General features: G+C 38.0%; 2 long non-coding RNA genes across 3 annotated transcripts; both read left to right on the top strand.

Moving 5' to 3' along the window:
* Positions 1 to 7,273: 7,273 nt before the first annotated feature.
* Positions 7,274 to 8,140, top strand: LOC110939375. The gene is made up of 2 exons (XR_002592211.2): positions 7,274 to 7,701; positions 7,804 to 8,140. It is a non-coding gene; the product is annotated as an uncharacterized LOC110939375 (long non-coding RNA).
* A 28,067-nt stretch (positions 8,141 to 36,207) lies between these two features.
* On the top strand, positions 36,208 to 54,473 carry LOC118492560. Of its 2 annotated transcripts, none has more exons than XR_004894512.1 (3): positions 36,208 to 36,390; positions 52,630 to 52,720; positions 54,379 to 54,473. It is a non-coding gene; the product is annotated as an uncharacterized LOC118492560 (long non-coding RNA). The 2 variants fall into 2 exon arrangements; XR_004894514.1 differs by lacking the exon at positions 54,379 to 54,473 and adding an exon at positions 53,155 to 53,454.
* Positions 54,474 to 72,089: the final 17,616 nt, after the last annotated feature.

Genomic DNA, 72,089 nt, shown 5'->3' with positions numbered 1-72,089 from the left:
CGATACGAAATATCTATTTGTACGTGAACGAGTTGAGGAAAATAATCTTTGTATCGAGTATATTAGTATAAGGATATGCTTGCGGATCCGATGACTAAAGGTCTCCCTCCTAAGGTTTACGAAGAACATGTTCGGAATATGGGATTTAGTAAAGACCTTATTTGAGCATATTGTACTAGCTTATGTTTTATGATTAATGAAATTTCCTCAGTTTGATTTTGTATGTCTATTAGAATATGTTCAACCGGTATAATGGCATATAGACAAATAAAGTTACAAGTCAAACAAAGGGCTTACGCGTATTTTGATCATGACGATTAGGTTTTAAATTAAGGCTATAGTATGATTAATGGGGGTCCTGAGTCGCATAATGATTCAACGGCTGTATTTTTCTGCTATAGTACTTGTTTAAGGCTAAAATGAGTGTTAACTCCTGATCAGGCTTATCTAATACTCATAGTAAATGATTACTCGGCTAAGTGGGAGAATGTAAGATTAAATATATTACGCATTGATATTTAATCTATAGCCATCATAATCATTTACATTATAGAGATCAAAATATATTAGAACCTATTAAATAATTAGTTGGTAATTGTTGATGGACCATATTACCCTTATTAACTAATTAGGTTTCCTCCTGGGTGCTTATATAAGGAGAATTATGTGGAGGTTAAGGGGTTACTCAGTTACACAATTACACACCCCATTAGCCATAACATCATAACTTTCGACCTCTTCTCCTAGCCGATATCCCTTTTCGGTTTTCTAAGTCCCCATCATTCGTCAGCATCCTAAGGAGGAACCAGATCACGATGACAAGCATGTCGAACTCCATTACTGGATTCTCCAACGCACTGTCTGCCATAACAGGTATGTTTTATTGTTTTCCTTCATGTGCAAACTGAACTGAACCAACACGTACCGGCATCGAATACACCGGTCCGGTACCAATATTTACCGATGTTTTACCCGTAAATACCGAATATACCCGGTATGGTTCGGTACCCGATACCAAATGTCCATCCATCATTCAAATAAATTACCTTATTACAATTAGAAACAATGTCATCTTTATTACATGAACATACATATCTTAATTAAAACTGCTATTACATGAACATACATATCATAATTTAAGCTGCAAATGAAAATTTTTAAGGAGCTGAACTCATTTGATGCTAATAAGAATATAATATTAAAAGATAGATTTAAATAAAATCATAAATTTATTAGATTTACATCACTTTCTAAAAAAAACAAATGTTATTGAGACTCATTTAATAACAAGCTCAAGCAGGTCTGCGAGTCTATACAAGCTTTTTATTTATATAGTGAGCGGAGCTTGAGCCTAAATAAGCTTGGGCTCAGCTTGAATCAACGCCTTTAAACCTATGAGGAAACAAACATCAGGATTATTAAAATACGATTAAATATATGGCTAAAGGTGTTATTAAATGTGATGAATGACCTTTAGCCACACATTTTTTTCAAATGTGTGGCAGGGGGGTTTTGCCAAAAGTGTGGCCATAACCCTATTTTCACGTAGTGGCACTCCCCTCTTAGGGAAGTACCCTCTCTTACGCACACCCAATCAGGTTATGCCACGTCAACTCCCCTCTTAAACTTCTCTCACACCCCAATTTAATGGCGACACTCCTCTCTTAGGGGACTTGCTTTTTTATTTTTTTTTTGTTTTTTTTATTTGTTGTAATTATGCATGTTTATAAATTAAAAAAATATTAATAAAAATTAAATAAAATTTAATAAAAGACATTTCATTAAATTAAAAATAAAAATTACATTCAAACTAGAAAAATAAAAATTACATTCAAACTAGAAAAATAAAAATTACATTCAAACTAGAAAAATATAAAAACAAACTACTCGTCGTCGGAACTCACTTCAAGGTGAGGTAGATCTAAACGTCCGAGATGCTCAACGAGATAGTGTTTTAGTCTCCAATGCGTATTTCGTCAATGAGCTCGCTATAAGCTGTATCATCGAACACGGGTTCGACTGGAGGATCTTGAATGTGTACCGGTGCAATCACCCTACCGTCGTCTTTTATAATCATGTTATGTAAAATAATGCACGTATACACGATGGACCTTATCTTTTTCACCGTTTTGGAACGCATTGGACGATTTAGTATTCCCCACTTCGCCTTTAACACACCAAACGCCCATTCCACATCTTTTCTTGCGGCCTCGTGTTGCCTCTTGAACTTTTTTTCATTCGGGATGTGAGGATATGGAAAAGACTTCACAAACACGGACCAGCTAGGGTAGATCCCATCAGTAAGATAATACCTGCGTTTGTATAAGTGGTCGTTCACCTGAAATGGACAATTTGGCGCCGTTCCGTTTCGTTGAGTAAGAAATAACGGAGATTGTTGCAGCACGTTGATGTCGTTTTGTGAACCCGCCGGGCCACAAAAAGCATGCCAAATCCACAAATCTTGAGACGCCACCGCCTTTAACATAACCGTCGGGTATTGATGATCGCCTCTCATATATTGTCCACGCAATTCTGCGGGGCACATTCTGCAGACGAAGTGTGTACAATCCAGACTACCCAACATACCAGGTAGGTGATGTCTCTCCTCATGAGCCTGATACAATAGCGCAACGTCGTGGCTCGTTGGTCTACGTAAGAATTCACCGGCATACATTGTACAGACCGTCTCGCAGAAATATTCAAGGCACTCACGAGATGTCCTTTCAGCCATATTTAAATACTCGTCGTTTTCGTCTGGTGGGTTACCGGTTGCAAGTTGTTTAATCGCAGAAGTAACCTTTTGCAACGGCGTGAAACTTTTCTTCATTCTCCCGTCCAAGCCCTCTTGAAACCACTCGTTATTCGCTTCCACGTCACTAACAATTTTTAGGAACAAATACTTGGACATACGAAACCTCTGACGAAAAATATCGGCATTAAATTTTGGATTTTCGACAAAATAATCGGCCATGAGTGTCTCATGGCCTCCCACACGATCTCGACAAACAATTTTTTTACTAGACGATGCCGTGTCTAGTAGCTCCGCTTGTTGGATGAGATTTTGAAAGAAAATTAAACTACCATCGCTTGACGATGAATCTTCATCGTCGGGAAAGTCGGGTAGGGGTGAAAAAAACGGGAACTTGGAATCCATTTTGTGTTGTATTTGATAGATTTTTAGAGTGAGTTTGAGAATGGGTGTGGTAAAAAATTAGATTAAGTTGGTTATTTATATTGTTAAAATTGATTTTTTTTTAAATGACCGTTGCCCAACGTATACATCATCGATCCTTGTGCTTTGTTGTGCGGTGTCTCCTCCCCGATTCCCCTCCTCGATTTGGGTCCCCGCGGTGATGACGACGGTGTTCCCGATCAGGGACTGGGATCACCGATCCCCCTCCCCGCTGGTGCCCCGTATACCCTTATATAAATCTTTCTTGTTTATGTTTATCATGATAATCCTGTTGTTGAAGACAAACTTTCCAGATCAGAATACATGTTAAAATGCTTGTCAAATTTGTGAAAAGCTAACTTTCCAAATTTGGCTTAAAGTCTTAACTGTTTATTCAAATCAATGCCTCCAACTCGTTCTTAACTTGAACTTCACTTTTTTTGAAATTCTTTTTTAAATAAGAACCATTGATTATTATCAAAACCATTTTAAAAATGAGAACCACTTTCAGGGTGTATAACTCAAGATGCAAAAACTTGGACACTATATTTTTTTTGTAATTAATGTGCAAACATGTCGTATTTATCAGTATTTAATTATCAATAGTGAATTCGATCACCTTTAAATAAAATTAATATTCACCGGTGGCTTTGTTGGTGATTTTCTGCATGTATGTATGTATTGACTAGTGAATACACTATTTGGACACTGTAATATTCTTGTAGTTAACATGAAAACACATTATTGTAGTAGTGAATACATATGGACCATCATATGATGTTTTCATCGCTCTTAAATAGCTTATTTATTGATGAATACACTTGATGTTTACATTTACAATATTCACTGATGAATACGATAGTTTTTCACGTTACTCATGTAAATGTCATGACATATAGATTTATTCTTCATACCATTTCGGGACATAAAACTGTTCTCATCCAATTTTTTTTTTTTTTTTAAAGAAAATAATTCAATATGACAATACAAAACATACACACACACGTATGAGAGAGTGTAAAAATTTAAATATATCTTTGAAAGCATGCTATGTTTTCCTTTTATAATCTTCTTGTGACTGATAATTCCTGACCTGATTTAAAACATGATAAATAAATAATTAGGTTTTAAGTTATCATATCTAACTAATTAATTTTGTTGGGATTTATTTGTACGTTAACCTAATTAATTAAAGAGGACATGTGAACCTATTTAATTAAGCACAATGATCTGTTTAATCAAACAAGTCGTTTGTCTACGACTCATATAACTCATTATTACAAACCCTTAACCTGTTTTACACATTTACAACTTGATTACAACCCATCAACATGTTCAGAAAACCCGATTATAGTTTGATTAATGAGTTGAACTAGACATACTCAAATTACAGAGTATTGGTTAAGATTGATATTTTTAATCAAATAAGTATATTGTTCGTGTTTGGATTTAACAATTCAGCACGTTAAAGTGACACAATTGTGACCCGTGCCTGTAACTTCTTCTTCTGCATTCTAGCACCTCGATATGATGCAATGTAAAATATGGTCGTTATAGGTGATAAGTGAATATACTTCTTCAAATTTTGTATAGAGTTTTTGTAAATTTACAGGATTGAGTTATAATTATTTGATTTCACATTACATATCCATATTTTAATTTAGAAAGATTGGATTTAACAACAAAAGTTAAATAAATAAGGAAAATTGGTTTTTAATAAACCAACCTTTGTCCCGTTGGTAAATAATAATCTTATCTACGTAACTGCTATACAATAATCCTACCTATCAACATGTTGGTACTCAATTAACTTTCGTTAATTTTTTTAACTGAAGTTAATTTTTAAGTTTTATTTATTACACAAAAAGTCTCTGTAGTTGTAATTTACTAGTTTTAACTATTTTATAAAACAAAAAAACCTCAAGGGACAAAGGTCGGTTTATTAAAAAACCAATTTTTCAATAAATAAACGCATCCACCATTTGTAGCTTAGTGGTAGGAGGCTTGGATTCTCTAATGGAGAACAAAGTTCGGTCACCCCTTGTGTCACTTTAGGTGGATTAAGGCAATGAAGGATTTGAGTTAAACATTGTGCAAGGTTGTCAGTTTGGATCCTGCGCCCACACGGGTTTTCGCCCCACCGTGTGTTACGCCACAAAGTTCTGCTCTTGTGGTCGCACAATGACTATCAACTGGCAGTCCACAATATTTTTTTCTAGGGAAACGCTCAAGTTAAATTCTGAAACCAGCATGATCCCGATTAAGACAAGATAATTTGACTAAAGTAAGACAACAAGACTCTCCAATTTAAAATGTGTGTGGCTAAAGAAGTCGCCGTTAAAAAAATCAATAAATAAAGACAAAATGATTGGTCGTGTTCTTCAATCATTTCTGGTCCTTTGATTTGATTGAACCCAAAGGTATGTATCTAATAACAACAAAAATATCCACTTGCCTAAATTAAATGTTCACCAAGAAACTAATTTATTAATTTTCATTTTTTTAATATATTTTTTTAGTATTATCAACGTGATAGCTTGAAATAGGGATGAGTATGTTACTTGTTGGTACCGAATCAGTACCAGTATTGAAAGTATCAGTTCTGAAAAACGAGAAAAGTGGATACCGATATTTATCGGTCTTTACCCGTAAATACCGGTACCGAAAAAACAGGAAAAGTGGGTATCGATACCGAATATATCCGATACGGTTCGGTACCGGTACCAAATGCTCATCCCTAGCTTGAAACATGAAAAAACATTTTATTTTCCATTTTAAAAATAAAAAAAATACTGAAATAAACATTCGTAATTCATCATTTTAATTTTTATATAATACGCAAATGAAATGACTATATATGCATTTGAAAAAATATATGTTTTGGCCTTTTGCCCGCTTGAGTGGGGGTGTGTTTTAATGAAATTTTCTTTTAAAAAAAATATATGCATTTGAAGATTTCTTCGAAAACATGAAATGTAAGGCTATCTATTGTGGCATGTAAAAGGGCGTGACTATGCGACCACGTTAGCATTTGGGGCGTGGCACACTACAACAGTTGGTGCCCAATAAGATTGCTAGGGCGGGGTCGTGAGTGATCTCGCAGGCGTGGGGTGGTGGCGGTTTGTGTTTTTTCAAATATTAAATAATATATAATTCAATCATATAGAGCAAACTTAACACACCATTGCTTTTCACATTTTGCCTTTTTGCAACACATGTTCTTATATGTGAAATGTGAAATACTCCACCGCCAATGTAACGCTTTTTTCGCATTTCACATTAACTACAACACAAATGAGAGCCTAGAACCATCTTAAAAAATAAAACCACTTTTTCCGTTGGATCGACTTGATGAAAAAACTTCGATACCAAGTAATGACTAACTAGTGGGTTACACCACCGCTTCGCGGCGGGGACAACCCTATTTTTAATGCATTCTTAACGAAAACGTATTTAATTTTGGTAAAAATAATTTAATAAAATTTTTGGATGGGTACCGCTCGGTTGGTTTAAAAAAAAAACTATAGCATGTATATAGTTTTTGTTAAAAAAACTAACTTGGATTTATACGGACGCGATAAAATGAAATCAAAACGTAAACCAACTAAAACGTACTTAAAATAAGCATGAAAACTTGTTATATTTAACCCCACTCATTTCCAAAAAGTTTATGTCGAAACGTAAACCAACTTGAATTTATATCGACACGTACATAAAAATAAGTAACGTAAAAGTTGACGGGTCAAAATGTCATTTTGCAAAGTTTTAAAAAAACTGGAGGTGTAAATGTTAATATTGAAAATTGAATGGGTGACATAAAAAAGAGTAAATTACAAAATCGTCTTTTATGTTTGTATCAGATTGCAAAGTGTGTACTTGGTCTTTAAGGTTGACGGAAATCATACTTTATGTATGCAAAACCGAACACGTTATATCCTTTACCCCAAACTCAGTTAAATTTTAATGTCAAATCAGAGTATATTGGTAATTTTACAAATTTATTTAAACTATCTCTAACAAATAAAACAAAAAAGAATTTAAAATATAAAAAAAGAATAAATTATATCCTCTCTCTCATAACTCTCATTCTCTCTCTTAACTCTCTCTCAAACCTCATGTACCCACCACCATTTTAGCACCACCACTATAAACAATCCTCCATTTTCTCTCTATTCTTAGTTTTCACAACCACCAGCCGGCCGTCGTCACTAAACTTCTCCAACATCAGATCTGTATTGATTTCCCTCTATCAATACCCACTTTAATCAAAGCAAGATCTAGTTCTTTTTTTTTTGAAACAAACCCAAAAATCAAACCCACATAAACCCATCCATAAAAACCCCCCAACCACCGTCCACCGTCGCCACTCCCACCTCAACCACCGTCCACCGCTTCCAAACTAACACACTCCTCTCTCTTTACTCCCTCTCTACCAAATTTGGTGACAGGTACCCAAATTATTTACCCGGACTATGCCCATGAAATTGTGAAACTTCATTCGTTTCAATCTACTTCCATTTCTCATTAAGGTAACCTGGGTTAAAATTTTACTACTAATTCATGCTCTCTTTGTGTAAATGAAACCGTTATCTGTAATTGATGCCTTGTTCTTCCAAGCCGTCGTTCTACAGATCCAAGCCATTGTTCTACAAGATCGAGATGGAGGGTGGCGATATGAACCAGATGGTGGAGATGGAGGGTCACCAACAGTGGAGGGTGCGAGTTGGGTTATTTATTATTTTTAGATTAGATTAAGGTTATTTATTTTAGTATTTGGGGTGAAATGACCAAAAATATCCTTATGTGGGGTCCATTTGGTCAGATTTAACAATGAAAATTAACTGAGTTAGGGCTAAAAGACATAACATGCAAGGATTTGCAAACATCAAGTATGTTTCTTGTATATTTTGAAGACAAAGACATAGTTTGTAATATGGTATAAACATAAAGGACGATTTTTATAATTTTGAAGGACGATTTGCAAACATCAAGTATTTTTCTTTTATATTTTGAAGACAAAGACAAAAAAAAGCAACCATGCTACTATTCCCCCAACCTTATGGATTAATATATATAGAGAATTAATGCATTTACCGTTAAATACAAAGTACAGTAACGATTGATTAGTATCTTTTCGATGCATAGTTTACATAAGGGTCGTATTATTGGTACACCTGAATCATTAAATCGACACCTTCAACACGGGTCGTATAGGCCTATACGGGTCGCATTGCTTTTTTCAATATCCAATAAAGACCGATGTGTCAGATTTTGTCTATTTGACTAGACCTATACGGGGGTCGTATTGGTTGGGTTTTTTTTTACAATTTTTATACATTTCTTTATGGTTTTAACAAGGTTTTCTAAAAAATATTTATATTTTTTTAAATATAAAGTTCCTTAATTTTTTTAAGAATACCATGTACAATGTAGTATAGTATAGGTGAGGTATAGGTCGCGTATGGTCATATATAGGTGTAGTTAAGGTCTCGTATATATATCGTATAGGTTAATTTGTGATTTTAAAGGTATTTTGTTTGTATAATGTATTTAAAGTGTTTTTTGTTTGTTTAATGGATACAACACATAAAGTAACCGACAATATACGCCAAAATACGACACTGTATATATATAATACGCCATAATACGGAACAATATGACAAGCAGAGACATACTCTGCCATAATACACGATAACACGACACGTATAGACAATCTACACCCTAACACGACACTTGCAGACTATAAACATGACAATACCAAAGGTCACCGACACGACACGACCCGTACGGGCAATATTTGCCATAATACGCAAACATAATGACAATATACGTCATAATACGACATTTAACGACAAATACGTCAATTAATGATACCGTCCGACGCGTATACGTACAACACGACACGATAGAGTACAACTGGATTCCAAACAAAATTACACGTAATAATAGAATATGATACCATACAGAACCAAACGTCACCGAACGACTCGTATAGAAGGTATTCTATAAATGACACGTAATGAAAAAATACGACACGTATATGCATCGAAAAGGAAAAACCAAAAATTATAAAATTTTGATTTTACCCGTATATGCATTGTATAGGTCAAAACTGGGTTGTATAGTAGGCTAATACGACTCGTATAGACCTATACGATCCGTATAGACCCCCTGAATTCTCAAAAAAAAAAAAACAAGGGGTTAATTGATAAATCGGAGGGTCTATACGGATCGTATAGGCCTATACGATTCGAATAGACCCCCCGATTTATCAAATAACCCCTTGTTTATTTGAGAATTCATGGGGTCTATACGGATCGTATAGGTCTATACAAGTCGTATAATGGTACTATACGACCCAGTTTTGACTAACATGATGCGTATAAGGATAAAATCAAAATTTCATAATTTTAGGTTTTGCCTTTTCGATGCGTATACGTGTCGTATTTTGTCATTACATGTCATTTTATGAAGATTACCTTCTATATGAGTCGTATAATAATATTATACGACCCAGTTTTGACATATACGATGCATATAGGGGTAAAATTAAAATTTCATAATTTTAGGTTTTGTCTTTTCGGTGCGTATAGGGCCGTATTTTGCATTACGTGTCGTTTTATGAAGTATATGCTCTATGCGTTCCGTACCGGTGACGTTCGGTTCCGTGTGGTATAGTATCCTATGATTACATGTAATTTTGTTTGAAATCCACTTGTACTCTAATGTGTCTTGTTGTATGTATACTCGTCGTACGGTATTATTACTTGACGTATTTTGTCGTTACATGTCGTATTATAACATAAATACAATAGTATAAGTATAGTATATTATAATAAACTATAGGTGTAGTATAGGTCCCGTATAGGCCTATAGGTGTAGTATAGATCTCGTATATGCTAATAGTTGTAGTATAATATAGTATATGTGTAGTATAGAATACAGTTATAAAATTTGTATACAAAAACTATAATTAAATGTATACAAAAATTTGTAAAAAAAGTGTAGCATATAATAAAATTATAACATAGATAGTATAGTATAATAAACATGTACTAAACCTATACTACATGATAACTTTTTAAAAATGTTTTTTGTTTTAAAAATAAAAGAATTCTTTTTTTAAACTTTGTTAAAACTACAATTAAATGTATACAAAAATTTGTAAAAAAAGTGTAGTATATAATACGGTTATAACATAGATATTATAGTATAATAAACATGTACCAAACCTATACTACATGATAAATTTTTAATTTTTTTTTTGTTTAAAAAATAGAAAATTCTTTTATTAAACTTTGTTAAAACTATGATTAAATGTATACAAAATTTGTAAAAAAAAAACAATGCAATATGACCCGATAGGCCTATACGACTCGTATTGGTCCAGCCAGCCGCTAGACAAGAACTGACACATGCAGATTTGACTTTTGACTTTTGAACCTATACGACTCATATTGAAAAAGCAAAGCGTGCGGATAGATTTGCTGGTGTGCCAATAGATTTCCCCATTACATAAAACCAAGTAACTTTTCGAAGCGGTGAAATTATCGAAGTTTACATAAAAAGAAGTATTAGTCTAAGTGTTTTTGCGTCAAAATAATGTATTCGTCAGTCAATGCATTATATGTTATATCTAATATATATACTTATAGATATAACATTTTATGTAATAAGGCTAGAGGGTGTTGTATAAAGCCCTTCATGTCACATAGGGGGTTTTAAAGCCTCTCCCTTTAATTTGCATGTAATAATTTAAAGCCCCCCATCATCATTATTTAATTATTTTATATTTAAATTCAAACATTATTTAATTTTGATATATTGATTTAAATTTAAATAACAAGAAAAAAATATAAAACACATAATTTAAATAAAAAAATACAATGTTACTAAAAATACAATGCTTAAAAAGTTAAAGCAGGTTAAACTAAAAATACACCTCATCACTCGTCGTCTTCTCCTTATTCACGATCAAACCATAGGTGCTCGGTCAGATCAGCTCGAAGGTTAAGGTGTGTGTCCCTGTCTCGTATCCTTGTTCAGATAACTTCTTTTTAAGCGTATGTGAGTGGTGGGTTCGTCGGTTAGTTACCTTCATCATAACTTACTCCACAAAACGCTCTGCCCGAGTCCTCCAATATCATGTTATGAAGGTGATGCACGTATACATGAATCAAATGAAGAGCAGGACAAATCGGATGAAGAGTGGGATGATATTTTTTATACTAAAAATGATTGGAGAGAATATGTGTGTTTTAGTGATTGGTGTGTGTTTGAGCTTGTGATTCGTTTGTGTAAATATATGTATATATATTAGATATTTATTAGGTTTTTTTTTATAAAAGACTGTTGCCCAATGGTCATATTGACCAAAATTCTCGAACAAAGCGCGTTAACGCGCGTTACTGGTCTGGCGAAGGTGCTATAGCGCCCCCCCTTTGGCGCCTGGGGTGGCTTGGCGCTAAAGGGCGCTAAAAGTGGTGATGTGACCAGGGACGGTATACCACACCCCCTGGCCTAATGTAAATGTGCATCTAGAATTTTTCATATAACAAATTCGACATCATATTATGGTTAGCGTATTTTTATTGGTTCTCATTTCAATATGATTTTTTATTTATATAGATATATATGTGTGTACGTGTGCGAACGTCAGAGAGGAGGGGGGGGGGGGGGAGGGAGGGAGAGAGAAGAGATAAATGTGTAGGCATGATAATTTTTTACACGACCTATACATAATACATAAATAATCAGGTTTTTGGATGTTATATCTTATCCACGAGGTAGTGTAGAAATTTACCTATTCAACCGCTTTAATTATATAGGTTAACTCGTCAACCCGTTTTAATTTAATTAAACACTTTTTCTGACCCATTAATCTTATTTACAACCTGCCAATCCATTTGACACGTTTATAACATAATTACAATTTGTCAACTTGTACACACCCCCATTTACCAGATTAATTTATTTTAAAAAATCCATCTTGGATTAATTTATAATCCCAGTAAACGGACATCCCTTATAGAGCCCGGCTAGACCGGGACTCATTAAATAAACAAGTCGATATGGCATATTTATCCCTATCAACAAACTCTCTGAATAAGTTGAGACATCCTAAACAAGACTCGCAGATGGACTAACCTAAGTTAAATAGGTTTTAAGTACTTATTCCTAAAGGACGAAAATCCTAATTGTCAACAACTATAAATACACTATATCAGGTACCGTTTATATTCATTCAACCATTTACTAAACTCATATATTATTTTTCTATACTTGAAGAAACCGATATTTATTCTCACATCGGAGGTGGTCACAAGGATAACCCCATTTTTTGGTGAGTCTAATCGTGGCATGTTTGAGATCTTACGGAGAGTACAAAAAACCATATACCCTCGTGATCTGTCATTCAGGTATTTGTTTCTCCTGGTTTTGAGACTGAGTGTTGTGGTGACATGAGCGGTGGGCGCCAGCCACGTGGTACCACCGTGGCTCGCGAACACCACAACATGGTCCAGCGAGTTGGGGCACCAGCGAGGTGGCGTGACCACCCCCGTAGCTAAAGATGACCGTTGGGGTTCGTTGATTTGCTTGTTGACCGTTTGGATTTTTTTTAAAAAATTGCCAAAAATTCTATAATAACTAACTTTAACCCAAGTTGCTCCCATTTTTAAAACAAAAACCTTTCCTTAACTCTCTAAATCTAAATACTCCTTACTCACAGAAAATGGAATGGAATGCATTTTCTTCATTCGAATCTTCTGAAGAAGACGACCTGATTATTAAAGCGGGTAGGCTAACAGTTCACTACTTGGTTGAGCGGTTTCAAATGTGACGAGGGCTACCGAGACAACCACCACTTGATTGTGATCGAGTGGGAGCTAACAAAACATTGATACGTCACTATTTTAGCCCTGCTCCCATTTACGATGAAGAACATTTTAAGCGACGTTTTTGAATGAGTAGACAATTATATATGCCTTTAGCAAATGATTTGTCGGAGTGATATCCTTCTTTTCCAATAAAGGGAAGATGCTAGACATAGACTCGGGTTCACCTCTATAAAAATATGTACTATCGCTCTACGAAAACTAGCGTATGGAATTTCATGAGATGCAATGGATGAAATTTAGAAATGTCTGAAAATATTGTGCGTGATTCACTTCATTTTATTGTCAAGGTATATATATCTTCACTTGAATTAAATTTTTAAAATTTGACAACACATGTTTAACTTATATATCTTTACATAGAGAGAATATCCATTTACTCATGAAGATATTTGCGTAAACCAACATTGTTTGATATCCAACGCAGATACGGGGTCTACAGTGAAAAACATGGTTTTCCCCGGATTCTCGGCAACCTCGACTGTACGCATGTTGGATGGCTATGTGTCCTACGGCTTGGCGAGGTTAGTTCCATGCCTGGAAATTATACTTGAAGTGGTGGCCTCGTATGATATTTGGTTTTGGCATGCGTTTTGTGGAGTTACTCGGTCAAATAACGACCTAAATGTTATCGATCAATCCCCTCGATGACATTATCGACGAGATTGAGCCCGCACAATCATTTTATGCAAACGGGGAACATTTCAAGAATGACTACTACCTGGTTGATGGTATTTACTACGAGTAGTTGACACTTGTTCAAGCTTTCCATCTACAATTGATGACAAACGAAGGTACTTTACAAAGAAGAAAGAATCATCAAGAAAAGACATTGAGAGAACGTTTGGAGTTCAAAAGAAAAAAATTCATTTGATTGCCAACCCAATCTGGTTTTGGACACGAGAGAAAATAATGGACGCCATCTATGTCACACCCCAACCGATGGTGGAATCATCGGGGCATGGCACTGAGCGAAACAGATTGTCAAGAAGTTTCCATAACAACTATCATCACTATTTAGTTTAAATAACACGTCCCATACCGTGTCCCAAATAATAAAACAAATTATTACAGATAACAACCAGTCAAATATTCTGTTCCGACAACTCAGATTTAAATGAATAATATAAATATTGTTCAAATGCTCCTAAAGACCTGGTCGGACAAGATCTACAGACAACTATGCTCTAGACGCTTGTTCCTGACAGACAACTATTTGTTGGGAGGCTCTAGAGCTTTATTCTAGCCTCGCTTTCCTAGCAAGCAAACATCTTAAACACCTGTCACATACGTTAAAATACAGTCAATACATAAATGTAAAGGTGAGCATACAAGTTTGATAATAGCATATAGGGTTCGAAATAGTTTCTGCATAACCAGCACGTACGCAGAGGAAAACGAAGCATGTTAATTATCGACATGGATCTATCGATACCAATGAATGCGGGTTGACTGTCCGCGACAGTTCGCAATACATGATTACCACCGTAATCCATGCAAGTAATTGTCCTTAACAACCCCCGTGTGAACGGGTGCTGAGTCCAAACTATAGTACTACGTCGTTAAGGCAGGTAGACAACATTCCACGTGTAAACATAACAACAAGCATTCATTTAGTCACGTAATACATGCGAATCGGTTAGCGTTCAAATAATTGAGTAGTGTGATCGATTGTGTTTTGATATAAGTAACGTATGTAACACCCAAAAGTGCTAAAAGCAAAAAGGGATCGAGTATACTCACATCGATTGATTGATGGATTGAAGGGAGCGCTTGAGAGTAGGGTTAGCCTGAATAGTTCGATATCATAACGATGAGTAACACGTAGAACGGAAACAAATGATGAAGGGTCGAACAACCTGATCGATCGAACAGCAGGTTCGATCGGACGGGTTGTTCGTTCGGTTAGACAGTCCGTTCGGACAGTCTGTTCGATCGGCCGGTAGGCTCGATCGGCTGGACTGTTCGAGTGGATTGTTTCTTCCTTTGAGTAGGATGTGTTTGTGTATGATGGTTTGACCTTTTGAAGTTTTCGTTGTAGTATTTGGGAACACTGAAGTGTCATTACCTTTCAGGTCGATCGATCGAACGGTCTGTTCGATCGGCCAGCTTAACTGATCGGTTAGACACTTCGCTAGTGAGTCCTCAGCTGGATGTCACCTGATCGATCGAACAACATGTTCGATCGGGTGGCACTCCGTGTCACACCCCCAAGATACCACCTAGGGAGTGTCCCTGCTAGGCGTGTGACAAACCAATAACGAGCCACCAATCATATTGAACTCATAATAAGTTTGTAAATAAAATACCAATCTTTAAAGCATTGTACCAATAATAAGTTTAGTAAATCCCAACAAGCTCAGCCGAAGCAAAAATAGATAACTAAAGTTAAACAATATCAAAACCAAGTTACAATATCAAGAACCATCTCATGAATCTCTTCTGTCGACCCATGACAACTCCAGCTACCTCAGACAGCAAGTTCCACCATCCAAAATACCTAACGGCCTGCGAGCATGCAACAAGTGTATCAGACAACGCTGGTGAGTTCATAGTTTTACGAAAACGTTGGTTACCAAGTGTTTAGTTAATCCATTGAATTAAATCCGAAAGTAATGTTGATAATATATCGATACTGAACAAGACGGCTCCTGATGTATGTTTTGCCCTTTCCCTAGTGCTCATATCAAAGCACTAGGCCCGACTGGGTAGTTAGTTCACAACCGTCCTCCCCGGTACGACGTAAGGGTGCCAAACCTAAGTAGCGCTACCAACTAATACCCCGTTACCTCCCTGGTAACAAAAGATGGGACTTAAGAGATAGAGAGTGAGAATATTATCCAACATCCCAGTTTTACCCAAAATATTTATCCCTCCCCGAGATACCCACTGACTGTCTCAAACCACCGGGACGCATGCTCAAAGTAGTGAACTCACCTTACTTTTGCTTGATAGAATCAATTACACGTTTCACACAACGATCAATCAAACCTATTGTGGTTACCAAAAATAGTCAGTTTCACGAATTCATAGTTTTCTTATCTAGTCACACTTATTGTTCAAGCAATAAACAATTAAACATATAACATCACACATGTCATACCAAATATCCGAGTCATAGTGCATTCATGATACAAGTTCGTGTCACTTAACTATTGCATGTATTCACTCATGATCATCACTTAACACCTTGTAAATATTCACATAATAAATCATTCATACACCAATCTTTGGTTCGGGTACCCGTTACACCATGCAACAGCCCACAATATGTTCTCTATTCAATTGTGTGTATGTGCGGCCCATGTCACATAATCCAACAAGAAGGTATGCGACTGCATGGAAGCCCTATATCACTTAATAATTAAATGCAATTCCCGTAACCATACCCAGCGGCCCAAAACAGATGGGCCGCAGTTTTGTGTACAGCCCGCTTGCTTTGCACGGCCCAACTACGCTGTTCGATCCCATGTGGTTTATGCAACTAATTGGGGGGGGGGGGTCCGGCCCAGTTATTATACAACGTAATACCCAGTCCAATCCCATGTACAGATTCACAATTAGCGTCTTATTATTTGTGGGTGTGTGGTAAGTTAATTGTGTGTGGCCCAACATACCAAAACAATCCTAGTACTATGTTATTTGATGTTGTTACTTGGCCCAGATGTTGAATTCTTGCAGCCCAGTTCAAGTTAATATGTGTTTGACAATTCCATAACAATAACCTATCCTTTTATCGATTCCTGATCATGTTTCAAATAAACATTCATTCTATCATATACCCTAGTCGTTCATTATTGTTGTTCATCATCAGTTAACACTTAAACCAACATATATATCACACTATTTAGTTTAAGAACATAACAAACGCAGTCATAACATAACTATCACATCGACACATGATTAATATGATACAAATTCACCACATATGAAAACATACTAATACTTTATTAAATCAAGATCGTATAACAATACACTGATATTCATGCAAACCCTTAATACCACTTGTTAATATTCCGGCCACTAACAATATGTGGTTATCATGCAACCATGCCAATCCAATTCTTTAATTAATCAAGTTTCACATAATATTCCTTATTATCAATGATCATCCTGTTTAGAGTATCTAGATCATCGAACCCATCTGCAATCATTGGCCCAATTATTGATTGTTTCCTTCTAATGAATTCCCATCATTAATAGACGAGATGTACAACAATCAAATAACTAACAGTAACAAAAGGCACACATCGAACTAGAAGATTACACCTTGATTTCGTATATATATCGACATCATGCGGCGCAACTAACGGTAATAAAATATTCATCGGCCCAATGGTCATAACAACAACATATGGCATAATTATAACAGCATCACCTAGCATATTCAATTGTATAAACATAACAGCATCACATAGCACATTTATAATCATATAAGTGAGACGGAAATAAAACACTAACCCTACGAACGAACAAGATGTGATAGGGTTAGATTGGAGAAAAACTAGGAGAAGGGTGAAAACAAATTCTCTGGACGACCTCCAGGGATGGATAGCATTAGGATTTAAATCAAACCAATTACAAAGTTACCAAAACAACCCACAAAAACAAATAAAAACCATAATGGTCCTGAATCCTTGCAAAAAATAAATAAACTAAATAAAAATACGATTTTAACGCATCAAGACTCCCTCCTTAGCCACTTTTGTCCTCAAGAGTGAGCTCCGTGAAATCCGGAAAACGCAGCTTCAGCTCGTCTAGAAATTCCCACGTAGCGTCTTGAGTGGTTTGACCCCTCCAATGCACGAGCACCTTCATGACCGCCCTATGACCCCTCTTCACCAGCTTCCTATCCAACACGGCCTGTGGATGCAAATTAAACCGGGCCTCCACGGGAAGAGGGACAATTTTTTCCGGTGGTCCGCACGGTCCCTTAAGCAGCGACACATGAAAAACCTGATGGATATGAGCGTCTTCGGGGAGATCTAGTTTATACGCAACCGTGCCCACCCTTTCCACGATCAAAAACAGCCCAAAATACTTAGGAGTGAGTTTTGAATGTTTGTGCACCCTTAGTGAGTTCTGCATGTAGGGTTGAAGCTTAAGATATACCTACTGACCCGTTTCAAATTCCCTTTCCGATCTCTTCTTGTCAGCCTGTTGTTTCATCCTGTTTTGGGCGGTCAAAAGTGATTGCCTTAATACCTTTATAGCAGCCTCGCGATCCTGCATCACCTCATCAACTTCACCATCCACGGCATCTTTCGGGATGTAGGGTATGTGCAACGGGGGAGGGTACCCATACAAAGCCTCGAACGGTGTACGACCCAAAGAAGAATGAAACGTGGTATTGTACCACCATTTGGCCATAGCGACCCATTTGACCCACGTGTGAGGACGTTCCATAACCATGCATCGTAAATACCCTTCCAAACACCGGTTTACCACCTCTGTTTGGCCATCCGTTTGCGGGTGGTATGCCGTGGATAATTTTGCCTCTATGCCTTGTAGATGTAAAAATTCTTTCCAAAAAGAACTCAAAAAAATCGGATCGCGGTCAGACACTATCGAACTCGGGCACCCATGCAGCTTGTACACGTTGTCAAAAAAAAACTTGGGCTACATCCTTGGCTGAATAAGGGTGACCCAACAACATAAAATGGCCGTATTTCGTCAAGCGATCCACAACCACGAAGACGGTATCCTTACTCTTAACCCTTGGCAACCCGCCTATAAAATCCATCGATATGTCCGAGAAAATCATCTCGGGTACGGGTAGGGGCTGCATCAACCCGGGCGAGGCGACATTCTCGGTCTTCGCTCGCATGCACACGTCACATTTACGCACCACCCTTCGTACCACCTTGTTTATCCCCTTCCAAAAGAACAGTCCCTTCACCCTTTGTACCGTGGCTCTCACTCCCGAATGCCCTCCTATTGGAGATTCATGGCACAATTTCACCATTTCTTCCCGTAGAGCGGTATCGTTACCCACCACCATTCGGTTACCTCTAGTCAACCACTTGCCATTCCACTTATATTTCACATGACCCTCCCCATCTTTGACCTTAGTCACCAACTGTTGCAAATCGATGTCGTTTTTTTGACTCTCTACTATTCGGTCGAACAACAACGGCTCTAGTTGTGATACCGCGGTAGCAAATAATTCCGACCCTTGCACTCGAGACAACGCGTCGGCTACCATGTTTTCTCGCCCTTTTTTATACTCGATGGAGTAGTCGTACCCCATGAGTTTAGCTAGCCATTTATGTTGAAGGGGGGTGGTTACCTTTTGAGTGAGCAAATGTTTAAGACTTTTTTGGTCTGTACGAATAACAAATGACCCCGTGATGAGGTAGTAGTGCCACTGTTTTACAGCTAACATGATGGCTAGTAGTTCCTTCTCATATACGGACAACGCGTTCTGCCGAGGAGACAACGCCTTCGATAAAAAAGAAACCGGGTGTCGGTCTTGCATCAAAACCGCCCCTATTCCCCCTGCTGATGCATCGGTTTCAATCACAAACGGCTTGGTGGGATCGGGTAACGTTAGCACCGGGGCTGAGGTAAGTGCTGTCTTGAGTCTTTCAAAAGCGTCCTGCGCTTCCGTTCCCCACTTAAACGCGTCCTTTTTCATCAAGTCGGTGAGTGGTCGAGCGATCATTCCGAAGGAACGTATGAATCGCCGGTAGTACCTGGCTAAGCCCAAAAACCCCCTAAGTTGTTTGACTGTCTTCGGTATCGGCCATTGTTGTACCGCTTCGATTTTTTTCGGATCCGTGCTCACCCCTTCCCTCGCTATAATATGACCCAGGTACTCAATTGCTCGGCCCCCAAACACACACTTTGATTCCTTCGCGAACAACTGGTTAGCTTGCATGATTGAGAGAACCTTTTCCAAGTGTAAACGGTGGTCTTCTTCACTTCGGCTATAGACGAGTATGTCATAAAAAAAAACTAATACCCCCTTTCTGAGCATGGGCTTAAATATATGATTCATGAGGGCCTGAAACGTTGCTGGAGCGTTGGTCAAGCCGAAAGGCATGACGAGAAATTCATAGTGCCCCTCGTGAGTACGAAATGCTGTTTTCGGTATGTCCTCTACTGCCATTCTCACCTGATGGTACCCGGATTGCAGATCCAACTTCGAAAAAAAACTAGCTCCCGCCAATTCATCTAGCAACTCGTCGATAAGAGGAATGGGGAACTTATCTTTCACCGTGGCTTCGTTGAGGCGCCTATAATCCATACACATCCGCCACTGGCCGTCTTTCTTTTTCACGAGAACGACCGGGGCCGCGAACGAGCTTTGACTATTCTGAATGATCCCCGAGTCTAGTAATTCACGAGTCGTTTTTTCGATTACATCTTTTTGAACCGCTGGGTATTGGTACGGACGGATACTAATGGGCGCTGTACCTTCTTTTAACACAATTTTGTGATCAAACGGGCGCTTAGGCGGTAAGCCCGTGGGTACCTCGAAGACCTGTGGAAACCGAGCCACCAAATCCTTCCACCGGCCGGCTCCCTTATCTCCAACAGGGATGTTCACCACTCGAGAATGGTAAGTGTCATCATGTTCCCCGTTGGTTAAATGCAAACTGAATAACTGCAAGTCCCCCGCTCTAGCGTGCTTACCCATTTTTTCAAGAGAACAAACTGCAAACAAATTACTCTGTAGCCCTTTCAATTCATAACTCTTACCCTCTAGCTCAAATTTCATTGTCATTTTTTTGAAAATTCCACAAGATGTCGTTCAACGGTAGAAGCCATTGCACCCCTAGAATCATGTCGTAACTCTCAAATGGCAACAATAATACCTCGGCTGTGAACCAATTCCCTTGCATGTTCCATTGGAATTCTCGGCAAACTTGGGTACTCGTAAGTTTTTTTTCCGTCCGCTACCCCCACTGTTACCGGTGCTATGGACAGTGACTCACACTCCAATTTCTTGGCCAACCTTTCGTTAAGGAAGTTATGTGTCGACCCCGAATCAATAAGTATATGCAGTTGACGCGTACCCATCGACCCGTTTACCCGCATCGTTGAGTAGGACGGAATACCCGTTAGTGCGTGTATGGAGATCTGATGTTCCGCTTCATCCTCCTCGTCAGACCCCGTTTCCTCCACGGACTTATCCTCTTCATCGTTAGCTTCAATAATGTAAAGTTGCTTACGGGGCGTCGCACACTTATGCCCGGGTACAAACTTTTCTGTGCACCAAAAACACTCGCCTTTCGCTCGTTTCTGTTCCAATTCTTTGCTGGTTAGACGCCTTTGATTGTTAAATGGCTTGCTGGGGCTGTTTGGAGTTCGGTTGGTGTTGGGGGTGGGTAAAAGTGGTAGTTTAGCGGCGTTAGTAGGCGGGGTGATTTTAGTATGGCTGCCCTTCGATGATCCCCCTGTCCATTTTCCTCCCGTGAACTTTTCTTCCCAGGTTTCGTTGTTAAGGGCTTGGGTCTTGGCCAACCCGTACGCCTCGTGCAACGTACGAGGTTTGAACATTTTAACCGGTCCTCGGATGTCGGGTTTGAGGGCTTTAAGGTAAAGGCTCACAACTTGGGTTTCGCTTACCGATACCTTATTCAGCAAGGAGTCGAAGGCCGTATTCAACTCTTGCAGCGAACCTGTTTGTGTTAGGGAGGCCATCTCCTCCAGCGGGTCTTCGAATAACGCATCCGAAAAACGGGCTGAGATGGATCGAACATAGTCATTCCACGGAATCTCAGCCACGGTAGCGTTCCTGGTTTTCATGAAAGCCCGATGCCATTGTAATGCATCGCCTTCCAAGTGAACGGCGGCACAGCGAAGCTTGGTCTCATCCGGGGTTTCGTCCATTGCGAAGAAGTGCTCGCAACGGTAAACCCAACCCTCCACATCTTCACCCGAGAATTTTGGAAAGTCAATCTTACCAATTCTGAATGGCTTGGTACCCCGTGAATCAGCCTCTGGTCCCGAAAAAGATCCGAAGGAACTGCCCGACGAGTTAACTGCCTTGTCGCGCACGGCCTTCAGGATCTCCTCCTGCTGTTTGGAAGATTGTTCTTGCTGTTTGATGAGGGCTGCGAGTGCAGTCTGGATGTCATTGATAGCTTTGTCGTGAGACTTGAGGGCGTTGTCGATTTCAGTGTTGCGGGTGTTGGTCATGGTGGGGGCGGCAAAGAGTTCCGATGAAGGATCAGGAACGGCTCTGATACCCTTGATAGGGTTAGATTGGAGAAAAACTAGGAGAAGGGTGAAAACAAATTCTCTGGACGACCTCCAGGGATGGATAGCATTAGGATTTAAATCAAACCAATTACAAAGTTACCAAAACAACCCACAAAAACAAATAAAAACCATAATGGTCCTGAATCCTTGCAAAAAATAAATAAACTAAATAAAAATACGATTTTAACGCATCAAGATGAATCTCCGGAAGATAGTCACGTAAGGAAGGGGTTTCGATGCACTCCCTGTTGCCGTTCACACTATGCTAGGGTTAATGTTTACAAAATAACCAACTACGTGCTAATATCATCGCATATAATCCACAACAAGGTTTTGGGCTTTGGACTTGCATAATCGGCCTAGCATCACCTATGTGGGCCAACGGGTTTAGAAGCAAGAGGAGGTGTGTAGCCCAAATATGTTTGCAGCCTAAATAGTGTGTGTGATCCAACACACTCGTGGTCCAAGTATAAAGCGCAATTTTCCGAATATAAAGCACAGTGTTTAGCGGGTTTCATTGTGCGTTTAGATTTAACCATATAGTAATATTACAAGACGTAAAACAAGTTTCATCTAAACAAGGATCGTTGACTAGAAATAATGAGAAGTTAAGGTTATGGGATTAAACGGCATCAATCTTGAAAGTTCGAGTTGTCACACTCCGTACTACTACGAGTTGTAAATCAATTAAGTGTTGAAGCATAGTATCTCATGATCCGATGAGTAATGTTATCAAACAGCTCGTTCGATCGAACATCACCTCGTTCAATACTATACTTCATAAAATTGTCAAAGTGTGGGGCCATTTGCTAGCCGATCGGCTGGCCTGGTCGATCGGCTGACACGTCCGATCGGTTGGGCTGTCTGTTCGGACAGCCTAACCGTTCGGTCAGCATCCTGACCTGGTCGGCCTGTTTGTCTAACACTTTGGCTGTTCTGATTATTTGACGTTATATTGAGGTAGTTTGACAACGAGCTGAACCATGGAGCTTTCGTTCTTACTTGCTTCCCCTGCTCGGACAGGAATCACCCAAGTCCGGCCGGTGAACTGTTCGGAACAGTTAACTCAACGTTTACCCGAAATCGGTGAACCTCATAGATAGAATCCGAACCTTGAACCACTCATCCATTAGAACGATTGGTGAGTTGACTCAAGCTCTGTTTCCACCAGTTTGAAGGCATTGAGTGTAAAAGAGTTGAAAGAAAGTTAGAATTCCTTCTTTCAATCCTTCACATCATGTAAATGTTCAGATCTGTGATAGATCTTAGCTTGTTTATGTGGAAATCGGTTAGATCCAAGCTATTCATGGTGGATTGAGGCCAAAACATGATGTTCTTGAAGAACACCATGATGACATCATCCTATAATGCTTAGATCTTGATGATTTCACGGTTAGAAATCAAGATTTGAAAGATAGAAAGGTGTAGGACTGTGTATTGATCAAGAAAGTACAAGATTTAGGATGAAAACTTACCGGAATCGGAAGAAATCTGAGAAAAGATGAGGAGCACGAGCTGGTCAGTCAGAGAGTTTCCAAAAGTGGAAAGAATGACAATGACAACCCTATTTATAGGCTCCAAAAGAGGAAAGGTCTGGCCGATCGGCCAGGTATCCCGATCGGACAGCCTGCTCGATCGGACAGTCCGTCCGATCGGCTGGGCTGTTCGATCGGCTGACAGCCTGATCGATCAACAGCCTGGTTCGAGTGTTCGGTGCGACGATTTCTGATATTTTAATTTCGATTGATGAGGATACGAATACGATGGAGTTTCCTATTCAAATTACTTTTAGTCCCAATCACTATATCTAACATACAATCATCTATATTTCACACCATCCTTACGTTACCATTCGTCATAATTCGATTTCGATTGCATTCGATTTGAGTTTCGAGTTTCGATTCGAGTTTCGATTGATTCGATTGATCACCACACAAAACATAAAGTAAACACGCACAAGTAACACATAAGGCACACAAACGTATAATAACAACCAAAGTTTGCGTAATTCGAGATTCGAGTTCGATGATGGTTCGATCAGTTTGATTACTGATTAGTTAACTTTATCGCATTACTTCCTACTATTCACAGTCGTAAGTCGGTTCACGTCGATTAAACATTCGGTTACTTCGATTTCTTAGATTAACAACACTTACTCTTCATAATACAAATAAAACATAAAATAGACTATTTACAGTCAAAGAAGTCAAAGTTGACTTGGACTTTGACTTTGACATTCGAAAACACGGGGTGTTACAGCATCCCCTTGTTTAGGGTATTTCGTCCCGAAATTAGGCTTGAAGCTGCACAGCAGCGTGAATCACGTTAATTTGTACGTTCTTACCAATTTCTCGCTTCAGATCTTCATTTAAACAACTGCGGGTACTTAGCCTTCATGTCGCTTTCGAGTTCCCAAGTAAACTATGCGCCTCGTTTGCCTTCCCATCGGACTTTCACGATAGGGATGCACGAGCGTCTGAATTGCTTGGTTTGGCGATCCATGATTTCGACAGGCTTTTCCACAAAGTGTAGCGTTTAATTGACCTGAAGGTCGTCGAGCGGTACAATCAGATCATGATCAGCTAGACACTTTCGGAGGTTCGACACATGGAAAGTTGGGTGGACGTTACTAAGTTCCTCCGGTAGTTCGAGTCTGGAGGTAACTTTTCCGATCCTTTCCAGAATCTTAAAAGGTCTAACATATCGAGGCGCTAGTTTCCCTTTCTTGCCGAATCTGACGACACCCTTCCAAGATGATACCTTTAGGAGTACGTAGTCTCCAATGTCAAATTCAAGGGGTTTGCGTCTCCTATTGGCGTAACTTTTCTGTCTATCCCGGGCTTTCGACAAGTTGTCGCGAATCTAGAGGATTTTGTCAGTTTTTTCTTGTAATAGCTCGGGACCAGTTAGTTGCGAATGACCGATCTCGTGCCATACAATAGGCGATCGACATCTTCTTCCATATAAAGCCTCGAATTATGCCATTTGTATGCTGGCATGATAGCTGTTGTTGTACAACGAGAATTCGACTAACGGTAGGTATTTGTTCCAACTACCACCGAAGTCTATAACACACGCTCGGAGCATGTCTTCAAGAGTAAGGATCGTTCTTTCATTCTGTCCGTCAGTTTGAGGATGGAATGCAGTACTCAGGTTAAGCGACGTACCAAGGGCCGCTTGAAACGTTTCCCACAATCGCGAAGTAAACCGAGCATCACGGTCTGAAATGATGTCACGAGGCGTACCATGATTACAAATGATCTCGTCGGTCTAGATTTGGGCTAGTCGTTCTACCTTGTAGTCTTCCCGTATTGGCAAAAAGTAGGCTGATTTGGTCAGACGATCAACTATAACCCAAATGCTGTCGTGACCTGATGGCGTGGGCGGAAGTTTGGTCATGAAATCCATAGCTATACTCTCCCACTTCCATATAGGGATTGGAGGTTGTTCGAGTAAACCAGAAGGTCGTTGATGTTCAGCCTTAACTCTCGCACAAGTCAGGCAACTTCCAACGTAGAGAGCAATATCCCGTTTCTTGCCCGGCCACCAGTACTTGTAACGAAGATTCTGGTACATTTTATCGGCACCGGGATGAATAGAGTATCGGGATTTGTGGGCTTCGTTCATTATAATCTTTCGCAATTCGGTCCGCTTAGGGATCCAAATTCGGTCCAGATAATAGAAAATCCCATATGCTTTGCTTACAAGCTGAGCTCCATCGTGATAGATTCTCTCATTCTTCAAGGTGCGTTCGTTAAAACAGGCATGCTGGGCTTCGCGGATGAGAGCTTCGAGATTATGCTGGGCTTGGGTATTGCGAATACTGAGCAAATAACTCTGTCTGCTGAGTGCGTCTGCAACAACATGTGCCTTGCCTGGGTGATAACGAATCTTACAGTCGTAATCGCTAAGAAGTTCTACCCATCGGCGTTGACGCATGTTAAGTTCCTTCTGATTAAAGATGTGTTGTAAACTCCTGTGATCGGTGAAGATCGTACACTTGGTACCATACAGGTAGTGTCGCCAAATCTTCAATGCAAAAACAACTGCGCCTAGCTCGAGATCATGGGTTGTATAGTTCTTCTCGTGGATTTTGAGCTGACGAGATGCGTAAGCTATAACCTTGTCTCGTTGCATGAGAACACAGCCAAGCCCAAGGTTAGAAGCATCACAATAGACAATGAAATCGTTGTTTCCGTCTGGTAACGCGAGAACAGGAGCATTGCAGAGCTTGCGCTTAAGGGTTTGAAAAGCAGATTCTTATTCAGTTCCCCAAACAAAGGACCTGTCTTTATGAGTAAGAGCGGTAAGCGGCACAGCGATCTTAGAGAATCCTTCGATAAATCGTTGATAATAGCCCGCTAGTCTGAGAAAAGAACAAACTTCGGACGGGTTCTTAGGCGTAATCCAGCTCTTAACTGCTTCAATCTTCGCGGGATCGACATGAATACCCTGACTATTCACGACGTGACCCAGAAATTGGACCTCCTCCAGCCAGAATTCACACTTGGAGAACTTGGCATAGAGTTGGTTCCCCTAGAGTAGCTCGAGAACCAAACGTAGATGTTGCGCGTGTTCGGCTTTCGACTTGGAATAGATCAAGACATCGTCGATGAATACGATGACGAAACGGTCAAGATAAGGCTTACACACGCGATTCATCAGATCCATGAAAACCGCGGGTGCGTTGGTTAAACCAAAAGGCATAACAACGAACTCATAATGGCCGTAACGAGTGCGAAAGGCGGTTTTGGGTATATCTTCCTCTTGTATGCGTAACTGATGATAACCTGAGCGTAAATCGATCTTCGAGAAACACGATGCACCTTGTAGCTGATCAAACAAATCGTCGATTCGAGGTAGGGGATAACGGTTCTTGATGGCCAGCTTATTCAATTCCCCATAGTCGATGCACATTCTGAACGACCCATCCTTCTTTTTAACGAAGAGGACTGGCGCGCCCCAAGGAGAGGTGCTCGGGCGAATAAAGCCTTTTTCAAGTAACTCCTGGAGTTGGTTTGAAAGTTCCCTCATTTTGGATGGCACGAGTCGATAAAGGGCTTTGGCAACAGGGTTAGCTGCAGGAATAAGGTCGATACGAAAGTCGATATCACGACTTGGCGGCAGTCCGGGAAGATCATCAGGAAACACCTGGGGAAATTCACGAACCACTGGGACGTCTTTGACTTCAACCTTCTTTTTCTTTTCCTTCTCCGCTGCTACAATGTTGGCCAAGAAAGCTCGGTATTCCTTGCAGAGATATCTGCTAGCTTGGATACACGACATGAGCTTGAGACCTTTTGAAGCTGTTTCACTGTACACACATAAAAGATCACCATTGGCGAGTGAGAATCGAATCATCTTTTCAAAGCACACAACTTCAGCATGGTTTTCGCGTAGAAAGTCCATGCCTACTATGATGTCGAAACTTCCGAGTTGCATCGGAATGAGGTTGATTGGGAAGATGTGATTGTTGAGCTCAAGGGTACAATCACGAAGAACAGAGTTAACGGCAACGGTTCTTCCAGTAGCATCTTTGACTTCGAATGACGAGGGGAGATAGGAGCGCTTACGACTAAGGAGCTTCTCGAATTCAAACGACACAAAGTAGTTATCGGCTCCAGTATCAAACAAACATGATGCATAAATACCATTCACAAGGAACGTACCATTAACCACGTTGTTGTCAGCCTGGGCTTGACGGGCGTTGATGTTAAAGGTTCTGGCACGGGCTGCTTGCTGTTGCTGCTAAGGCTGCTGCTATTGGGGTTCTTGTTTCACAACCCAGTTCGGGCACATGTTTGCAAAATGGTTAGGGTCACCACATGCAAAGCAGAATAGAGCATTGACCACTGGTGCTTGAGCTGCAGGTTGACCTTGAGGGGCTGGAAGTAGAGCTTGATGAGCGGCGGCTTGAACTGGGGCTTGACGGGGACCATAGCAATAATTCGCAGTGAAATGCCCGTAGAGGTTGCAGTGAGAGCAGAAACGACAGGCGATTCCCACCGGATGATGGTATGAGCATGTCGGGCAGAGCGGGTGGGGACCTGCGTAAGCACGCTTCGCTGGCGGTGCATTGGTCACTGGAGCTGGCCGGCGATGAGGCTGCTGCTGAGCCTGTACGGCTTGCAGAGGGGCAGCAGTTGTTGCGACAGCATAGTTCTTGATGGAGCTATTGTTGTTGTGCTTCTTCTTGCGGCGTGATGACTTGGAGGGTTGAGCAGTGGTGGTGTTGACGGTCGATGTGGTGGCTTGATGCAGAGACTTGGATGGCTTATCCCAGAAACCAGCTTTTACCCGCTTGTCATTAATCTCGGCGGCAAGCAGATAAGTCTCTTCAATCGATGATGTCTTGGCGGCGTGAACAAAATCGGCAACACAGTCGGGTAGAGCTCGAATGTACTTCTTGATGGCCATGTCTGGCGTCTTGACTTGATCGGGACAGATGATGCTAAGCTGCTTGAAGCGAGCAGTTAAAGCAGCGTTGTCTCCATCCTTCTGCTTGATGTTCCAAAACTCGTCCTCCAGCTTTTGGCGTTCATGGGGAGGGCAGAATTCGTCCATCATGATGGCCTTCAACTCCTCCCAAGTCAACTCATAAGCTGCATCATTTCCGCGCTTGTTTCGTTCGGCCATCCACCAGTCTAGAGCTCGGGACTCGAAGACGCCTGTAGCATTGAGGGTGCAGATATTTTCAGGACAACCGCTTTGGCGCAGAGTGACTTCAACTGAATCGAACCATTGAAACATGGCGGTAGGGCCATCTTCTCCGGTGAATTCTTTGGGTCCGCATGCTTTAAACTGTTTGAAGCTGAAACCAGTCTTGTTGGCATCCTTAGGAGCTTCAGTTCGCGACTCCTCGGATGATTTACTGACGTTCTCATACACCTCGCTTACAGCTTTTGCCACACTCTTGGCAATGATAGCAGCGAGACGCTTGTCTCTCTTCTCTTGGCGAGTAAGATGGTGTCGGGATCCAGACGACATTGTCTGCAACAGACATCGTCACAGGACTCAACACAACATGATTGAATCTCACCTCACACGTCTACTACTTACTAAAGTTTAGAAATACGTCGAAACACGCATCACATAATCACATAAGCACAAAGTCACAGATTCACATAATCACAAAAGCACATAAGCACGTAGAGCACAGAAACACATAAACATAGTACCACAGAATACATAGAAGGACATACGCATTCAGTCACAAAGGCCGTCAGAATACAGAAACCTATTATTCAAGGCTCGCGTGTCGTTCGTGCATAGTGATCGCGTATAGTATATCGAGTAGCATCGTATAGTCGTATAGCATGTCGAGGATAGTATAGTATAATCGTATTTCGTAGCATGATATCGTCTAGAATTGCAGCGACTTGTAAGCGTATTGAGGTAGAATAGCTATGCGAGTCGTGTGTGTCGATCGAAGTGATAGCAAAATCGAATAAACCTCAAATTTTAAACATATAAACAGTTAAACACATATAGGACATAAAATCAACGAGTCATCAGAGTCGGCAGTTGAGGGCTCAGAATCGAAACACATAAAATCGAGAAGTAGATTGTCTGCGGCTACTAGACATCGACTACCCAAAGCGATTCGACTATTCGCAGTAGGCTTGTCGTCATGTTTCGACTTTCAGGTTCGTGTTTCTGCCTCGATTCTTGGGCATTCAACACGCATTCCCTAGGTCGTACTCATGAGTTCAGGTCGTTGGAGACCGTCGAGGCTTTGGTGAGATAAATAAAAGTTGGAATAAGTTGCCAAGGTTCAGGTTTTACCCCTGGCTTAGCAATTTCTTCCTTGTTTTAGTAAAATTGAGGAGATTATTCATCAAAATATGGATTTCACTCCTGATTTAGTATAATTCTCCTCGTTTGTTATCGAAAATAATGAGGAAAGCATAGATAAATCGATAAAATCAGAATTAATCAAGTAATCTAGTCAGGAGTTTGCGGTTTTCACACCTAATCCTGACCAAATCGCCTTCTTAACATTGAAAATTTCGAGTATAGCGATAGTGTAGAATAGCAGGATTTAGCGTATACGCTTGGTCTGTTGGTTCCTAACTATAGTCTAGGTCTCTAAGAAAGCGACCCGGACTAGGTCGTGTCTAGCCTAATTCCCTATAGTTATGCCTCTGATACCAATCTATCACACCCCAACCGATGGCGGAATCATCGGGGCATGGCACTGAGCGAAACAGATTGTCCAGAAGTTTCCATAACAACTATCATCACTATTTTGTTTAAATAACACGTCCCATACCGTGTCCCAAATAATAAAACAAATTATTACAAATAACATCAGTCAAATATTCTGTTCCGACAACTCAGATTTAAATGAATAATATAATTATTGTTCAAATGCTCCTAAAGACCCGGTCGGACAAGATCTACAGACAACTATGCTCTAGACGCTTGTTCCTGACAGACAACTATTTGTTGGGGGGCTCTAGAGCTTTATTCTAGCCTCGCTTTCCTAGCAAGCAAACATCTTAAACACCTGTCACATACGTTAAAATACAGTCAATACATAAATGTAAAGGTGAGCAAACAAGTTTGATAATAGCATATAGGGTTCGAAATAGTTTCTGCATAACCAGCACGTACGCAGAGGAAAACGAAGCATGTTAATTATCGACATGGATCTATCGATACCAATGAATGCGGGTTGACTGTCCGCGACAGTTCGCAATACATGATTACCACCGCAATCCATGCAAGTAATTGTCCTTAACAACCCCCGTGTGAACGGGTGCTGAGTCCAAACTATAGTACTACGTCGTTAAGGCAGGTAGACAACATTCCACGTGTAAACATAACAACAAGCATTCATTTAGTCACGTAATACATGCGAATCGGTTAGCGTTCAAATAATTGAGTAGTTTGATCGATTGTGTTTTGATATAAGTAATGTATGTAACACCCAAAAGTGCTAAAAGCAAAAAGGGATCGAGTATACTCACAGCAATTGATTGATGGATTGAAGGGAGCGCTTGAGAGTAGGGTTAGCCTGAATAGTTCGATATCATAACGATGAGTAACACGTAGAATGGAAACAAATGATAAAGGGTCGAACAGCCTTGTCGATCGAACAGCAGGTTCGATCAGACGGGTTGTTCGTTAGGTTAGACAGTCCGTTCGGACAGTCTGTTCGATCGGCTGGTAGGCTTGATCGGCTGGACTGTTCGAGTGGATTGTTTCTTCCTTTGAGTAGGATGTGTTTGTGTATGATGGTTTGACCTTTTGAAGTTTTCGTTGTAGTATTTGGGAACACTGAAGTGTCCTTACCTTTCAGGTCGATCGATCGAACGGTCTGTTCGATCGGCCGACTTAACCGATCAGTTAGACACTTCGTTAGTGAGTCCTCAGCTGGATGTCACCTGATCGATTGAACAACATGTTCGATCGGGTGGCACTCCGTACTACTACGAGTTGTAAATCGATTAAGTGTTGAAGCATAGTATCTCATGCTCTGATGAGTAATGTTATCAAACAGCTCGTTCGATCGAACATCACCTCGTTCAATACTATACTTCATAAAATTGTCAAAGTGTGGGGCCACTTGCTAGCCGATCGGCTGGCCTGGTCGATCGGCTGACACGTCCGATCGGTTGGGCTGTCCGTTCGGACAGCCTAACCGTTCGGTCAGCATCCTGACCTGGTCGGCCTGTTCGTCTAACACTTTGACTGTTCTGATTATTTGACATTATATTGAGGTAGTTTGACAACGAGCTGAACCATGGAGCTTTCGTTCTTACTTGCTTCCCCTGCTCGGACAGGAATCACCCAAGTCCGGCCGGTGAACTGTTCGGAACGGTTAGCTCAACGTTTACCCGAAATCGGTGAACCTCGTAGATAGAATCCGAACCTTGAACCACTCCTCCATTAGAACGATTGGTGAGTTGACTCAAGCTCCGTTTCCACCAGTGTGAAGGCATTGAGTGTAAAAGAGTTGAAAGAAAGTTGGAATTCCTTCTTTCAATCCTTCACATCATGTAAATGTTCAGATCTGTGATAGATCTTAGCTTATTTATATGGAAATCGGTTAGATCCGAGCTATTCATGGTGGATTGAGGCCAAAACATGATGTTCTTGAAGAACACCATGATGACATCATCCTAGAATGCTTAGATCTTGATGATTTCACGGTTAGAAATCAAGATTTGAAAGATAGAAAGGTGTAGGAGTGTGTATTGATCAAGAAAGTAAAAGATTTAGGATGAAAACTTACCGGAATCGGAAAAAATCTGAGAAAAGATGAGGAGCACGAGCTGGTCGGTCAGAGAGTTTCCAAAAGTGGAACGAATGACAATGACAGCCCTATTTATAGGCTCCAAAATAGGAAAGAGCTGGCCGATCGGCCAGGCATCCCGATCGGACAGCCTGCTCGATCGGACAGTCCGTCCGATCGGCTGGGCTGTTCGATCGGCTGACAGCCTGATCGATCAACAGCCTGGTTCGAGTGTTCGGTGCGACGATTTCTGATATTTTAGTTTCGATTGATGAGGATACGAATACGATGGAGTTTCCTATTCAAATTACTTTTAGTCCCAATCACTATATCTAACATACAATCATCTATATTTCACACCATCCTTACGTTACCATTCGTCATAATTCGATTTCGATTGCATTCGATTTGAGTTTCGACTTTCGATTCGAGTTTCGATTGATTCGATTGATCACCACACAAAACATAAAGTAAACACGCACAAGAACACATAAGGCACACACACGTATAATAACAACCAAAGTTCGCGTAATTCGAGATTCGAGTTCGATGATGGTTCGATCGGTTTGATTACTGATTAGTTAACTTTATCGCATTGTTACTTTCTACTATTCACAGTTGTAAGTCGGTTCGCGTCGATTAAACATTCGGTTACTTCGATTTCTTAGATTAACAACACTTACTCCACATAATACAAATAAAACATAAAATAGACTATTTACAGTCAAAGAAGTCAAAGTTGACTTGGACTTTGACTTTGACTTTGACATTCGAAAACACGGGGTGTTACAATCTACACTTGTCTAATTCTGCATAACATGATTATGGAGGACCTAGATATGGTTATTTATCAAAACTACCAAGGTGATGTTCTAAGTGGTGAATCGACAATCATTGATCAACAAAACCTTCAAAACATACAGAATATCAACAACCGTGAGATATAAGGAAACCTTCGCCGTGAGTTGGTCGAGCATTTGTTGTGATATATTCTATTAATATTAATTTTCTATTAATATTAGTTTACAAACATAGAAAGAATAAACATAAAATTAAAAAAATTAAAAATTCGCTGAAGCCTCTGCTACCTTGGCCACAACAAGGTCAAGTGACTACAACATGGGCTTTATCCAATGCCTAGTCAGCGTCCAGTCAGCGCTATGTAGAGTAATAACATATGATGAATCCGAAAGTTAGCTTAAGCCACAACACATTGCTAACATCTTAATTGCATCGAGGTTAAAATTGATATTTCTAATCTAATAAATATATGGTTATGTTTAGTTTTATCAATTCAGTATGATTTGATTGAACCCAATATGATTTGATTTAATTTGAACGATTTATATTTAATGACGAAAGTTAAATATTTAAAAAAAGGGTATTCTTTGGCCATCTCTTGACCATTTGATTTGATTGAACCTAATTCCAAATGCGTGTCATCTAATAACAACAGAAGTTTAACTCGCCTCAATATATATATATATATATATATATATATATATATATATATATATATATATATATATATATATATATATATATATATATATATATATATATATATATATATATATGTAGGCCGGTAATGACACATAATATGACACACTGATCTAACCTTGTCTGCCACTTTTTTCATAATGTGTCACATGCATAATCTATGTCTGCTTTTATGAAAAACACTCTCAATAACCTGTTTCATCACCGGGTCCTGGTCTGTCACTACAACCTTGGGCTGACGTCCAAATGAATTCACAAACGATTGAAGAAGCCATTTATAATATTCAATATTTTCAGATGCTAACAACCCAGCTCTAAGTGTTACATGATTCTCTATCCCAGTAAATAGTACATAGACCATCTTATACCTACACAACCAAATGAGAGAACTTAAACATTAATAAAAACACTAACACTACACAAAAAATAACATTATGCAATCTGATGAAAACTTACTTATTTGTTTGAAGATAGCATCAAAAGATATTACATCCCCAAACTCCACGAAAACTTACTTATTTGTTTGAAGGTAGCATCAAAAGATATTACATCCCCAAACTCCAGGTAATTACGCTTGCATAATCCATCAGCCTAGAACAAATCGGTTAACCACTTGTTCTCATCAACTGAATATTCAAACAAAAAATCAATTAAATATTTTTTTATCCGTTAGCCTATTAATAACCATGTCTGCATCGTATTCTCCTATATAGCTATTTATTCTAGCTCTAAATTTTTTATAATCATCGACAATAGCACCAACTTTCTCAAAACTGCCATATCTTTTTCTCATTTATATGAAATGCTTTCACTCGCCGGAGATTTAGAGTACCTAATTCCCATATAATTTCTCCGTGTACTTCAGAAAGATTCCTGTATGCTGGTAATAAATGAAGATCTTCAGGACATACAAAAATATGATTGTGACCCTCAACAAACTTCTTAACTGTATATGATATCCCATCGAACGATTCGAGTATAATTTGTGCTTTACATCCTGTTCTAATGGTTGGTCTTTTCCTTATTTTATATGGCTTATTAGACTTCGAATACGCATCATCTACAATCTGTGGCTTATGTCCTTTTTTGAGCACACAAAATATTTAGCCTTTATTATACCACCACTAAGGTTTTCACCACCTTTGCGGACAGAAAAATTTGATATCTTGTCATATGTTTGGTAAAACATGTAAGCTTGTTCGAAGGAAGTAAATGAATGCCAACAACAGGTATAGCTGACACTTCAACCTCCGGAATATAAACTCTTTCATCTACGAATGTTAATAAAAACCAATGATAAAAACTGCTAGGTTTAATACCACATGTTGTATATATATCATGACTACAACATGCGTTTGTATACATTTCATAACATGCGGTTTTAATATCTCATAACATGAGTCCAGTAATTTCTTGTGATTTCCTAACAGTGTAACACCCTTGTTATTATTTTAAAGGTTTTCGTATAATTAACGAAAATAAACATGTAATTACGATTGAGTATCCTTGGAAAATACGAGTAATTTAAAACTTTTACAACTTAAAAGTTTTCAACATTATATAATAAGTTCGTCGTTTAAAAGTTACGACGTAACGCCGTGCGGAAGCTTTAATCTCGTGTGTTCGGTTCTTCTTCGAGCTTGATCTTCATCCGGGAACTCTTGGCAATCACCTATGATCAAAACCAACTTAAAAGTTAGTTTTGATAGTTAAATAATAAGTATAAGCAAGTTACATGGGTCAAACAACAACAAAACAAATTTATTTCCGGAATAGGGGGCGTCGCGTGACGCCAAGGGGCGTCGCGTGACGCTAGGCCCCCTTTTTCACAGACTGATTGTAACACCCCGAAAATGGGCATGGTGATCAAACCACATTAGCATTAAAAGACGGGTAAAGTACCGTTTGTGGTAAAATTTACCCGGTAAATATTAGGATTTAAATAATTAATCCTAATGTTTAATAAAAAGTAAATAAAAAGCTTTTAAGGATAAAATGGATAAAAGGCCCGAGTTAACGAGACCTAAATTGAACTTAGTCATAAATATTCCCGAACCCGCTAAGTTAACTAGAAATGTAAAACCTAGTTAATAAGTGGGAATATTATTGAAAGTAGTTTAGGTTGTAGCCTAATTAATAACTAACCAAACACGAGGGACCAAAGCCGGGTAACTTGAAAATGAATTATAAACTTAAAAATAAAACACAAACACACACACAAGAGTATGTGTGCGTGTGTGAGGATCGACCAGGAAGAGCTTTAGGGAGCTCAAACCCTAACTTCAACAAATCCATCAAATTGAAGGTCAAATCTGGTCCAAATCGGATGCATGAACACATATTAATGATCACCAAGTCGTGGGGATCACAAGGTATGTTGAATTTTATGATTTAGTGATACTTTGAAATTATGATGAACAATCATAATCAAAATTCTGGAATGAATGTTGAATCTATGAGTGTTATTGTGATGAAATCCATGTTTAGGAACAACCCTAATTAATAATTTGATAAGCTAGTGTTGAAAAATAGAAATTTGATGATTACCCATATGTGTGCTAAGTGGGTTTTATGACAAGAAGATGAACACTTGAATTAGAGTGTTAAATTGATGAATATTGATGTTATGATACTAGTACTAAGTGTAGTTCATGAACACTAGACATGAGAATTTGAATTTTGATGTTAATCTTGGTAAAAATAACTAGTTGTGAACTAGTTAGCAAATGTGTAGAAGTATGCTTATTAGGTGTTTGATAAAATGCCTAAATGAGAAGTAAAGTGTTGAAATTCAATTAAAACGTGTAATTGGCAAGTTTGACTAATTACATGAGACATGGGATAAAACGGGTTCCAATCATAATGTTGATTTGCCTTGATCGTGCATATTATATGATTAAAGGTAGTTGACTTTAGAAAGTCAAACTAACTAGTGATGAAGTCGAATAATAGTTTCGACAAAGAAAATAAGTAAGGTGGAATAGTTGTGATTGTTTGTCACACCCTGACTTTTGCGGAAGCGTATGATGTGTGACTAGCTTGTTATCATTGCATTCGATCATAATAAACAACTACATGATTAAAATGATGTTCATCCATTTAGAAAATTTTGAATACTACAAACACTTGTTATTTAAGTATTTAAACACAACCTTCGTCTAGGTTACAATTCAACAAAAGTGGGTGACATCTAAGCTTGTAGTCTACTTCTTGTTACGACACTTGCGCCCAAGATCCATCCTGTCACCTGAAATACATGTAATTTTGGAAAACATCAACATAAAGTTGAGCGAGTTCATGCGGTTTGCATACCGTGTATGAAAACATAGTATGTATCTTGTATAAATAAAGTATTCTTGCAAAAATCAAGTTTTCTTGTGTACACCACGTACTAATTGAATGTTTGTACAAAGACATTACGGCATGTGAGGACATATGGAGCATTAGTGTTGGCTCCTTTAAGGCATGTGAGGACTTATGGAGCATTAGTATTTTCTCCTTTAACTGTGTTGATTACCCTTGACTGTGTCGATTAACCTCGACTGTGTCAATTTCCCTTGACTGTGTCGATTACCCTCGACTGTGTCGATTTACCTCGACTGTGTCGATTTCCCTCGACTGGGACACCAAAGCACTCAAGAGGTCACATAAGGACCATGAGTGGGGCTCGGCCGTACCCGTTAAATCTAACCCTCGTCCCTAATTACTGAATGTTTTTAATGGCTTGGTACTAGTTTTCACCAAGACTTTATGGCATTTTTAGTATTAAGTCTATGCTCACATGATCTAGTATTTTCTAGGCATTTCTTAAAGCACATCATACTCGGTTCTCGTTCTCACCAAGTGTGCTTCTCGTATCTTTGTATTATCGATTCGTATTGCACTCGGTACTCGTTCTCACCAAGAGTGCTTCTTGTATTTTTACCACTTGTAAAAATTATAATATTTGTAACATGTATTTCACCCCCGAGAGTTATAAAACCAAAAACAGTTAAAGAAAAGGGGGAGCATGAACTCACAACTTTGCGTTCCTGCGTCGTAAACTTCACCGGATTTGCTTTGCTAGCGCCGTGACTACTAGCACAAGGCTAGGGGAGTTTCAAAGCGTAAAAGTGGTGGATAAAAGAAAATGAGAGTGGTCCTTCAACTTCCGAACGCACCAAGCTTCCTTGCATGAACTCTTACACCCTTGGATGCCTTTACAATGGATGATGAGGCTTGTATGATGGTGGTGAGGGTGGTGCTTGGCTTCGGCTGAACTAGAGAGAGGAGGGAGAGAGAGTGAATCTTGAGTAGTAATGGTTGTGATCTTTGGCCATGTCTTTATAAGATAGTTCATATATCTTGGTAAGATTTACAAGTAACACATCTAATAAAATAATAGGATAAAATCTACACAAGATTTGGGAGATCATGGTGGATGATTTGTGGGTCCACAAGGGAACCAATTTCGGTCATGGGGAGGGGGGTTGGGTGTAAATTTCCAATGTCTAGTAAATCTTCCAAGATCCACCATATCACACAATATCTAAATGGAATCAAACTAAATCCAAGTAATATCATAACATATCTAAGCAAGATCTAGTAATATTTGGTGGGGCCATGGCCTTGGCCGATTACTTGCACATGGGGGGGGGGGGTAATGTGTAAATTTTGAACCATGTAGTTACTTGTAATCATTTTCCAAGTATCTAGTTAGTGTAGTTAGTTACTAGATATTTTAGGGTGTGTTAGGGCGTTCGGGGATCATGTCGAGCCACGAAATAACTAAAAATGTGTTTGACAAAATTTTAGTGTCCCGAGTAATGTCCGGTTGTTCAGTCGGATACTGTTCCGTTAAATCGTTTAATTGTTCCGTAAGGTGTCCTTTTGTATCCGCTTTTAATTCCCAACACTTAGGGAAATATTCTAGACAATAAGACATAATTTCTGCATGATATTTATGTTGTTAAAAGTTGAATTGTGCTGAATTTAATAACAATCTGCACTTAAAGTGCGTTTCGGGTGCTTTTTAGTGCGTATTTTAGCTTCCGGACGGTATATATGTAATCCCTCGTATGTATTCTTGGGTTTTAATGTATTTTTGACGTTGGACCTACACCTAGGCCCTAATTCTAATGTCTGACTGCTTTCTGCAGTTTGGTCGACACAGGGTGTCTTACCGGTGAGTTTACTAATGTAACACCTCGAAAATTCATGTCCAATAATGTATTGACACGTGTCATAAACTTTGAACGTGAGAAAGATTTCCTATGAAGGACTAAAGTTGACAAACAGAGAAAGTATGTGAATATAAGGGTTCAAAATGTCAACAATAGATAAATATATCTTTTAATAACCCTACAAGATGTTTATACCTTTAAACGAATCAATCATGGATCATACGAAGCTAATTGTGAAAGAAAGTGAGGAATTACAAACTGCAGGGGCTAAATGTGTCAACATGTTTAAAGTATACCTCTGAGTGATCTTTTAGCAGACCCGAAGCTTTGTAATGATAAATTATACTCACAAGAATGTGTGATAAAAATTTCACAAGGTTTCGATTAAGTATGAGAAAATTATGACAATATTCGTATGCGAGGGGTTAAAAGCGTCAAACTGCAAAAGTATGTCAATTCGTAAGGTTTCGGACCTTCCGGAATATGACCATGAGTTTAGTATACTCTAATTAACCTTTAGATAGCTTAGATATATGCTTAGAGGTGTTTGGTGCGCAAAAATAAACTTTTATGTCATGCAGGGACTAAAAGTGTCAAAAAGTGCACAAGTTTGCATTTTCGCGCATATCTTGCATTCTGAATATCCCCGGACACCCAAAAATTTATGTAAGCACTAAAATATTTTATTTTAGTGTTTGGCTTGATAAAATTCCATTCGTCGCGTGATTTGGATCGTTTTTAGCGTCCGTCCGTGTTTCGTCGTAATTAACCGAACAACGGGACCGTACGACCAAACGAACCGACATCCGGCATATTTTGAGCATGTTTCATGTTCCCTATGCTTAGGCATCATTGTAGAGCCTTAAAAATGGTTTAACGGGCCTCAAATGTGTCGGGAATAACAACTATCAAGTGCAGGGGCCAAAAGTGACAAGTTCTGAAACTGGCCATGTGCAGGTCAGGTCCTTACGGACCGTATGAGGGACCTTACGGTCCGTAAAGCATTGCCAGCAACCAGAAATTGAAAACCAGCTTTGGTTTTGCTCTTGTCTCTCAATCCTTGATTCTAGGGGCTAGTTTTTGTGCACCCATGGTTTCCTAAACCAGGGGGCACACTTGTAAGGCCAAGATCGAATCACGTTTATCGATGAGCGATCCTAACGGTTCTCAAAAACCTATAAATACCCCCCCTTGTTTTGGGTTTCACTTGCACCATTCATTCCATTCTGAATTCTCTGCAATCTTTGAGGGTCTTGAGCTTCTTGAGAACCTCTTTCATGTCCTTTGGACTTTTGTAAGTGATTCCTTTCATGCTTAGTTATTTGTTTAGTGTTTAAACCGAAAAGTCAAGCGTCATCGATAAACACTTTGACTTTTAATCGGTTGAGCCATGGTTCGCGTTGAACATGGCTACGTGATCGTAATTAGGTAGGTGTTTAACCATCTAAAGGGCATCTCCTAATTACCACGTTTACTTAGTTTAATTGTCGGGTCAAATTAAAGTCAATCAGGTTTGTTTTAAATAAAAATCACAACTAATAATATGAAAGTCATAAAATCAGTTTTGTCACTTTAATGACTTGGTAAATATTAGTTGATCATGTCTAAACATGATTCAACCCGACAATTCTAAGTATAGGCTCGGTTCGCAACCGAAAGTCGCAAGGTTTGACCTTTGCTTTGACTTTCAGTTCTGACCCGAATTAGCTTGAGTTTATTTATGCCATAGGGTCCTTTGTGATCATGTTATATGATAGTATAACCTCCCAAAGTTATACTACTTGGTTCTTTAGAATTAAAGACCATCGCATGTTTCCATAATGCCTAAATGTGACCATAATGCCCTTTAGTGTTAAAACGAGATTTTTGAAGATGTGAAAGGACTAAAACCTTTATTACTAATCTATAAGCATGTCCATAAAATTTCACATCAGTTTGAGGTCTAGATTAGGAGATATGCTTATTAGCGTAATTAAGAAGCTTTTCGGTAAATAAACCGTACGATTAGCATATAGCCTATCTAAACCCAATTGTTGATACCAAACTTATTACCCACTGATGTAATATAATATTTTGGGATTATTGAAGATTTTTATTTATTTTTAGGCTGATCGTAACCTAGAGTTCTAAGCTTAATTCGGTAGTTGTCGGTTTTACCCTTTAAGCCATAAAATGAGTTTTACAAAACCTTTTGACCCCAAACCTTTTTATACGGATCTAATATGATAAATAAAGTATTTTGAGCCTTCTAGAAAAAAATAAAAATATCAGCTTCCCTTTTAGAACCCGGAAATAGCTCAAAATCACCTATTTAAGCGTTTTAAAGCATAGTGTATATTGAAACCATTTTAAAATCTATAAGACTTGATACCTACTGATGTTTTAAGTAAATCTTCATACTTTAGCAGTAAGCAAAAGTCTTAAGCTCAGAATCCCAGTTTTGACCTTTTAAGCCTATGTGAAATTACCAAAATGCCCTTAAGATGCATAGTTTGGTTATAAGTGATAAATTTCACGTATAGGTTATACCCTACTGATGTAACTTAGTAAATTAAGTATTTTTTTTACTGATATAATCAGACCCGAAACTTAGATTACTATTTAACCTCTTTTATAACCTTTAAAAATGACCAAAATACCCCTACGGGGCATAAATTGGTTTTAAACTCGTTTTGGGCATAATGGAAGATATCCTACTGATATCACAACATATCAAAGGCATATTAACTTATGGAACATGTTCATGACTCTTATGGTTACCCGTTACGCATGTTTCGCGTTCGGATCGGTCTATGTAACTAGTTTACATATATTAGCTGAAATGGGTCAAACCATATGGTTTTTGTCTCAATATTCAAGATGTGATTAAGTTACCCATATTAAACGAGTATTCATGCTTATTGGGTCAAAACCACATTCTAAGCCGGTCTTCGCTTTATCATGCGTTGGAACCGTGCCTTCCTTTGAAAACTAACCGGTCTAAAGCTTAGGCTAAATTAAAGACCCGTTAGGATTCTAATAGGTTATTAAAAACCTTCGTTCCAGATTAGGAGCCAAGTAAAAGCTATCTGTACTTTCTGATTTGATATACGGCTGGGATTGAATTTATATTCAGCTCAGGTAAATACTCTTAACTTATTTTCCCTATACGGGCTTGGGATACGGTGCTATAAAAGTACCGCTTGGTCGGGTGTATGTAGTCATTTAAATCGGATTGTGATTGATGTATTTACATAACCTGTTTGATATGTATTATTTGGTGTATGGCCCTTGGGGGTTAAATGACCATGTCCCGGATATCCTTGGCATCATTCATGAAATGGCCACGACCTAAGCACGGGGTGTAGGCGTACACCTGACAGCTGCATTATGTAAAAACTGGTATCCCACTGTAAGGAATCGACCTTGTGGGCATTATACCTGTGGTGTGTCAGTTAACTTAAGTCCGGCCCTACAAACCGGCCCTAATGGACGACAAATGAGTAAAACTGTATACAAGATTATTTTGAATAATTGTCCCAAGTTATAAAATATTGTTGCCGAAGTGCATTTAAATCAATTTTCAAACTCTTTTCAAAATGAGTCAGTTAAGTTGTATTTACCAGTGCAAACTGACGTATTTTCCAAAAAGGCTAAGCGCAGGTGCTAGACGAAAGAGGCTGGCTACTCCAGGCATCATTACTCAAGTCTCGCAAGCTTTAGATGTCAAAGTCTGTTGAACAGTTTTCCTTTTTATTTGATCCGCCTGTGGATCTGTTTCGACTGTGTTGTAATACTTAAACATTACATTTTGTTTAGTTGAAATAAATCTATATCTTTTGCTTCCGCTGTGCATTTTATATGTTGTGTTGTTTGACTATGATGATATCAATGACGTCACGATATTCCCCACCGGGCCCACCGGTGACACGTGGAAAATAGGGGTGTGACAGGTTGGTATCAGAGCCAACACTGAGTGAATTAAACACTAGCCTTTTGTGTTTAATCTCAGTTACACAATTGCACATTCTTGAGTCTAGACAAGAACATTGGACTAATCCTAATTCGTTATATTTTGTCTCCTTTGTTATTTTCTGATTAGCCCTTGCATGGGCGAGTCATTTTGATAGAAGTCCCGTTTAGGGCAACCATGTACTTGTTTAAATTTAATGGGATGATTAGATTCCTATATTATAAGATCTACCATTGTGATAAAATGGCAAAATCTAAAAAGGACAAGACCTAGCTCAAATGTCGTTCTAAGACATGGCCAAGATGGTAGTTCCTCAATTAGATTCAGATCCTTGTTAACATCTCAATTTAGGATTGCTCTGCGAATTATATTAAAAGAGAATCTTAGGGGTAAAACCTAGCCACGTGTCATTATAGACATGGCCAAGATGGTAGAACCTGTCTAAAGGATTCCAAAATTTTGTTAACATCTGTAGGCATGTTAGCGTAATTGGGTAAATTGTGATGCAGTATAAATCACACATGCCATCTTTGAAAATTGGGATTTATTTAAAAATTCCCTGTAAGTAAAATAGCCATCCATTAAGGATGAAGTGCCTACGGGTAATAAATAACGTCCTCCGGGACTAAAGACAGTGGTAGCCTACAACTCCCTGTCTAGAAAGGGTAATGAACTTTGATTCAAATCTTAATGCCTCGATTCTGTAAGAATTATGGCTTATAAATTAAACTTGTCTTCATGACTAGGCCTTTTGTGCTATTATTTAATTTAGGGTTATAATGAAAATCCTGAATAAAATAAATATTATTCCTTTTCTGCTAGTATAGGTGTTAGAAAGAATCTTAAAAGGTATAACCTAGCTTGAATGTCATTAAAGACCTGGCTAAGATGGTAAGACCTGTTTAAAAGAGACTCATATCCTTATTAACACCTGAAAACGTGTTAACACTCCCGACAACAGTGATGCGATAAAATCACACTTGTCATCTTTATATTAGGAACTTCCAAACCCCTTATTTAGCCTAAATGATCAATAGGAATCATGGCTAATAAACGTCGAACATGATATGCATCTAAACATCCATCTGGGATGTATACCTACGGGCAAAGATGTATACATGAAAAAGATAGTTTCATTTCATAACTTCTTGTCAAGGCAATGAATTATGAAATTTTCTGATCCAAAGGAATCATTGATTATGTTTTAAAATTTCCCTAGTGACAAGGCATCTGTGCCATCGAAAAGTCCTTTGGAACAAGCCCTTGTGCTATATAAAATGTCGGTACGACATTGACAGTCGTGACTTATGTCCCCTGTCTAATAAATATGAAGGATTATATTCCGTCTAAACGCCAAAGATGGTTTATTTAAAAACCTAGGCAAACATAATCAAATAAATGCCATCTATTGGCCTATATGGTTGGTTTACACCATGGCTATTTAATCATCAAGTTCGACAATTCAGCAAATTATTATTACCTAGTCTATAGCCTTCAAAGCTTCATCATGGATGACTCATCTGAAGCTTACCATCATCCAGTCGATCAGAATAATAATGCAAGACTGAAATTAACGGGCACTGAGCTACAGGCTATGTTAGATATAGCCATAAACAAAGCAGTGGACCGAGTATTAAAGGATCATAAGTGAAAGTGCGAGAATATCCCAAATAAGGGTTACAAAAGGGGTAAGACTGGTCCAAGTTGTAACCAGTCCAAGCCAAAGGAGGCAAAACCCAAATGTAAAACCTGCGGGAAGAAGCACTTCGGAAAATGTTCCTATGAATAGACTAGGGGATGTGTCATCTGTAAGGAGATGGATCACGATACCCATGAATGCAAGGACTTGAAGGACGCCACGTGCTATGGTTGTGGCGAGAAGAGGCGCATAAAGACCCGTTGCCCAAGGAAGGCAACTAAAGGAAAGTTCACTTTAAGAGTCACAAGCTAGGCCTTGTGGAATTTGTAACAAGAAAGGGGCACAAGACTTTGGAGTGCCAAGACATAAAGGACACAACCTGCTATAGTTGCAGTGGAAAAGGGCACGTCAAAACAAATTGTCCAAATAAAACCAAGCAGCCTGGAGAGGTTGAGAAGACCAAAGCTGAAAGCTCTTAAATGGATGCTCAAGAGGCTATTTAGGAACACAATGTCACAATGGATACTATTCTTTATCAATAACGCTCGTACTAGAGTATTATTTAATTCAGGTTCAGATAAGTCTTTCGTAGACAATGGATTTTGTAAATCATTAAATCTGCCTATTAAAAACTCTAAGCGTCAAGTATAAAGTAGAGTTGGTAGATAGTACCTCAGAAACTACTTCAACAATATTAGATGGATGCTTTATATCCGTTAGGAACCATTCTTTTCCACTGTCCTTGTTTCCGTTGAAATAGAGGGACTCGATATAGTGATAAGAATGGATTGGTCATCTTATAGCTAAACCCATATTGTGGGTAATAAGAAGCAAGTAGTTATCAAGACTCTTTTTATGATTAAGTCCTTAGCAATTCAAGGAAGACACATGGTAAGGATTGCCTGAGCACTTGTTGAATGTGGTATTTAACAAGCGTCGAGTATGGAAAACTCGGAAGAGACATACAAAAGTCGCGATGCTAGAAACGCGACAAATGATAATGGTGCATCAAATGTGAACCTCAATATTAATGGAGTTAATCTCCAAATCGGTAATTAACGCAGCCATTCGAAAGGCTGAGAGAAGAGCCATGAAAAGGATTGAGAAGCTGAATGCTGTTTGCTCTAAAACACATGTCGCTGCTCATGAGAAGAGCTTCATTCATACTTCAAATAATAAACCCAACCAAGGCATATATGGCAAGGAGCCCATTATTTTTGGATGTACTTGAAAGTACTTCGTCTCTGGGAAGCCCAGAGACTTCAATAGTAAAAAGGGACCATCGATTATAGGAAATTTTGAGGAAGTAGGAACCATTAGACGTATCAGCGGTTATGCTAGAAAGTACACGGTAAGGTATCCACCACCATCATTCGATGGTAATATCCTTAATTAGTAAGGACCTTATTAGGGTAACCTATTATTCACATCACGAAATGGAAAAGATGGAATAAGAATTCTCTGGCCCTCGCCATAAAAGTTTTAGACCATAAACAGTATGTTTCAAATTCAGTATCTTTGACTAAGATAGTACCCCCTTTCCAATTACCTAGAATCCAAGCTTAAATGCAAGCAATTGAATGTGGTTAGCAGATATAACACCTCGAAAATTCGTGTTCAATAAAATAAAGACACGTGTCATGTGGGACAAACGTGTCAGGGACCCGGATCAAATACGGACGTATGGTAGGATTTAAAAAGGGCGTCATGTTATTTAAATACCTCTGAACGACCCATGGGCGACATGTTATTAAAATACCTCTGAGCGACCCAATATATAAATCCCAAGACCATGAATCAATACGATAAATGTCCAATAAATTAGCCGGTTGTTCCTAGATAAATTAATTTCATAGGTCTCAAGCTTGCTCATTATGAATCCATGATGGATCTACCTCCGCTACTCACGTTTTATAGATTAAGAAATAATCAGTCAAAGCTAAGACTGCCCTAAAATTTTAAGGATTCTACAGCTAAGTTAAAAGGGATTAAGAATGGAGGCGTTTAACCCTCTTGATGTATGATTAGAGGCAGTCCACCTTAGTAAAGACATTAGATAAATCACTTATTATGATTTCATTTCTAAGAATTACGTTTGGTTTCAGGTATTGTTACATCTTTTATAAGACCATAAGCTTAGTAAACTTTTAGAAATTTGCCCATAAGAACCCCAGATACTAAGTGTAAGGTAAAACTTACAAGCAAAATCATAAGAACCATTTCCTTTATCCCTATCAGAAACCTTCAGTCGTAGAATTTTAGAAGTATCATCTCTCTAAGAGGAAGTGCATCTGATGTATAAATGATATCTCTTGATCTCTAATGATTTAGAATACCAGATGGTATGACAAAAAGCGCCATATGAGGGTTGGTGTATCCGAACAAGTTCCATAGATTGCTTCCATGCCTGATCAACATGGAGGTTTAATGCATGGAACCACAAAGATATCCCAATAATCATATGATACTAAAAGTCAACTAATGGTATTCAAAGAAGATATCCTCAATGGAATTGTTCAAATAAATATTCCTGATTAAGGAATTTGTGAACTTATAACATGAATGTGTCACTTATTGGACACAAGCAATGATGGATGAACTGAGGCCTGAGATTTGGAAAATCTCTGCAACCTCCTTGTATCTTGATTATCTTCTCCTAAGATTTACCCTGTTTACCTCCTGAGAGGCAGGTAGAGTTAAGACTTATATCCAATTTAGGGCTGTATTATTATGAAATCTCCAAGACGGCTAGTACCATCATTGGAAAAATTGAAACCCTGATTAAGTAGGTTTTAAAGTAGAGGATTCATATAGCCTAACTCAATATTCTGAGAATTTGGTATAGTCAAATAAGAAAGACGGTTCATTTTGCTTATGCATTGATTACCGCAACCCTAATTAGGCAACAATTAAGAATTTGCCATCAGCTGCCCAGGATCGTCGATTTGTTCGACTAGCTGTAAAGATTAGCTATTCCTTAAGACTAGCTTTAAGCAGTGGTTGGAATAAACATCTCACCTTAAGATAAGCTTTTCTATAATAGTTAAAATAAGTATTTAGGCTGCTCCTTGGGAGACCTTGTATGGATGGAACGATAAGCGTCCATTGTTAGACAGAAGATTGGTAAGTCCAAGTGTCAGGATCTGAAAGTTGCATTAGGAACAACGGATAAGATCAGTCAAATCCATAATCATCTGTAAGTTGCCACTATTTGGCAGAAAAATCAAGATTAATGGAAATAGCAAACCTCCTAAGTTCTTGTTAAGAAATAGGGTCCAACAAGGACATCACCCTGGAAGGGTGTGCCAATTTGTTAATTATCAAGCTAGTTGAACTCTGAATATATAGAATCATTCGAAGGAATCGAATGTATCAAGATCAAATAGCTTATAAGCTAAAACCTATTTAAGGAGCTTGGCAAAACTCGCAATGCATTACACATTAATGATTTAAAGATGTGTTTCATCAACAAGTCGAGAAGCATTATCACATAATGATATGCAGACTTATGATATGATGGGAACCCTGCATCAATTAAGGATCAACAGGTTAAGAAGCTCCAAAAAGGATACATGTACCTATTATAAAGGTCAACTCGAGAGCTTGGAGAGGCTCCAGATATGCTATAGAAGTTAAAGTCCACTATGCGACAAAAGTACTTCTAGAATTTTAGCAAATCTCGAGGCCGAGATTTCTTTTAAGGGGGTGAGGATGTAACACCTCGAAAATTCATGTCCAATAATGTATTGACACGTGTCATAAGCTTTGAACGTGAGAAAGATTTCCTATGAAGGACTAAAGTTGACAAACAGAGAAAGTATGTGAATATAAGGGTTCAAAATGTCAACAATAGATAAGTATATCTTTTAATAACCCTACAAGATGTTTATACCTTTAAACGAATAAATCATGGATCATACGAAGCTAATTGTGAAAGAAAGTGAGGAATTACAAACTGCAGGGGCTAAATGTGTCAACATGTTTAAAGTATACCTCTGAGTGATCTTTTAGCGGACCCGAAGCTTTGTAATGATAAATTATACTCACAAGAATGTGTGATAAAAATTTCACAAGGTTTCGATTAAGTATGAGAAAATTATGACAATATTCGTATGCGAGGGGTTAAAAGTGTCAAACTGCAAAAGTATGTCAATTCGTAAGGTTTTGGACCTTCTGGAATATGACCATGAGTTTAGCATACTATAATTAACCATTAGATAGCTTAGATATAGGCTTAGAGGTGTTTGGTGCGCAAAAATAAACTTTTATGTCATGCAGGGACTAAAAGTGTCAAAAAGTGCACAAGTTTGCATTTTCGCGCATATCTTGCATTCTGAATATCCCTGGACACCCAAAAATTTATGTAAGCACTAAAATATTTTATTTTAGTGTTTGTCTTGATAAAATTCCATTCGTCGCGTGATTTGGATCGTTTTTAGCGTCCGTCCGTGTTTCGTCGTAATTAGCCGAACAACGGGACTGTACGACCAAACGAACCGACATCCGGCATATTTTTGAGCATGTTTCATGTTCCCTATGCTTAGGCATCATGGTAGAGCCTTAAAAATGGTTTAACGGGCCTCAAATGTGTCGGGAATAACAACTATCAAGTGCAGGGGCCAAAAGTGACAAGTTTTGAAACTGGCCATGTGCAGGTCAGGTCCTTACGGACCGTATGAGGGACCTTACGGTCCATAAAGCATTTCCAGCAACCAGAAATTGAAAACCAGCTTTGGTTTTGCTCTTGTCTCTCAATCCTTGATTCTAGGGGCTGGTTTTTGTGCACCCATGGTTTCCTAAATCAGGGGGCACACTTGTAAGGCCAAGATCGAATCACGTTTATCGATGAACGATCCTAACGGTTCTCAAAAACCTATAAATACCCCCCTTGTTTTGGGTTTCACTTGCACCATTCATTCCATTCTGAATTCTCTGCAATCTTTGAGGGTCTTGAGCTTCTTGAGAACCTCTTTCAAGTCCTTTGGACTTTTGTAAGTGATTCCTTTCATGCTTAGTTATTTGTTTAGTGTTTAAACCGAAAAGTCAAGCGTCATCGATAAACACTTTGACTTTTAATCGGTTGAGCCATGGTTCGCGTTGAACATGGCTACGTGATCGTAATTAGGTAGGTGTTTAACCCTCTAAAGGGCATCTCCTAATTACCACGTTTACTTAGTTTAATTGTCGGGTCAAATTAAAGTCAATCGGGTTTGTTTTAAATAAAATTCACAACTAATAATATGAAAGTCATAAAATCAGTTTTGTCACTTTAATGACTTGGTAAATATTAGTTGATCATGTCTAAACATGATTCAACCCGACAATTCTAAGTATAGGCTCGGTTCGCAACCGAAAGTCGCAAGGTTTGACCTTTGCTTTGACTTTCAGTTCTGACCCGAATTATCTTGAGTTTATTTATGCCTTAGGGTCCTTTGTGATCATGTTATATGATAGTATAACCTCCCAAAGTTATACTACTTGGTTCTTTAGAATTAAAGACCATCGCATGTTTCCATAATGCCTCAATGTGACCATAATGCCCTTTAGTGTTAAAACGAGATTTTTGAAGATGTGAAAGGACTAAAACCTTTATTACTAATCTATAAGCATGTCCATAAAATTTCACATCAGTTTGAGGTCTAGATTAGGAGATATGCTTATTAGCGTAATTAAGAAGCTTTTCGGTAAATAAACCGTACGATTAGCATATAGCCTATCTAAACCCAATTGTTGATACCAAACTTATTACCCACTGATGTAATATAATATTTTGGGATTATTGAAGATTTTTATTTATTTTTAGGCTGATCGTAACCTAGAGTTCTAGCTTAATTCGGTAGTTGTCGGTTTTACCCTTTAAGCCATAAAATGAGTTTTACAAAACCTTTTGACCCCAAACCTTTTTATACGGATCTAATATGATAAATAAAGTATTTTGAGCCTTCTAGAAAAAAATAAAAATATCAGCTTCCCTTTTAGAACCCGGAAATAGCTCAAAATCACCTATTTAAGCGTTTTAACGCATAGTGTATATTGAAACCATTTTAAAATCTATAAGACTTGATACCTACTGATGTTTTAAGTAAATCTTCATACTTTAGCAGTAAGCAAAAGTCTTAAGCTCAGAATCCCAGTTTTGACCTTTTAAGCCTATGTGAAATTACCAAAATGCCCTTAAGATGCATAGTTTGGTTATAAGTGATAAATTTCACGTATAGGTTATACCCTACTGATGTAACTTAGTAAATTAAGTATTTTTTTTACTGATATAATCAGACCCGAAACTCAGATTACTATTTAACCTCTTTTATAACCTTTAAAAATGACCAAAATACCCCTACGGGGCATAAATTGGTTTTAAACTCGTTTTGGGCATAATGGAAGATATCCTACTGATATCACAACATATCAAAGGCATATTAACTTATGGAACATGTTCATGACTCTTATGGTTACCCGTTACGCATGTTTCGCGTTCGGATCGGTCTATGTAACTAGTTTACATATATTAGCTGAAATGGGTCAAACCATATCGTTTTTGTCTCAATATTCAAGATGTGATTAAGTTACCCATATTAAACAAGTATTCAAGCTTGTTGGGTCAAAACCACATTCTAAGCCGGTCTTCGCTTTATCATGCGTTGGAACCGTGCCTTCCTTTGAAAACTAACCGGTCTAAAGCTTAGGCTAAATTAAAGACCCGTTAGGATTCTAATAGGTTATTAAAAACCTTCGTTCCAGATTAGGAGCCCAGTAAAAGCTATCTGTACTTTCTGATTTGATATACGGCTGGGATTGAATTTATATTCAGCTCAGGTAAATACTCTTAACTTATTTTCCCTATATGGGCTTGGGATACGGTGCTATAAAAGTACCGCTTGGTCGGGTGTATGTAGTCATTTAAATCGGATTGTGATTGATGTATTTACATAACCTGTTTGATATGTATTATTTGGTGTATGGCCCTTGGGGGTTAAATGACCATGTCCCGGATATCCTTGGCATCATTCATGAAATGGCCACGACCTAAGCACGGGGTGTAGGCGTACACCTGACAGCTGCATTATGTAAAAACTGGTATCCCACTGTAAGGAATCGACCTTGTGGGCATTATACCTGTGGTGTGTCAGTTAACTTAAGTCCGGCCCTACAAACCGGCCCTAATGGACGACAAATGAGTAAAACTGTATACAAGATTATTTTGTATAATTGTCCCAAGTTATAAAATATTTTTGCCGAAGTGCATTTAAATCAATTTTCAAACTCTTTTCAAAATGAGTCTGTTAAGTTGTATTTACCAGTGCAAACTGACGTATTTTCCAAAAAGGCTAAGCGCAGGTGCTAGACGAAATAGGCTGGCTACTCCAGGCATCATTACTCAAGTCTCGCAAGCTTTAGATGTCAAAGTCTGTTGAACAGTTTTCCTTTTTATTTGATCCGCCTGTGGATCTGTTTCGACTGTGTTGTAATACTTAAACATTACATTTTGTTCAGTTGAAATAAATCTATATCTTTTGCTTCCGCTGTGCATTTTATATGTTGTGTTGTTTGACTATGATGATATCAATGACGTCATGATACTCCCCACCGGGCCCACCGGTGACACGTGGAAAATAGAGGTGTGACAACTAATTTATGACGCAACGCTCTCGCTTATGCAATAAGCAGTATTTTGTAGTATAATTCGTGCATGAATTCACTTGCATGGAATTCAGAAACTTATTTGTCTTGTAAACTAGATCATGTACGTTCATTAAAGCACATATCACTGTTCATTTAGTGTACGGAATGTACGGAAAAGTGACGGTTGTCACATTGTTAATGACTAATCTAACCACCTTGTAAATGTTGAAAATAGTTTGACGCTCAACGAGCTAGGTGAAAGGCTTGGGGAAGGGAGCGGGTCAAACGAATCAAGAATGAAGGAAAAAGCATAATTCGGATGCAAGGTAAGTATAGCTTACACTAGTCTTATATGTTAGAATATTCTCTTATCATATTAGTTACGAATAAGATAAATACATAATTTAAGTATGATGTTCCGACGTGTAAACGTACGGAACAAGGTAGTCGAGCATGACAAGAAACCATGTTGATGGTTTAAAAGAAATGAAAACGGTAAATTGGTCATGCGTTGACCATAACTATTTGTTTTGAAAGTCATTGTAAGGTGTAAGCCATGATAGGCTAAAAAGCATTAAGAAAATGATTAATACATGAAATGACCACTCGGTGTAAACCGAAGCGAGTCATATAGATGAGATGGTAATAAATATCATCTCGACAACATAATCGGTCACTTAGACCAAATGGGTCAAAAGGTGAAAAATATCACCCTTTTACAATAACGACTAATGATTATCGTCGAGCTATATTATTTCAGGTGTAAATGTCAAATGGGTATTAGCAACGCTATGAATTAGCGGTTATAAAAGCAAGGTATTAAAAACGGGTCAATAGATTGATCTGCGCCAGGTATGTGAAATAGGGTAACACTCATTTAGAACATGTGGTTCAAGAGTGTTAAAAGAGGTCAAATGGACATTTGGTTACTTGATAAGTAAACCAAATGTTTTAAGTAATGAACATAGCGTTTGGAAAGCTTAATGACTTTTCAAACAAAATCATAGGTTAAAAGAGGGATTATGGGTCAAATATACTTTCAAAAGTCCTTCATTGTTAATAAAAGACTAAAATAGACCAAAACGCCCTTGGAGGCTAAATTGAACAAACAACCTTTAAAAGTTGTTTGGAAATGATTATTACGATTAAATAAATACATAGGACAAGTATAGAAGTTGAAAGATGTATTACGTTAGTCAAACGGCTCTATTTGAGTCCTTGCCGTAAAATAATGAGTTGAGGGGTAAAACCCGGGTTGCATAGATTACCTTAGTAAACACACCATAAATATAGTTGTGGTGGAAGATCATTTGACAAATATTGTGAAATTAAGAAGCTAGAAATAAATAATTATGGATTATGTGGAGAAGTGCTTAAATACCCTTAACGGGTCAAAATAAGCATTTGAGTACAAACGGGTTCAAGAATATACATGAACTCGTGAATTGAACCTAATAAGATAGACAACATTGAAATTACAAGATTTATGTGACATAGGAATCAAACAAATACGTTTGTTTGGTAAAACCGTGAATGGGTCAAAATTTGGTAAAAAGGGTAATAAGCCGAAGACTTAAAAGTCTTAAATTTTGTTAAGCCGGACGTCGAATTTTAACTCCATGTGATGGAGAATCAAATTACAATCATGTAGGAAGAAACGGTAGGTTAAACGGACAAGCGGTTTGAAAGATACGAAAGATTTCGTGTCAATTACGGCAAAAAGGAAACTGGGCTGTTACAGAGTCCACCGTATCTTACGGTGCCACCGTATGATACGGTGGAGATGAAAATGATATCGTGGGTTTCTACTGTTGTACGGTAGAAACAGATTAAACCAGAGGCCACCGTAACTTACGGTTCCACCGTAAGTTACGGTGGAGGCCAGGATTGAAAATTTTGTTTTGGTGATCGATTGTTTCTCGAACTCGTTTAGACACGTTTTAAACCTCGTATGACTAAAACATTTCATGTTTATGAAATGTAGGTACACCACGGATGCCGGAAGACGATCAAGCTCAACGAAGAACCGAACACGATACAGTTACATGCTTCCGCACTTTGCCACGTTGAAATTTTTAAGCAACGAATTCAATCATGTTACGTGGAATAAATTATATATTGTAAAGGTTTTAGTAAACCCGTATTTCCAAATGTTTATGTAATCTTAATTACATGATTGTTTTTTTGTAAAATATACGTTAAACAATTGAATAATAAGAACGGGTGTTACAAGTTGGTATCAGAGCCTTGGTTTAAGAGATTCGAGTATGGTGGGGAGGAACCATGCTTGGACTTAAACCTTATGCTCTTGACAAAGAATAGTGTTCGGTTCGAGGCTTGATCGCAAATCCGGTAAGTGCATGTATGCTAATGGTTTAGCGTATTAAAGTGTTGTAGACAACACACAGGGTTACCGTGTAATACACGTTACCCCAAATAAATGATTGATATAGTTGACAATAATACGCGCGTTGACGTGTATAGTAAAAAAAAGGGCCTTGTATTATAATACGGGCGATTATTGAAGTTGATATTACTAACTTTTGTGAATATCTTGATTGAAGGACACTTGCATTTAAAGATGACAGGAGTTGAACAAATTACGGATATGATAGAGGAACGGTCCGAAGTATGACGATAGGAGCATGCTCACTAAGGACTAAATCGCGTAACGACCGCGAACAAGGTTAATGGCAAGAAACGCCCGTCGGGGCAAGCATTACCAGGTGCGTGTTTTTAAATATAATCGCACAATTAGCAATATGCAACAAACATGTAGAGAATGATCGTTGCATAGGTAAATTAGAAACTTGGAAAAACCTGAACAGAAATACATATCCAGGATATAATTTCCAAGAAAACCGAATAGAGGCGTTACTTACATAGGGCGTGATGTGAAAACTATAAAAAGGTCGTGTATGTCATGTGTTAAATCGCTTACTCTGGCCAAGTAAGTAGTGGCATATGATACCACGAGTTTCTTATAGCGGACACATTTACATCCGATGTAGTAAGGGCGGAGTGAATGAGACTAATTAAAAAGTACCCAAATGAATCAGATAAGCAAAATGTTTGATAATAAGGTAAACGCACAACCGAGTGACGGAAGCGTATTACATCAGGATAATGAGCCCGAATGAAGGGACAAAGAAGCATGTAAAATAATTCAGACAAGTATTGGGAGGGAGTGTACTTACACTCGAACCCAGAAAACACAAGCATGAAAAATGATTTAGACAAGTATTGGGAGGGAGTGTATTTACACTCGAACCCAGAAAATACAAGCATGAAAAGTGATGTAGACATGTATTGGGAGGGGGTGTACATACACTCGAACCCGGAAAAATATAAACATGTAAAACAAGGTAGACATGTATTGGGAGGGGGTGTACTTACACTCGAACCCGGAAAATATAAACATGTAAAACAAGGTAGACATGTATTGGGAGGGGGTGTACTTACACTCGAAACCGAAAAATGCGAATATGTCTCTAAACGGGTCGTTTTTGTAAAACGTCAAACTTGAGGACAAAGTCGGAATATAAAAGCAAAACGAAGTCATAAGGCATACCGTAAGGGATGCAATAATAACGACTTCGGTAAAACACCCGGTTGGTGGGTAAGGAATTTAAACACATGCGTAGACTGAGAGACAGGAACGCGAAATAGAAAGTCAAAAGACTCGGAATATGAGTCATGACTAAAAGATGACAAGAATTTTCGCAAGCATAAATTTTGGTGATTACGTTCAACCATTTCAAAGTTGGACGGGTCAAATAAAGAACGAAGTCTGACATTCATAGGTGATGAAAATTCACCCAAAATGAGTCAAACGAGTCAATTAAGGAAAATGGAGGGGCCAAAATGACCCACGGGTCATGAACTGAAGCAAAGGGATCATAAGGGCCTCGTCTTAAAGAGATGAAAGCTTAAGAAAATAGCCTACGAGGTTAGGTGAAAGAACCTACGGGTCAATGGCGTAAGGTGAGGGAACTTGTTACGAATCCTCGCGTAAAACGAGAACGGAAAACAATAAATTAGGGGTGTCATTTCCCTTGACATGAGTAATTGACATAGTTAAAGAGAAAAACGTTAGACTAAAATTCAGTTTTAGTAAGAAATAACATTATTATAAATATAAATTCTGATAGGAAATTGAATAGTAAGCATAAAGGATTCAAGTCTTGACGCTGATAGGCGCAAGACGATATATTCGAAAAGTGATCTTTTTGAAAATGAAAGGTTGATATAAATTAAACATGCGTGACACGATCACGGTCAAGAAATGCAATGTGAAATGGAATCACATTATAACCAAGCGAGCGGTAAAAAGTAACTGGACTAATAAGTCGAGTTAGTGAGACCAGTTAAGGTCATTTAAGTAATCTGGTTGCTTGTAAGCGGTAGATTCGGTATAACTGAACCGAATAAATGAATTTTGAAAACAGAAGAAATTGTTGCTAAAAGTGAAAGATTTCACTAAAGACCTTTAAACGGGTCAAGGTAACGGATTCACCAAGAGTTCGATAATATGTAAAAGCGATGGAAATCGCTAAGTTAACTAAATAAGTAAAAATAACGGAATTACGTTATTTCAAATTACATCATGTCGTATGAGGTACGTAGAGGTTCTGTAACCAAAAAGACATTACCATAATTTTTCTGGTAATACTAACAATTGGTTAAAGTATGAGTAATGCCTAAGAGATTACTCAAGTCAAAACGCATTGAGTTTAGAACTCAATGAACTGTGTAAGCAAGGTTTCGAGGACGAAACCTCTTTAAGGGGGGTAGACTTGTAACACCCCGAAAATGGGCTTGGTGATCAAACCACATTAGCATTAAAAGACGGGTAAAGTACCGTTAGTGGTAAAATTTACCCGGTAAATATTAGGATTTAAATAATTAATCCTAATGTTTAATAAAAAGTAAATAAAAAGCTTTTAAGGATAAAATGGATAAAAGGCCCGAGTTAACAGGACCTAAAATGAACTTAGTCATAAATATTCCCGTACCCGCTAAGTTAACTAGAAATGTAAAACCTAGTTAATAAGTGGGAATATTATTGAAAGTAGTTTAGGTTGTAGCCTAATTAATAACTAACCAAACACGAGGGACCAAAGCCGGGTAACTTGAAAATGAATTATAAACTTAAAAATAAAACACAAACACACACACATGAGTATGTGTGCGTGTGTGAGGATCGACCAGGAAGAGCTTTAGGGAGCTCAAACCCTAACTTCAACAAATCCATCAAATTGAAGGTCAAATCTGGTCCAAATCGGATGCATGAACACATATTAATGATCACCAAGTCGTGGGGATCACAAGGTATGTTGAATCTTATGATTTAGTGATACTTTGAAATTATGATGAACAATCATAATCAAAATTCTGGAATGAATGTTGAATCTATGAGTGTTATTGTGATGAAATCCATGTTTAGGAACAACCCTAGTTAATAATTTGATAAGCTAGTGTTGAAAAATAGAAATTTGATGATTACCCATATGTGTGCTAAGTGGGTTTTATGACAAGAAGATGAACACTTGAATTAGAGTGTTGAATTGATGAATATTGATGTTATGATACTAGTACTAAGTGTAGTTCATGAACACTAGACATGAGAGTTTGAATTTTGATGTTAATCTTGGTAAAAATAACTAGTTGTGAACTAGTTAGCAAATGTGTAGAAGTATGCTTATTAGGTGTTTGATAAAATGCCTAAATGAGAAGTAAAGTGTTGAAATTCAATTAAAACGTGTAATTGGCAAGTTTGACTAATTACATGAGACATGGGATAAAACGGGTTCCAATCATAATGTTGATTTGCCTTGATCGTGCATATTATATGATTAAAGGTAGTTGACTTTAGAAAGTCAAACTAACTAGTGATGAAGTCGAATAATAGTTTCGACAAAGAAAATAAGTAAGGTGGAATAGTCGTGATTGTTAATGACTAATCTAACCACCTTGTAAATGTTGAAAATAGTTTGACGCTCAACGAGCTAGGTGAAAGGCTTGGGGAAGGGAGCGGGTCAAACGAATCAAGAATGAAGGAAAAAGCATAATTTGGATGCAAGGTAAGTATAGCTTACACTAGTCTTATATGTTAGAATATTCTCTTATCATATTAGTTACGAATAAGATAAATACATAATTTATGTATGATGTTCCGACGTGTAAACGTACGGAACAAGGTAGTCGAGCATGACAAGAAACTGTGTTGATGGTTTAAAAGAAATGAAAACGGTAAATTGGTCATGCGTTGACCATAACTATTTGTTTTGAAAGTCATTGTAAGGTGTAAGCCATGATAGGCTAAAAAGCGTTAAGAAAATGATTAATACATGAAATGACCACTCGGTGTAAACCGAAGCGAGTCATATAGATGAGATGGTAATAAATATCATCTCGCCAACATAATCGGTCACTTAGACCAAATGGGTCAAAAGGTGAAAAATATCACCCTTTGACAATAACGACTAATGATTATCGTCGAGCTATATTATTTCAGGTGTAAATGTCAAATGGGTATTAGCAACGCTATGAATTAGCGGTTATAAAAGCAAGGTATTAAAAACGGGTCAATAGATTGATCTGCGCCAGGTATGTGAAATAGGGTAACACTCATTTAGAACATGTGGTTCAAGAGTGTTAAAAGAGGTCAAATGGACATTTGGTTACTTGATAAGTAACCCAAATGTTTTAAGTAATGAACATAGCGTTTGGAAAGCTTAATGACTTTTCAAACAAAATCATAGGTTAAAAGAGGGATTATGGGTCAAATATACTTTCAAAAGTCCTTCATTGTTAATAAAAGACTAAAATGGACCAAAACGCCCTTGGAGGCTAAATTGAACAAACAACCTTTAAAAGTTGTTTGGAAATGATTATTACGATTAAATAAATACATAGGACAAGTATAGAAGTTGAAAGATGTATTACGTTAGTCAAACGGCTCTATTTGAGTCCTTGCCGTAAAATAATGAGTTGAGGGGTAAAACCCGGGTTGCATAGATTACCTTAGTAAACACACCATAAATATAGTTGTGGTGGAAGATCATTAGACAAATATTGCGAAATTAAGAAGCTAGAAATAAATAATTATGGATTATGTGGAGAAGTGCTTAAATACCCTTAACGGGTCAAAATAAGCATTTGAGTACAAACGGGTTCAAGAATATACATGAACTCGTGAACTGAACCTAATAAGATAGACAACATTGAAATTACAAGATTTATGTGACATAGGAATCAAACAAATACGTTTGTTTGGTAAAACCGTGAATGGGTCAAAATTTGGTAAAAAGGGTAATAAGCCGAAGACTTAAAAGTCTTAAATTTTGTTAAGCCGGACGTCGAATTTTAACTCCATGTGATGGAGAATCAAATTACAATCACGTAGGAAGAAAAGCTAGGTTAAACGGACAAGCGGTTTGAAAGATACGAAAGATTTCGTGTCAATTACGGCAAAAAGGAAACTGGGCTGTTACAGAGTCCACCGTAACTTACGGTGCCACCGTAAGTTACGGTGGAGATGAAAATGATACGGTGGGTTTCTACTGTTGTACGGTAGAAACAGATTAAACCAGAGGCCACCGTAACTTACGGTTCCACCGTAAGTTACGGTGTAGGCCAGGATTGAAAATTTTGTTTTGGTGATCGATTGTTTCTCGAACTCGTTTAGACACGTTTTAAACCTCGTATGACTAAAACATGTCATGTTTATGAAATATAGGTACACCACGGATGCCGGAAGACGATCAAGCTCAACGAAGAACAGAACACGATACAGTTACATGCTTCCGCACTTTACCACGTTGAAATTTTTAAGCAACGAATTCGATCATGTTTCGTGGAATAAGTTATCTATTGTAAAGGTTTTAGTAAACCCGTATTTCCAAATGTTTATGTAATCTTAATTACATGATTGTTTTTTTGTAAAATATACGTTAAACAATTGAATAATAAGAACGGGTGTTACACTGATGCTAATAAGTTGCTGTACATACCCAGCTCAAACCGATTTCACGGAAACGGCCATAACTTCTTCGTTATTGATCTGTTTTACCCGATTCTTTTTCCTACACGTCCGTAATTTAATTCACCATCTCATCGAGTTAAAATTCGACATCCGGATTAACAAAATCTCAGACTTTTAAGTCTTCGGCTTACTACCCTTTTTATCCATTATTGACCCGTTTAAGCTTTTATCAAACCAACTTATTTGTTTGACCTCCATTTATTACGAACCCTTTATTTCCAATATTGTCTATCATATTAGGTCCCAATCACGGGTTTCTACGCATTATTGACCCGTTTTTACTTATAATCTTAATTTGACCCGTTAAGGGTATTTATGTCGTTTTAAACAAAATTTACGCCCATTTCTCCTATGCCTCATAATTCCACCCATCCATATCGATTAATCTTCCACCACAACTATGATTGTGGTAGATTTAATGAAATAGACTGTTTATTCCGAATTTTATCTCCCGGATATGTCATTTTACTGCAAGACACATTTGAGGCATTCAACCCCTGAAAGTTTATGCCTTCAAATTTTATATGCATCTAAGAGTTACTCAATCATAATATAAGTTTCTAAACAACCTCTAAGGGTTGTTTACCCGATTTACCCATCAAGGGCTTTTTGGTCATTTTTAATCCTTCATTTTTTTGCGATGAAGGACTTCACTAAATATTCGACCTTATTTGCACTTTTAACTATAAGTTCATATAAGCGTACCTGGCTCGGGTTGACAATTAGACCCGATTTATACCTTGCTTTAATTATCACACAATCTATGGCGACGCAATTATCCAATTTGCTAATCGCTCTTGTTAACATAAAACTCGACAACCACATTAGTCGATATTGTCAAATGGTATTATCACCACCATTCGACCCGTTTGGCCTATATGCCCAACGTTGCCTATTTAATCAAAAACATGGTTTTTGACTTCCAATTCATACATCCATCCTATCCCGGAATTTTATTACCAAATCCTTTTTCTCTTAAATTCTTTTCTTACAAATTCAACCCATTTCGGCTTACGCCAAGGGTATCCTTTTAACTTCTATTTACATTAGTCAACACTTGACCAAGTTTCCATTTTACCCTTTTTATCATTATTAGATTACACTACAAGGTAATCTTAACGGAAATTCATAATTTCTTAGTCATTTCATGATTAATTTACCGTTTTGCCCTTTTTGCCATAAACCATGGTTTTTATCATCTTTATATGTTCCAACTCGTATCAATCGCGTCGGAAATTCATATTTTCTATATTATCATTATCGCATTTATGACGTATAGAATAAACAAGTATTCTACATAGTTGTGTAAGTTTCGCTTACCTTGCATCCCGAATACGCTTTTCCTTTATGCAAAGTTAGTCGATTTTCACAACTTCAAGAATGTTAGAAATTCGACATACCTTACGATCCCCTTGGCTTGGTGACCGTTTCTATGTGTTCAAATCTGAATTTGACCCTTTTTTGATCCTCCAATTTGAGGGTTTTGTTGAATTTTAGGGTTGAACTCCATGGAAGCTTGTTCCTGGCTTCTCACGCACGCACACACACTCTTGTGTGTGTGTTGTGTTTTGTTTTTAAGTTTATAATTCCATTTTCAAATTACCCGGCTTTGGCCCCTCGTGTTTGGGTTAGTTATTAATTAGGTCACAACCTAATTATTTTCAAGAATATTTCCACTTATTAACTAGGTTTAATATTCCTAGTTAACTTAGCGGGTTCGGGAATATTTATGACTAAGTTTATTTTAGGTCCCGTTAACTCGGGCCTTTTTATCCATTTTATTTCCTTAAAAGCTTTTATTCACCTTTTAGTTAATATTAGGATTATTTATTTAAGTCCTAATATTCACCAGGTTAAATTTTACCACTAACGGTATTTTACCAAGTCATTAATATTAACGTGGTTTGATTACCAAACCCGTTTTTGGGGTGTTACAAGTCTACCCCCCTTAAGGAGGTTTCATCCCCGAAACCTTTCTCATGTACTTTATTAGTTTAAATCATCCAGACCTTAGTTTCGTGGATCTCTTGAGCATTACTCGCACATGATACGCTTACCAAAAAAACAGTATGGTAATGTGCTTTCGGTTTTAATGCGTATACACCTTTTATGTGTATGGCCTCGTAGGCCGATACTTTCATTTTGTATTTCTTATTCTTGTCACTTATTTGACCGAGTTGTTATCTTATCACTCGATTGTATTTATTTTCATCATGTTTACTTCAAGCTAATCTTATTTCAACAGGCGCTTTATATAAGTCGTAACACTACTCCGGCTTTGAAAGGCTTTACCGACCAGACTGATTAGTCGTCATCACTTTATTCCCCGCCATTCGGGTATATCTTATTGCCAACCCGGCCTTTTACGTGTTTTCTGATTTTCATTTCTCGTAACTCACGTTACGACTTGATTGTATTCTATATCACTTTTGTAACCGTGATTACATCACGTTTTGTTTAAGTTTATATCGACTTTTATTATCGGAAATCTTTCCTTCAAATGTATTGCTTTGCACCTACCGGTGTTAAAATCCATATTCCTCGATATTAATCATTTTCCGAATTTGTTTCGTAATATTCTTATTTGTTAAAGCGTTGTTTCTCACTAATACTGAATTTTAGTATAACGCTTTTCTCTTGAACTCACGTCAATTCCAAGGAATTTTATCCAAGGATTTATCCCCCGTTATTATTTTACGCGGGAAGCTTCAACCAGTTTCCTTGTTTTATACTATTGACCCGTAGGTTCTTTCGCTTAGCCTTGTAGGCTATTTCTTTATATTTTCACCTTTTTACCTTAATAAGGTGAGATCCCAACAATTCGTTTCTTTCTATTTAGGACCCGAAGGTCTTTTTTTTTGGTCCTATAGACCTTAGCCTCATTTATAATCTTGTAGGTTATGATAATCCCATAGATAATCTTTTATTCAAGTCTTTATTCCAAGGGTATATATACATTTATATATGTATATGGCATTAAGGCACCCTTTTTATGTTCAAAATCATTTATTTTCGCCTTAGTATTTCCTTTGACCTTGACCGTAGTCTGAGGCTACATTTGTTTTCTTTCGGACAAATTTTCCGACTTTATAACTTCTCACGTCATTTATGTGTCGGTTCGTCTTATGTTCACCATTATCCAGTTTACATATATTCGTATTTGATTATGTCCCATTACCGGGCTCATTATTCTTTTGCTTTTAACGCTACCGTTAACCCACTTGCGCTTACTCATGGCATCTGGCATTATATTATATTCAACCCGTTTGGCTTATTCATGTGAAATTTTATCATTTATGGATGTCAAACTTCATTCTCTGTTTGACTTGTTCAACTTTAAAATAGTTGAACATAATTTATCAAAATTTCTATTTACATTATCTTGTCATCTTTTAGTCAAGAGTCAAAACCCGAGTCTTTTAACTTTCTATTCGAGTTCTCGTTTCTCGGTCTACGCATGGGTTTAAATCCTTACCCATCAACCGGGTGTTTTACCGAAGTCGTTATTGTTGCAACCCCTTTTCGGTATGCATTAAGACTTCGCTTCACTTTTATATTCCGACTTTGTCCTTAAGTTTGACGTTTTTTCAAAAACGGCCCGTTAAGAGACATATTTTCATTTTCCGGGTTCGAGTGTAGGTACACCCCTTCCAATACATATCTTAATCATTTTACATGTTTGCCTTATCCGGGTTCGAGTGTAAGTACACTCCTTCCCAATACATGTCTAAATCATTTTACATCAATCTTTGTCCCTTCACTTGGGCTCATTATCCTAATGTAATACACTTCCGTCACTCGGCTGTGCGTTTACATTATTACCAAATATTTTACTCTTTTGATTCACTTGGGTACTTTTTAATTTGTCCCACTCACCCCGTCCCTACTACATCGGATGTAAGTATGTCCATCATAAAAGTTCATGACATCATGTGCTCACTACTTACTTGGCCAGAGTAAGCGATCAACACATGACACACATGATCTTTTCATAATTTCCGCACTACACCCCATGTAAGTGACGCCTCTAATCTTTCTATATTCTTGACTTTCATTGGCAACCATTTATTCAGTTACTATTTAAAAGTTATTTGATATACATGTTTCATTCATGAACATATACAATGTTTTTCCTTTTCATCAAACTAATATATAATCACATTTGTTAATGTGATTGCTACTTTTCACAATAGCATTAAATTGAGAGTTTTCCACTTGGATAATTACCCAAATCCAAGTTTCCATATGAACAAATCTTGTTATTCATCATCGTGAATAACACATTTTCTATTAAATTTCTCTTGGAAATCAGGTTTTTCAAGTTCTATCTTATATGTATGCAACCGTCATTACTTACGTGTTTGTTGCATATTACTACTTGCACAATTAAATTTAAAAGTGTGCACCTGATAATGCTTGCCCTAACGGGCTTCTCTTGCCATTAGCCTTGTTCACGACCGTCACGCGATTTAGGTCCTTGATGAGCACACTCTTTGGACCGTTCCTCTGTCAAATCTGCGATTTGTTAAACTCTCGCTATCCTCATATGCGAGTGTCCTTCAACTAAAACATTTACAAGAGTTAATAATATAAACTTCAATAATCACCCATATTATTATACAAGGCTTTTTCTACTATACGCGTCAACACGCGTATTTTCATCAACTATATCAATCATTTTAATTAGGGTAACGTGTATTACACGATAACCCTATGTGTTGTTTACAAGACTTTAACACGCTAAACCATTAACATACTTGTACTTACCGGATTTGCGATCAAGCCTCGAACTGAACACCTATCTTTATCAAGAGCATAAGGTTTAAGTCCAAGCATGGTTTTCCCACCATACTTGAATCTCTTAAACCAAGGCTCAGATACCAACTTGTAACACCCTTGTTATTATTTTAAAGGTTTTCGTATAATTAACGAAAATAAACATGTAATTACGATTGAGTATCCTTGGAAAATACGAGTAATTTAAAACTTTTACAACTTAAAAGTTTTCAACATTATATAATAAGTTCGTCGTTTAAAAGTTATGACATAACGCCGTGCGGAAGCTTTAATCTCGTGTGTTTGGTTCTTCTTCGAGCTTGATCTTCATCTGGGCACTCTTGGCGATCACCTATGATCAAAACCAACTTAAAAGTTAGTTTTGATAGTTAAATAATAAGTATAAGCAAGTTACATGGGTCAAACAACAACAAAACAAATTTATTTCCAGAACAGGGGGCGTCGGGTGATGCCAAGGGGCGTCGCGTGACTCTAGGCCCCCTTTTTCACATACTGATGCTAATCAGTTGCTGTACATACCCAGCTCAAACCGATTTCACGGAAACGACCATAACTTCTTCGTTATTGATCCGTTTTACCCGATTCTTTTTCCTACGCGTCCGTAATTTAATTCTCCATCTCATGGAGTTAAAATCCGACATCCGGATTAACAAAATCTCAGACTTTTAAGTCTTCGGCTTACTACCCTTTTTACCCATTATTGACTCGTTTAAGCTTTTATCAAACCAACTTATTTGTTTGACCTCCATTTCTTACGAACCCTTTATTTCCAATATTGTCTATCACATTAGGTCCCAATCACGGGTTTCTACGCATTATTGACCCGTTTTTACTTATAATCTTATTTTGACCCGTTAAGGGTATTTATGTCGTTTTAAACAAAATTTACGCCCATTTCTGCTATGCCTCATAATTCCACCCGTTCATATCGATTAATCTTCCACCACAACTATGATTGTGGTGGATTTAATGAAATAGACTGTTTATTCCGAATTTTATCTCCCGGATATGTCATTTTACTGCAAGACACATTTTGTCACACCCCGATTTCCACGTGTCTCACCGGTGGGCCCGTGGGGGATTACCGTGACGTAGTTGGCAACAATATAGTCAAACCACACAATATATGAATGCACAGCAGAAGCATAAAGATAATTATATTTCAACCATTGTTTGTAATATCAAATGTATTACGAATAGTCGAAAAGTATCCACAGGGGATCAAATAAAAATATAAGTTTTGTTCAACAGACGAAGGCATCTTAAGCTTGCGAGACTCTTTATGATGCTTAAGGAGAATATCCAGCCAATTACGCATAGTACCTGCATTTAGTCTTTTTGGGAAAATACGCCAGTTTACACTGGTAAATACATTCAACCGACACTTTTGTAAAAATGTTTATTAAAATTGATTTGAATGCACAAGGCACAAACTCTTTTATAACTTGGGAGAATTATTTAATTATATAATCTTGTGAACGAATTACATGTTCCTTATGCGTTCAATAGCCTGGATCAAGTCCGGGTTAAAGATCAATAGACACACCACAGCGACTATTTATGCACTGACGAGTGTACGCCTACATTTCGCGCTTAGGTCGTGGCCATTTCATAAAATGATGCCATGGATATCCGGGACACGGTCATTAACCCCCCAAAGGCTTTTAAGTAACAAGACTGTTTAAACAAGCCGTTCAAATTTATTCAACTATCCACTCAACGATGGAGAATTTAATGCCTGATTAAGCGGTATGCTATATACCGTAACCCAAGCCCGTATAACGGAAAATAAGTTAAAAGTATTTACCTTTGCAAGTATAAATCCTTAATCGAAATAAATTGCAGATAGATTTTACTGGTCTCCTAATCTGGAACGAAGGTTTAAATTAACCTATTAGAATCCTAACGGGTCTTTTAATTTAGCCGTAGCTTAGACCGGTCAGCTTCAAAGGATAGTTACAGTTTAATCGCGTGAAAGGCGAAAACCGGGAATAGGAACTTCCAAACCCCTTATTTAGCCTAAATGATCAATAGGAATCATGGCTAATAAACGTCGAACATGATATGCATCTAAACATCCATCTGGGATGTATACCTACGGGCAAAGATGTATACATGAAAAAGATAGTTTCATTTCATAACTTCTTGTCAAGGCAATGAATTATGAAATTTTCTGATCCAAAGGAATCATTGATTATGTTTTAAAATTTCCCTAGTGACAAGGCATCTGTGCCATCGAAAAGTCCTTTGGAACAAGCCCTTGTGCTATATAAAATGTCGGTACGACATTGACAGTCGTGACTTATGTCCCCTGTCTAATAAATATGAAGGATTATATTCCGTCTAAACGCCAAAGATGGTTTATTTAAAAACCTAGGCAAACATAATCAAATAAATGCCATCTATTGGCCTATATGGTTGGTTTACACCATGGCTATTTAATCATCAAGTTCGACAATTCAGCAAATTATTATTACCTAGTCTATAGCCTTCAAAGCTTCATCATGGATGACTCATCTGAAGCTTACCATCATCCAGTCGATCAGAATAATAATGCAAGACTGAAATTAACGGGCACTGAGCTACAGGCTATGTTAGATATAGCCATAAACAAAGCAGTGGACCGAGTATTAAAGGATCATAAGTGAAAGTGCGAGAATATCCCAAATAAGGGTTACAAAAGGGGTAAGACTGGTCCAAGTTGTAACCAGTCCAAGCCAAAGGAGGCAAAACCCAAATGTAAAACCTGCGGGAAGAAGCACTTCGGAAAATGTTCCTATGAATAGACTAGGGGATGTGTCATCTGTAAGGAGATGGATCACGATACCCATGAATGCAAGGACTTGAAGGACGCCACGTGCTATGGTTGTGGCGAGAAGAGGCGCATAAAGACCCGTTGCCCAAGGAAGGCAACTAAAGGAAAGTTCACTTTAAGAGTCACAAGCTAGGCCTTGTGGAATTTGTAACAAGAAAGGGGCACAAGACTTTGGAGTGCCAAGACATAAAGGACACAACCTGCTATAGTTGCAGTGGAAAAGGGCACGTCAAAACAAATTGTCCAAATAAAACCAAGCAGCCTGGAGAGGTTGAGAAGACCAAAGCTGAAAGCTCTTAAATGGATGCTCAAGAGGCTATTTAGGAACACAATGTCACAATGGATACTATTCTTTATCAATAACGCTCGTACTAGAGTATTATTTAATTCAGGTTCAGATAAGTCTTTCGTAGACAATGGATTTTGTAAATCATTAAATCTGCCTATTAAAAACTCTAAGCGTCAAGTATAAAGTAGAGTTGGTAGATAGTACCTCAGAAACTACTTCAACAATATTAGATGGATGCTTTATATCCGTTAGGAACCATTCTTTTCCACTGTCCTTGTTTCCGTTGAAATAGAGGGACTCGATATAGTGATAAGAATGGATTGGTCATCTTATAGCTAAACCCATATTGTGGGTAATAAGAAGCAAGTAGTTATCAAGACTCTTTTTATGATTAAGTCCTTAGCAATTCAAGGAAGACACATGGTAAGGATTGCCTGAGCACTTGTTGAATGTGGTATTTAACAAGCGTCGAGTATGGAAAACTCGGAAGAGACATACAAAAGTCGCGATGCTAGAAACGCGACAAATGATAATGGTGCATCAAATGTGAACCTCAATATTAATGGAGTTAATCTCCAAATCGGTAATTAACGCAGCCATTCGAAAGGCTGAGAGAAGAGCCATGAAAAGGATCGAGAAGCTGAATGCTGTTTGCTCTAAAACACATGTCGCTGCTCATGAGAAGAGCTTCATTCATACTTCAAATAATAAACCCAACCAAGGCATATATGGCAAGGAGCCCATTATTTTTGGATGTACTTGAAAGTACTTCGTCTCTGGGAAGCCCAGAGACTTCAATAGTAAAAAGGGACCATCGATTATAGGAAATTTTGAGGAAGTAGGAACCATTAGACGTATCAGCGGTTATGCTAGAAAGTACACGGTAAGGTATCCACCACCATCATTCGATGGTAATATCCTTAATTAGTAAGGACCTTATTAGGGTAACCTATTATTCACATCACGAAATGGAAAAGATGGAATAAGAATTCTCTGGCCCTCGCCATAAAAGTTTTAGACCATAAACAGTATGTTTCAAATTCAGTATCTTTGACTAAGATAGTACCCCCTTTCCAATTACCTAGAATCCAAGCTTAAATGCAAGCAATTGAATGTGGTTAGCAGATATAACACCTCGAAAATTCGTGTTCAATAAAATAAAGACACGTGTCATGTGGGACAAACGTGTCAGGGACCCGGATCAAATACGGACGTATGGTAGGATTTAAAAAGGGCGTCATGTTATTTAAATACCTCTGAACGACCCATGGGCGACATGTTATTAAAATACCTCTGAGCGACCCAATATATAAATCCCAAGACCATGAATCAATATGATAAATGTCCAATAAATTAGCCGGTTGTTCCTAGATAAATTAATTTCATAGGTCTCAAGCTTGCTCATTATGAATCCATGATGGATCTACCTCCGCTACTCACGTTTTATAGATTAAGAAATAATCAGTCAAAGCTAAGACTGCCCTAAAATTTTAAGGATTCTACAGCTAAGTTAAAAGGGATTAAGAATGGAGGCGTTTAACCCTCTTGATGTATGATTAGAGGCAGTCCACCTTAGTAAAGACATTAGATAAATCACTTATTATGATTTCATTTCTAAGAATTACGTTTGGTTTCAGGTATTGTTACATCTTTTATAAGACCATAAGCTTAGTAAACTTTTAGAAATTTGCCCATAAGAACCCCAGATACTAAGTGTAAGGTAAAACTTACAAGCAAAATCATAAGAACCATTTCCTTTATCCCTATCAGAAACCTTCAGTCGTAGAATTTTAGAAGTATCATCTCTCTAAGAGGAAGTGCGTCTGATGTATAAATGATATCTCTTGATCTCTAATGATTTAGAATACCAGATGGTATGACAAAAAGTGCCATATGAGGGTTGGTGTATCCGAACAAGTTCCATAGATTGCTTCCATGCCTGATCAACATGGAGGTTTAATGCATGGAACCACAAAGATATCCCAATAATCATATGATACTAAAAGTCAACTAATGGTATTCAAAGAAGATATCCTCAATGGAATTGTTCAAATAAATATTCCTGATTAAGGAATTTGTGAACTTATAACATGAATGTGTCACTTATTGGACACAAGCAATGATGGATGAACTGAGGCCTGAGATTTGGAAAATCTCTGCAACCTCCTTGTATCTTGATTATCTTCTCCTAAGATTTACCCTGTTTACCTCCTGAGAGGCAGGTAGAGTTAAGACTTATATCCAATTTAGGGCTGTATTATTATGAAATCTCCAAGACGGCTAGTACCATCATTGGAAAAATTGAAACCCTGATTAAGTAGGTTTTAAAGTAGAGGATTCATATAGCCTAACTCAATATTCTGAGAATTTGGTATAGTCAAATAAGAAAGACGGTTCATTTTGCTTATGCATTGATTACCGCAACCCTAATTAGGCAACAATTAAGAATTTGCCATCAGCTGCCCAGGATCGTCGATTTGTTCGACTAGCTGTAAAGATTAGCTATTCCTTAAGACTAGCTTTAAGCAGTGGTTGGAATAAACATCTCACCTTAAGATAAGCTTTTCTATAATAGTTAAAATAAGTATTTAGGCTGCTCCTTGGGAGACCTTGTATGGATGGAACGATAAGCGTCCATTGTTAGACAGAAGATTGGTAAGTCCAAGTGTCAGGATCTGAAAGTTGCATTAGGAACAACGGATAAGATCAGTCAAATCCATAATCATCTGTAAGTTGCCACTATTTGGCAGAAAAATCAAGATTAATGGAAATAGCAAACCTCCTAAGTTCTTGTTAAGAAATAGGGTCCAACAAGGACATCACCCTGGAAGGGTGTGCCAATTTGTTAATTATCAAGCTAGTTGAACTCTGAATATATAGAATCATTCGAAGGAATCGAATGTATCAAGATCAAATAGCTTATAAGCTAAAACCTATTTAAGGAGCTTGGCAAAACTCGCAATGCATTACACATTAATGATTTAAAGATGTGTTTCATCAACAAGTCGAGAAGCATTATCACATAATGATATGCAGACTTATGATATGATGGGAACCCTGCATCAATTAAGGATCAACAGGTTAAGAAGCTCCAAAAAGGATACATGTACCTATTATAAAGGTCAACTCGAGAGCTTGGAGAGGCTCCAGATATGCTATAGAAGTTAAAGTCCACTATGCGACAAAAGTACTTCTAGAATTTTAGCAAATCTCGAGGCCGAGATTTCTTTTAAGGGGGTGAGGATGTAACACCTCGAAAATTCATGTCCAATAATGTATTGACACGTGTCATAAGCTTTGAACGTGAGAAAGATTTCCTATGAAGGACTAAAGTTGACAAACAGAGAAAGTATGTGAATATAAGGGTTCAAAATGTCAACAATAGATAAGTATATCTTTTAATAACCCTACAAGATGTTTATACCTTTAAACGAATAAATCATGGATCATACGAAGCTAATTGTGAAAGAAAGTGAGGAATTACAAACTGCAGGGGCTAAATGTGTCAACATGTTTAAAGTATACCTCTGAGTGATCTTTTAGCGGACCCGAAGCTTTGTAATGATAAATTATACTCACAAGAATGTGTGATAAAAATTTCACAAGGTTTCGATTAAGTATGAGAAAATTATGACAATATTCGTATGCGAGGGGTTAAAAGTGTCAAACTGCAAAAGTATGTCAATTCGTAAGGTTTTGGACCTTCTGGAATATGACCATGAGTTTAGCATACTATAATTAACCATT

The sequence above is a fragment of the Helianthus annuus genome, chromosome 5 (assembly GCF_002127325.2).
Source record: "Helianthus annuus cultivar XRQ/B chromosome 5, HanXRQr2.0-SUNRISE, whole genome shotgun sequence".
Classification (NCBI taxonomy): Eukaryota; Viridiplantae; Streptophyta; class Magnoliopsida; order Asterales; family Asteraceae; genus Helianthus; species Helianthus annuus.
This window is presented reverse-complemented; position numbering and strand designations above follow the sequence as displayed.